Below are 72,089 nucleotides of genomic sequence, written 5' to 3' on the forward strand. Positions count from 1 at the left end.
AATCCTCCACTAGCTTTTGTTCATGGGCCATGGACTGGTTCAATTCTTCCTTGTATTTCCCTATGATAGCTAGCATGCTTTGTTCCGTGGCTTCCAAGTGTTGAGCCAAACTCCTTCTGGACCTCGTGCAAGCAACTAACTCTTCTTTTAATATCATGCCATGCACCCGTGACCGATCTCTCTCCTCTCTTCAGAGCTTGAGCTCATTGTTACTACCCCACAATGCTCCTTGGAATTTCTCTCGGCCATATTCCTCCTTGCGGGCCCTTTTGGTTTCTTGTTCAAGGGCTTTTGCAATGGCCGCGTTTTCCTCTTGTAACTCGGTGCACTCCTTCCGGATGTGTGTAGCAGCTGATTTGAACTTCTCCTTGGCGAGTCTCGCCTTCCCTAGCTCTAATTTTAGAGCTCGGACTTCTTCATCTTCTAGAAGTTCTCCTCATCGATAACTTTCAATTTGGAGAGCCAATATAAGCCCCGCGTGTGAATTCTTAGCCATCCATGATAACCTCCAATGACACCGTTTCGGATGCCCCTAAGCTCCTTGTCTTTCCTCAACGGACTCCTCCACGCCTTGTGGATTCTTTGTATAACCTTGAGACCTTGCGCGCCTAGATCCCTCACAAGGAAAGGCGAGAGACTTTCTTCGGTCGGCGCTCCCCTCATGTGATATCCTAGTTGTCTTATGGCGAGTGCGGGATTATAATTAATACAACCCCTAGTCCCAATCAATGGAACATTAGGGTAGTCCCCACATGAGAAAAGAACTCCTTCCTTGCCTTCCTTCCAACGAGGAAACCAATTGATCGCGCTGCCCCCCATCCCAGCCAAATGTTGGTCCCAATTGACTCTTCCTTTTTCGGCGCATGAGCGATAGCTTTGAAGCGGACACGGGTGTCTCGTGTCTTGTCGGAATAGGTGTGAAATCAACCATACACAGAGAGCGGGTAAACAACAGACAATCCGCGCGCTGTTTTTCTCACACCTCCGGTCAAAGGTGTCAAACAAATCTGCCAAGATAGCCATCACTGGACTTTCCTTGCTATGGTGATATGCGAGGAAAGCATCAATGGCGGCTAAGTCTACCAAACCGTCGACGTTCGGGAAGAGGACAACCCCAAAAATCAGCAAGGCTAAAATATCTGCAAACGGGCCCCACTTCTCTTGGCTCGCCATATCCCTTGCCTTTCCTTCCAAGTATTTCCGAGGCAAGCCCACAACGTCGTTCCGAGTTTGCTTCGTGCGATCCAACTCCTTTGTTGAATCTCCAACCACAGCTGCGATCTTGCTCAAGGAAGGAAGAAAGCCGGAGAAAAGATACGGTTTTCTCCCCCCAAGAGGGCATCCTAATATCTCTTCAAACTCTTCAATAGTTGGTACCATTTGGAAGTCCCCAAACATGAAACACCTCAACGGCTGGTCATAGTATTGGGCGAGGGATACGACAGCTTCCGTAAATACCTCCGCTACGATCAAATCTAGAATCTTCTCGTAAACTTTGCGGAAGGCTTGCCTTTGGAGGGGTCCCATCAATTGTCCCAATTCCTTGAGGCTAGTGACATCTAGACCTTTAACCTTGACTTGATAAAACCTTTTGGCGTTTTGATTTGTTCCCATCATTTTACCTAAAAAAAGGGGTGGATCAAGACTCCGACATGAATGATGCAATGCGCATGCATGAAACGGAAAGAAAACAACACAAAATGGGTAATTCACACATACGAGACCGCAGAGATCCAATTTTAATGCTACATTTTGGGCATGACGGCGCCTCAACGTAGCATTTAAAAAGGTTATGTATCACTCCAAAGAAAACAACCATCACTAGCAAAGCTATAAACTAGTGCTATTTTAAAAAAATGCATGAGAACGAATGGCACGGAGCGTGTTTGTTCTTTGCCCCTATTTGGGAACCTAGGACAATATCTAGGGGTCTCTAATAACTACTCCCCAACAATTCATAACTCACACGGCTGTTTTCTAGAGGTATCATCACTCAAGATAATAATATTGTGGCGGTATGGAATACCAGCGACAACACATTATAAAGAGAGAAAGCTCTAGACGAGGTTTCACTATTATCAAGCAAGTCGGAGACCTAGCATGATGATCGATTCACCTCCACTCCTTAAATTCCCATGAACCCGGGTGTAGGGCCCCTTTTTTACTCAAACTCGTGGGTGCTTAGAATGCAATGTAAAGAATGCGAAATAGACAACAATTATTTACATTTTACACAGTTCAATAAAAGCACACCCAAAGTTTCACAATTCCACAATTCCTAAAATAGGCCTAACTCACAAAATTAGTCCCCAGTGGAGTCGCCAACTGTCGCAACGTGCCCTTCGCGGGCGAGCGAGGGCGAGGCTCACGGGTGCGCTTTCCAAAGGAGGAAAGATGCGCGGAGTCGCCACCAACGTTTATTTGTGGGAAAACGTCGGAAAAACCGAAGGAAACCGGTCAAAATGAAAATTCTAAGTTCGGGAGTTGTATTTACGCTTGAGGAAGGTATTAGCACCTCTTACGTTTGTCTCGAAAGACAACAACCTATTTTTTAGAATTGTGGAATTGTGTTATCTTAACTTTTTATTTCTTTTTATTTTTTGAGGTCGACAAAAGCGAGGCTTTTGCTCCTACGTACCCTCCTTTGGAGAGGAAATTAGACCTACGTAGTTCTTTCTTATGCGTGAATCAAGTGATTCTTTCCTACGTTGGACCTTAAAAATGATCCTTTTTACTTAGTAAGAAACTGACATGATAAACTTTCAAAAAACCTATTTTTGTGGACGAGCTTGACTAGGCGAGTTGATTTTATCCTTAGTTTCACTTTAGTTATTAGTCAATTCAATTAAGAATGAGAAGTCCCAAAGAGAAAATGTTCGATTGATCTTACGCTTTTAGTTTACTAAAAGGTATTTTTTTTATTATTATATTATTATTTTACCTCTTTTTTGATTTCCAACGTGGTTACGGCACGACCGAACGGTCGGAGTTCATTTTAACCAAAATTAGTGGATGATACGATTCAAATGTTCAGTGGAAATTTATTTTATTTTTAGATTAAGCGAGAAATGACTTAAATAAATGGCTTAAGCACGTCAAAAGGGGGTATAAAAAGTAGACGAAAACAAGAATAATAATACATGCAACAAAATGTGGACCACCATGGGTACATAGAATGAATTGAAAAGCTTGGTTTGAGGTACTTACCCGTTGAAGACTGAAGAAAACGAAGAACGAACGATGAATCTTGAAGAACGGTCGAGAATCTTCGCGTAATTACTCACGGAAACGTTACGGAAGCGCCTCGGCTTGGATTTTCTTCACGGAACTAATTTTCCTCAGCAAATTCGAGAGAGAGAAGTGCCTAAGGGGCTGAACCCTTTTCTTCTTCACTATTCCCCCTATTTATAGCAAAATAGGGGAGAAGCTTGCCGCCCAGCTCGCCCAGGCGAGCAAGATTGCTTCCTCCAGAAGCAACAGCCTTCTGGAGGAATCTTCTAGAGGGCCCAAGTGGGCTTGGTTGCTATCTCCCTTTTTACTAAATGCACCCCCCCTTTCTATTTTTTTGTAATTCTTTTTCCGTAACGTTACGAAACTTTACGAATTTCGTAACGATACTTATTTTCCTTCCGCAAGGTTACGAATCCTTACGGATTATGTATTTACTCTTTTTTAGCTTTCGAAGAAGTTACGGAAACTCACGGATTGCGCAAAAACACCTCTTTTCGATTTCCGCCGCATTACGGAATTTCACGAATCATGCAAGCCTGCTTCCTTTCAATTTCTGAGACTTCTCGGGACTTCATTTATTGCATGTCATCAAGTAATAATCCCTGGACGAAATTAGGGTATGACAGGTAGGTTGCGACACCTGTATATTTATTTAATGATGTTTTGTGTGTTCACCGTGCTATCAGAACTTCATTCTACCATGCTTTTGCCTTGATCACGTAGATGCAGGTGTTTTTAGGATCATTCAACAATGGAAACTGGTTTGATTCTTAGAACTTGATAGGACAGGACTAGTTTGTCGTACTATCACAAGGGATCGGGGTATGATAACCTAGTTGTTGTATGTTTGTCTTATGCAGTCATGACTGAGTTTAGTCCAACAAGAGGAATTTGCGGACGATGCTTGATCAGGATTAGGCTAGACTACCATGAGGAATCGGGGTTTAGCCTTTCAGGAGACACCATAAAACGCATAAGCATTGTTAAGTAGAGAATATCCTTTTAACATCAGGCACCTATTAGGAAGACCAACGTGTCGTCTACTTGTCTTTACACATCATTACTCACGTGATTTTCCTTTTTCATAGTTAGTTTACATATTTGTTCATAGTAAACACATCACTTTTTATACTAGGCACCTATTCACTGAAGTAGTTTTACCAAGTAACACAAGTTCCCCGAGAGTTCGATACTCAGTTCTTACCATTTTATACAACTTGCGCGACCCAGTGCACTTGCCAGAAGCGAACACTTGTCAGGCCCTAACTAAGGATTTAGCCTCTAATAGCCATAAGGGAATAGAAAATAATGGAAGAGAAGAAATAAATCCCTAAGGGAGAGTTCTCAGGCTTTAGGTGTGTATTAGAGTGCTACGAGACTCGGTGTGTTTTCTCGTTGGCTTGACTCCCTTTTTATAGTTGTTGGACTAGACTTGGGCCTGCGTACTCACGCTAAGCCTGCGCTGCTCGTTTAGCACGGGTGCCTATTTTCACTCTTAGCACGAATCTTCTCGCTTAGCGCCAATGCATGTTTTCACGCTTAGGACGCCTCTTCTCGCTTAGCGAGGGTGCCTGTATTCGCGCTAGGCGTGTGCTACACGCTAAGCGTGTCTTAGGGTTGGCCTTTTCCATATTTTTGCTATTTTCTGCATCTTTTTGGCTTTTAGTCCCTCCTTTTCATGTCTACAAACCATGAATGAGAAAAACATCATTTCTTAACAATTAAGCATAAATAAATGCTAAATAAATATTTGTAAGGTTATTTCCATTATATTTTTATTATAAAAAATAACTCATATTTAGAAATTATCAAAATCCCCCAAATTAAAAACTTTGTTTTTCCTCAAGCCAAAAATAAAAATGAGAGCAGGCTCCAAATGCTCCAACATTTTCAATAGTTGCAATTTTTCAAATTCCCTTAGTTGGACTTGCATTTGACAATGATCTTGAAATGGAAGCATAAACAAACATTGAGATAGAATTGGTCAGTAGCAGAAATCAATCAGGTTGGCTTGCATCACTTTTCTTCACAAGGCTTTAGTGTTTCTCTCTGTGCAGAAGTGTCTTGGATGAGTGTTTAAAATTTCTACAACCTGCAATTAATGTTCCCATTTTTTGCACTTTATCTTAGTTAAAGTTATCCTGCTTACACTTGGTGGATCACTAAGGACTTTTATTTGCTTGTACTGTGGCCTGGCTAATCAAAGAAATTATGGTCTTTCTTGGGATTTCAAAAATTAAGGTTATAAGAGAGCATTTATCCTAGAAAAACTTCTACTTATTCAACCCAGGCTTATTTGTTTTATAGCGTTTTATTGTTCTAACAACACTTATGGCACCTATTTATTTTCTGCCCTTATTATTATACTTTTTTTAAAGAAACTTTGGGCTTAAAAGCTTTTTGAGGGTGTCTTATTATGTGCTGTTTTACCTTCCTAAGACAATCTTTACCCTATCCCTCCCCCAAATTAGGGGCATAACATGACTGAAACCCTTATGCTCTCTTAAACCCTAAGATAAGGTGGGAGATAATTAAAAATAGGCTTAGTGTTTTTTTTAGAGAAAACATAATTATCATTTTTGGCTCAAATAAGGTGCAAGGGATAAATTCTTATCAAATGTTGGCATTTTGGCTAAGTGGCTGAAAATAAAAAGAAACAAGGCCTTGATCATTTCCACCTCATGTAATTAATCTAACAGTCTAAGAATGATGCAAAATTAGGAAATTAAAAATAGACGTTCTCTCACAAGTATGTTTCACACAACTCACTGGGACAAGACAAAGTTGTTGGCTTACCGTACCATGATTTCTTTTAGATTGGCTAACCTTTCCTCTCTTTGTTGTGATTCATACTCCTTTACTTGAACTGACGTCTGCCTTCATGGAACCAACATTTTCACAAAATTGTATGCAACATTTCAAGTGCTTGAGTCCTTTAGAAAAAGCCTTAGCACTAGTGACTTCATAAATATCATGCAATTATTTGAGAGAAAATATAATGACGGGATTTAAATAACATTGTTTTTATTTACAGACCAAGTTCTTTAAAATAAAAACATAAAAATAAAAAATAAAAAAATCCTGCTTCTTCAACCCAAGTCTGGCCATGGGCCCCACTCAGCCGCCAGATCTACAATGATGTCATCCCCAGCTTTGGCTTCAGTAGTGTCTCTGACCTCAAAGGGCTCACCCCTCCATCAGTAGAGGGTTGCACTCCTGGCCAAGCAACTTGTTGGATGAAGGCCTCTGGGGTCGTCAATGGTGGGTCCATCCCCAGGTGGACGGAGAGTCTGTGAAGTCCCTGAACAATAATCTGATGGCCTTGGTAGATGGACTGAAGCATCTGCCTTTGCGGGTCCATCGAGACTGAGGTGGATGGCGGTTGGCGGTGTGTGGCTGGTGGTGGTAGAGGTTGTGTTGGAGGCTGGGCGTCTGATGTTGTGGCTCGGGCTTGGACACAGCGGGGCCCGAGGAAGGTGATGGACAAGTTAGTGGGGTTCCAGTAGTTTTTCTTGATGTAAGCCAAGTTGATCACAGGACTTAGTGACTCAAAAGTTAGGGTGTCGAAAATGACCCTTTGAGTGTTACACGGCGTTGTGATCAACGCTAAGAACCCCAACCGAGAGGTGTTGGTTTAGGCGATCTGCATGATCTGTCTTGAAATGAAGCTGCCCAGGTCCATGTCCATCTTCATGACTAGCCCATATATCAACCTTGCCCTGCCAACATTGAGATCAAAAGTGTAAAAGGTAGGGGCAAGGTTAAAATAGGAAAGTATGCTCCATGTCTGAACGAGCGTAGTGAGATCCTTCCGCAAAGGCTTCCAAGGGGCCCCGTCGGCATTCAGGACGAACCCTCCTCCAGGTGTGTATAATGTTGTCGTGATGGCCTGGTGATCTGGGTACGTGTGCAGGTATTGTGAGTATGCCAGATAATCTTCTCTGTCATCAAGGACGACGGGGGTTTCAAAGAAGTCATTAATGGTCTCTGCATTGAACATGATGACATGCCCCCACACCTTGCAGTATTTTGGAGCTTCGTCCTCTAGGTCATAGATGTTTGAATAGAATTCTTTAACCAGAGCGACATCAATATGTTTTTCCTAGAGTCTAGTGAGTACCCAGTGCCACTGTCTCTACGGAGAGCTCCACATTTCTCTCAGGTAGAATGTTTGATATCGGTGCCATGTTGTCTCAGAAGTAAAGCGGGAAGAATCCCAGGTGGATTCCTCGCCTTAACTGGGCACTGCTCAACGTTTCTGTGAGGCCATCTGAAGAATAAAACATAAGACTGGGCTTAGTAATAATAGGAGTGCAAACATTAAAAGAAATAAATATATAATAAAAAATATATCAAAAAAAAATCTGGCGCTAAGCCGCTAGTGCACGCTTAGCGCCTAATCTTGAGGCTGTTGGGCTTGCAATCTCGCTTAGCCAGAGTTGCACGTGCTGCTCGCTGAGTGCGTGACCCTATTCTTCATCTGCTAAGAACTCGCTCAGCACGTTGTGTCTCGCTTAGCGAGTTTGTTATTCTTTATGGGCGTGTTGAGCGCGTGTTGCTCACTCAGCGTGCCTGGTCATATTCTTCAGCTGATAAGAACTCACTCAACGTGTTGTGTCATACTTAGCGAGTTCATTCCAAACTATCATGTTTCCCATCCAAATTGCTCATTCTCGCTAAGCCTAATGCGAGGCTTAGCAAGTTTGTACCTGCGGAAAAAAAAAAAACAGAAACCATAGAATAGGATCAGTTTACCTTAAGCTATGTGTGAAAGGGAGTGAGAGAAGAGGAAGATTGTTTTGTGAGGTGATGAGTGAAAAGAATGAGGCAGGAGTAAGGAAAATGAAAATGAAAGGGAAAAAGAAGTATATAAAAGTAGCTGAAAGTTGGAGGGTTTTGTGTAGTTAAAGCATTGGCTCTTAGTAAGCAGTGGCTGCTAAGCGCACCAAGGGTGACGTCCCTTGGTATTCCCTTGGAATTTGAATTACCTGCGCACTTAGCAAGGATATCTCGCTTAGCGCGTCTCTCGCCAGCTAGGCACTGAGCATGTAGATGCGCAATTAGCGCGATAACATTGTCAGCCCAACCACCTTTTTGCTTCCTGCACCCTTGAAATCAATGTATACATTGTTGGTTGTTTTTTTACAACAATTGAAGAACAAAAATTAACAAAAATGTTGGGTTACCTCCCAATAAACACTTAATTTATCGTCTTTAGCTAGACATTGTTCTTCATTTTATGGATCTTTTTGGTATACAAAACTTGTTAATATTTCTAGCTGGCCTCCATTGTAAATTTTTAATCGCTGTCCATTGACGATCCATCTTTTCTCCGGGGTGCTTGCCATATGGTCCACCAATTCCACAGCTCCATGGGGTCTTACTTCTTTGATCATGAACGACCCTGAACACTTTGACTTCAGCTTTCCTGGAAATAGCCTGAGTTTGGAATTGAAGAGAAAGACTTGTTGACCTGGTTGGAAGTTCTGTCTCTGTAGCTTCTTATCATGATACGTCTTTATCTTATGCTTATAAATCTTGGATGATTCATAGGTGTTAATCCTCATTTCTTCTAACTCCAGCAATTGTAACTTCCTTTTCTCTCTAGCTACAGCTTCATCAAAGTTTAACAGTTCGAGGGCCTAGTAGGCTTTGTGCTCCAACTCCATCGGTAGGTGGCATGCTTTCCCATAGACCAATTGAAATGGTGACAAGCCTATGGGAGTCTTGAATGCAGTCTTATAAGCCCAGAGAGCATCATCCAGTTTCAAAGCCCAATCCTTTCTTGTTGATTCGATAATCTTCTCAAGGATTCACGTTAGCTCTCTATTTGAAACTTATACTTGGCCATTTGTCTGGGGAAGATAAGGTGTGGTCATCTTATGTTTGACATTGTAATGTTCCAGAACCTTCTCCAAATGTGCATTGCAAAAGTGTGTTCCCCCATCATTGATTAGGGCTCGTGGTCTCCAAAATGGGAAAATATGTTTTTCTTTAAGAATTTTATCACTACCCTGGCATCAGTCTTAGACACGTAAAATATGCTTCCACCTACTTAGACACGTAATCAACAGCTACCACGATAAAGATATTCCCGTATGAAGATGGGAGAAGCCTCACAAAGTCGATCCCTTAGCAGTCAAAGATTTCTACCTCCATTATGTTTTGCAGAGGCATCTCATTCTTTCTGGAAATTCCCTTTGTTCTCTGGCATTTGTCACAATGACCCATATAATCATAAGCGTCTTTGAAAAAAGAAACCTGCTTGTAGGACCTTTGTTGATGTCCTATCTCCGCTATGGTGATCACTATATGGTGAACTATGGAAGTTCTAAAGGATGCTCTGTGCTTCCTTAATCGTAACACGCCTCCTCAGCAGATTGTTTGTTCCTAACATGAACAGATATGGATCATTCCATACATAGAAGCGGGAATCATGTAGAAATTTCTTCCGCTGACTCCAGTTAAGCTCTTCGGGAATGATTCATGTGGCTTTGTAGTTGGCCACATCAGTAAACCAAGGTCTTGTGGTGGCTTGTAAGAAGAACTCATCTGGGAATTTTCCCCTTACCTTCGATTCTTCTTTGGTCACTTCTTCATTCTTCAACCGGGAGAGGTGGTCAGCCACCACATTCTCGGATCCCTTCTTGTCCTTGATGACTATATCAAACTCTTGTATGAGCAAGACCCATCTAATTAGCCTTGGTTTTGAATCTGCCTTAGTGAGAAAGTGCTTTATGGCGGCATGATCAGTGAAAATCACTACTTTTAATCCCACTAAATATGGCCTAAATTTTTCTAAGGCAAAGACAATGGCTAGCATCTTTTTCTCCGAAGTAGCATAATTCATCGATGCTTCGTTGAGAACTTTGTTAGCGGAATAAAGGGCGTGGAATGTCTTGTCTTGTCTTGTCTTGCCTTTGTCCTAGGACTGCGCCCGCTACATAATCACTAGCATCGCACATTAATTCAAACTCTTTACTCCAGTCAGGTGCAATCATCATCGGGGCGGTCATGAGCTTGTCTTTTAGGGTCTAGAAGGCCGCTGAACATTCTTCATCAAATTTGAAAACAACATCTTTGTTCAACAAATTGCTCAACGGTCTTGCGATTTTGGAGAAATCTTTAATGAATCTCCTGTAGAACCCTGCATGCCCTAGGAAGCCCCTGATGCCTTTAACATTTGATGGTGGTGGCAACTTCTCAATGACATCAATCTTGGCCCAGTCTACCTTGTGGAAGCAATGACTTCCAATATTATTTTGATGATGCCAAAGAATCAAGAGTTAAGCAAGTTCCAAAGAATCAAGAGTTAAGCAAGTTCCAAAGAATCAGGCTTTAAGAATCAAGTCTCAAAGAATCAAGATTCAAGAACTATTAAGTTTCAAGATTCAAGATTCAAGAACAATCAAGATCAAGATTGAAGACTCAAGATTCAAGATTCAAGAGAAGTTGATTTCAAGATTCAAGAGAAGAAATCGAGAAGCAACAGTCAAGACTTCACAAGGGAAGTATTTTTCAAAAATCCAAACATAGCACAATTTTGTTTTACAAAAGAGTTTTCTCAAAAAATTTCTAAGTTACCAGAGTATTTACTCTTTGGTAATCGATTACCAGTTTCATGTAATTGATTACCAGTGACCAAATTTGATTTCAAAATGTTTTTAACTGATTTGCAACGTTCTAAAATATTTTTCAAATGGTGTAATCGATTACCAGTGTATCTGAACGTTGAAATTCAAATCCAATTGTGAAGAGTCACAACTTTTCATAAAATGCATTGTGTAATCGATTACGCGATTATGGTAATCAATTACCAGTGATAACTTTTGAATAAAAGGTCAAAAGTTTTAACTCTTGACATGATTTTCTCAAGGTTATAACTCTTCCAATGGTTTTCTTGACCAAGCATGAAGAGTCTATAAAAGTAAGACCTTGACTTGCATTCAAAAGAACTTTTACAACTCTTTAAACAATTTTTGAGAACTTCTAAGAATTCCTTTCTACTCATCTCTCTTCTTGTTCTTCCTTTGCCAAAAAGCTTTCTAAGTTTTGTTTTTCCAAACCTTGTTTTTCTGCAAGTGAAAATTCTGCAGAAAACAAAAGTGTGCTATCTTTTCTTCTCTTCTCCCTTTGCCAAAAGAATAGAAGGACTAACCGCCTGAATTCTTTTGTGTCTCTCTTCTCTCTTTCCAAGAGAATTCAAAGGACTAACCGCCTGAGAATTCTTTTGATTCTTCCCTTCCCCTTAAACAAAAGATTTCAAAGGACTAACCGCTTGAGATATCTTTTGCTTCCCCTTACAAAGATTCAAAGGACTAACCGCCTGAGAATTCTTTGACCTAACACATTGGAGGGTGCATCCTTTGTGGCACAAGTAGAGGGTACATCTACTTGGGTTGTTATACTGAGAACAAGAGAGGGTACATCTCTTGTGGATCAATTCAAGTGGAGGGTACATCCACTTGGTTTTTCAAAGAGAACAAGGGAGGGTACATCCCTTGTGGATCTTTGGCTTGTAAAGGATTTTACAAGGTTGAAAGAAATCTCAAGAACCGTTGGTTGCTTGGGGACTAGATGTAGGCATGGGTTGTTGCCGAACCAGTATAAATCTTGTGTTTGTCTTCTTCTTCCATACACTTTTTAATTTCCGCTGTGTACTTTTAATTGCCACTTTTACTTTTGGTTAAGTTTTTGTTTCTGTTCTTTACTTTCTTAACTTTGTAGTAAAAGCCTAATTGAATCTTGTAGCATTAAGAAGGATAAATTTTTAATTAGTCATGACACATTCATAATTAATTCAACCCCCCTTCTTAATTATTCTAAGGCCACTTGATCCAACATACCTCAAACCCTCGGGCCAAAATTTTGTGGCCCAAGACTATGCCTTCTCGAACCATGAAGTGACATTTTTCCTAGTTTAGAACTAGGTTTGATTCCACGCATCTTTGTACACCATCTCTAAGTTCTTCAAGCAGCATTCAAAAGAGGGTCCTGATAAGTGCCAAATTTCAGTTATTTTTTGGATTAAATTGTTAGCACTTATTCTTTAATTGTAATATTTTTCTTATAAACTACCCTTAAATCTAGTTGTTTATATATATTATACGTTTAGTAATATTGTTGTTTAAATATGAAAGATTCATCCATGATTTTATAGGTTTTGATGGTGGTTTGTTAGATTCAGAAATAAAGCCAAAAGGAAGGGCAAAATGGTCTTTTCATGAAGGTTTCTAACCCTAAATTCGCCCAGGCTAGCATCCAACTCATCTAGGCTAAGATGTAACTTCAACCCTAAGCAAGAAACTTGCCTGGGCGAGCTACAGCTCGCCTGGGCAAGTGGATGCCTTCACCATTAAGCTACAATTCGCTTGGGCGAGCTGCAGGTCGCCAGGGCGAATTTTCCTGCACTCCTTGGTTGTTTTCTATAAATAGCCATGCATGGTTGAAAGGTAAAGAGTCTAGCAGCCTAAAAACTAGAGAGAAAATGCAGAAAAAGAAGGAGAAGAGGAAAAGTGGAGTTGAGGCGCTGCAAAGTTGTGACCGTGGATCACTTCTTTCGCCATTTCTCTTGTTAGTCTTGTGCTCTGCGCAAAGATCGGTTAGTTTTTCTTAAGGATTAGATGTAATCTTTGTACCCTTATGTATCCCTTTTGATATTATATATGTATTAATATTTTCTAACATTATTGGTAATTTCATTCTACTCGTAATGCTTTATTCTATTTGATCACTAGTGTCATAAAATTGGATTTTAAGTGAGACTGGAAAGTAATCTTAGAATTTGAAACAAATGATTTTACTCTTTACATTACGTTGCTAGGAATAGAGCATAATTTTTTTATTGCAAAAAGCATGAGAATATAATTGTAATGCTGGGATATTTACTGCATATGCGAGGGATCAATATTTAGTAAATTTTCTTAGGTTCCAAGTGTGAGGAATCGACTTGGGATGACTATGTGTGCATCAGTAATGTTAGAAAATGATTTATATAAGTTAATCTTATTAGGATACTAAGTGTATGAACGACGAAATCTAATCCTATTTTTTCTTAAATTAATTCAAGTCATTATTATTATTTCCGTAATTTACATATTTTTGACACACTAAATTTCGTTATTTTCGTATTTTCCTTATTTTCATAAATCCATTATTTTTACTTTTCATTTACTTTAAGTTTTCTTTAGTTAATTAAAGCAAAAGCAATGACATTCGATTAAATTTGTACATAACTATTAAACTGGTAACCTTTATCCGAATGAATTAAGAAACTTGAGTCCTTATGGAGACGAACTCTTTTATAAATGTGAAACGTACAACGACAATTGGTACGCTTGCCAAAAGTATCAACAAGTAAATACCGAGAAGTTGTCCATGAATACCTCAATACTTTTCTCCACCATATCTGCAAAAATGGCCAATATGCACCTCTAAAATGTGGCAGGTGCATTACATAGCCCAAATGACATCCGTCTATAGGCAAAGACACCAAAAGGGCATGTGAAGGTCATCTTTTCCTTATCCTTGGGGTCCACAACAATCTGATTGTACCCAAAGTATCCATCCAAGAAGCAGTAATAAGCATGTCCCACAAGCCTCTCCAACATCTGGTCCATGAAAGGCAAAGGAAAATGATATTTCCTTGTGGCTTCATTGAGCTTGCGGTAATCGATGCACATTCTCCAGCTAGTGGCATTCCTCGTTGGGATTAGGTCATTCTTTTCATTTCAAATGACTGTCATGCCCCTTTCTTTAGTACCACCTGAACTGGGCTTACCTAAGCAATATGGGAAATGGGGTAGATAAGCCCAGCTTCTAGAAGCTTGAGCACCTTTTTCCTCACTTCTTCCTTCATTGATGGGTTGAGCCTTCTCTAGGGTTGTATGATTGGTCTATAGTCTCCTTCCATCATTATCTTGTGCATGTAGTTGGCAGGGCTGATTCCTTTAAGATCTAATATGTGCCACCCAATTGCTTCCATGTGTCTCTTGAGGACCTTTACCAACCTATTCTCTTCCTCTGCTGTTAGCTCATTGTGATCACCACAGGCTTGGTCTCGCTCTCCTCCAAGAACACATACTTCAGGTGGTTGGGTAGGATCTTCAACTCTACCTTGGTCTTCTCGGATGGACTCCCACTTTTTAATTCTTCAAAGCTGGTCCCCCTTGCAGGAATGTTTTCTTCATGATCTAAGTCTTCCAAGAAAGTCCTCAGATCCTTTTCCTCTTCAATAGTTAGATAATCCACAACATTGATCAAAGCTTTCTCCAGTGAAGTTTTTGTGGTTTGGAGAGCACCGACGTCTTCTTTATCGACCTCCTCCACCTTAAAGCACCTTCTATCTTCCCCTGGGTATTTAATTTCTTTGAAAAGGTTGAAGGTTACCTTTTGGTCATTGGCACTTATTTCTAGTTACCATTCCCTATATCTACCACGCAGTTGGCAGTCAGCATGAAGGGTCTGCCTAAGATAAGAGGAATCTCTACATCTTCTTCTATGTCCATGATGACAAAATCCACCAGGAAAGTAAAGTGGCGGACTTTGACAAGGACATTTTCCACTTCCCCGTACGGTCTTGTGATTGATCGGTCTACGAGCTGGAGCGTCATCTTGGTAGGGTATATCTTTATATTTCAAATCCTTCTACACATTGATAGGGGCATCAAGTTGATGCTTGCCCCTAAGTCAATGAAAGCTTTCCCTACTGACTCATTCCCTATGGTGCAAGGAATTGTCATGCTCCTGGGGTCTTTGAATTTCTTGGGTAGCTTCCTCTGTATCACTGCACTGTAGTTGCCTCCCACCATAATGCTTTCATTGTCAATGTACTTCCCCTTCTTGGTGAGGATGTCCTTTATGAATTTGGTGTAGAGCGGCATCTGCTGCAAGGCTTCCCCAAATGGCATAGTTATCTCCAGCCCTTTGAATATCTCCTAGAAACACTTGAAGTAGCACTCCTTATTCTTCTTTGATGGCACTAAAGGATATGGGGGCTCCTTTAGAAGGGCTAGTGGCTCTTCTTTCCTAGCCTCTCGGGCTAGCTGGCTTTTGGTCTTAAAGGTTAAGACCTTATTCTCTTCTTTTTTTTCTCTTCTTCCTTCTTCCCTTCTTCCTATTTCTCTCCTTCTTTTTCTACCCTTCCTTCCTCAGACTTGTCTCCCTCAACTTTCTCTTCTTTTCCTTGCACTTTCCTTTGGCTTCTAGTCAACATTGTCTTGCATTCCTCCTTCGGGTTCTTTTCTGGGTTGGCTCCAAAGCTGCTAGTGGGTCTTTCAGCCATTTGTTTGGCTAATTGTCCCACTTGTATCTCCAGGTTCTTGATGGATGATTCCATGCTCCTGTAGTAGGGCATGGATATCTGCATAAATTGAGTCAGCGTCTCCTCAAGCTTGTTGGTTTTCTCATAAAGATCAATCCCTTGGTTGGAATTCTGGCTAGGTTAACTTTGCTCCTTGTTGAACTAGTTCCCCGGATGATTCTTCCAGCTTGAGCCCTATGTCAAATTCCTCCCTTGGTTGAATCCTGGCTGTCCTCCTTGGTTGTAGGCTTGGAATCCGTGGTGATTCTGAGCTCCCATGTAGTTTACCTCCCTGGAAGAATCTTTCTGGGCTATGCATTTCCCTGGCTCGCGTGGTACACCGTAGATGTGGCATCCCTTATTTGCATGGTCTAAGAGTGAGAGGGATTTACCGCTTGTAGTTGTTGAGGGAGCTTGCTGAAGGTCTCTGTCATGGCCTCTATCTGTCGGGCTAATGTCGCATCTCGAGCTGTGAGTTCCAAAAGGCTCCTCTTTGTTGACGTGTATGCTCGATCACGAAGGATGGCATGATCACTGGCCGTCATGTTCTCTATTAGCTCAATTGCCTCCTTCGGTGTCTTCATCTTGGTTTTTCCCCCTGCGAATGTGTCAAGGAGTTGTTTTAACTGTGGTTGCAGGCCATCTAGGAAGATGTTTAATTGCACCGACTCACTATACCCATGTGTAGGCGTTTTTCTGAGTAGTCCATGGAAATGGTTGAGCACCTCGCTGAGTAATTCATTGGGGAATTGATGGAATGAGGATATTTCCATCTTTCCCTCGGTAGTCTTTGACTCTGGAAAGTATTTCTTTAAGAACTTTTCTACAACTTCTTCCCAGGTTCGCAAGCGATTTCCTTTAAAGGAGTGTAGCCACCTTTTTGCTTCCCCTGCCAAAGAAAAAGAGAAAAGATTAAGGCGTATGGTATTCTCGAGAACACCGACTATCTTCACCGTGTTACAAATTTCTTTCTAGGTGGCAAGATGAGCGTAAGGATCCTCATTCGGTAGACCGTGGAAGAGGTTTCCTTGTATCAGTTGTATGAGAGAGTGAGGATAGGTTATGTTTGCCACTTGAACCTCCAGCCTTGCAATACTCATGAAGAATTGTGGAGTAGTTGTACTAGAGTAGTTCTCTAGTGTCACTCGTCATGCATACTCCTCTTCCATTTGATAGTAGCTTTGTGGAGAGGGTGGAGGTGAGGGTTGACTACTTCCTTGTATTTTTTGCTCTCTTCTTCTTCTTGTAGCGTTGTTACGCCTGCATATGGCTTCAATTTCTAGATTAAGTGGAGCTAAATCTTCAGTTGCAGTTCTGCCGTACAAATTATGGAAGAAAAAGAATGGAGAAGAAAAATAATGAATAAAATTAAAATTGTAAAATAAAGAATAAAAGAATTAATACCTACAAATTGAAAATGTATGGCAACCAAGTATGAAGAACAAAGTCCCCAACAACGGCACCAAAAACTCGTTAACCATTTGGCAAGTGTACCAAAATGTCCAAGTAGTAAAGACTCAGAAGTCTAAGTGTCAATTTCCATAGGGACTTTGTTTTGTACTTGTGTTGAATAATTTCCAATTTATAAAAATAGAAGATGAGATGAGGTGAAAAAAAATGAGTTTATAAGAAATAGGAACTAAAATAATAGATATTAAAAAGAGACAAAAGATATAATAAGGAATTCAATGGATGAGAATGTTAGGACCTAACATGACTTATTTGTCTAAGATGTATTATTTTAGATTTTTCTCTATCAATTAGATGAATTTTTCCTACCCACATTTGTTAGAATACTTGCCCTTGATGTTTCACAATGACAAGCCTATCTTACCTATCTATCTTCCAAATGTCTTTGCATAGGCTTAATAGATAAAATGCATAAAGTTCTAATTCTAGATGTTTGCTTTGATGCATGGGCATAATGCAATCACTCTATGTCTAGCAATGATTTTATTAAGATACTTCTTCCTTGTAGTTCTATTAGAAATTACCCTCTGTCGAGCTACTAATCCCTAAAATTGATGCATGTAAGACCTTCCTTGTATTTCTATTAAGGATTACCCTCTGCTGAGCACCTAACCCCTAAAGATAATGCAAGGATGAATGATACATGAAACTAAAATAAGAAAGGATAATAGGAAAGAAAACACCTGTTTGCATTGATAGATATGAAGCATATAATACATCTTTTGGCTTTTTAGGCCTGTCAGGCCCAAACTAAGGATTTAGCCTCTCATAGCCATAAGAGGACTTATACTTGAAGAGGGTATAGTGGACTAATGGAGGAGAAGGGATGGAAAAAAGGAATATAAAATAATGGAAGAGAAGAAAGAAATCCCTAAGGGAGAGTTCTCAGGCTTTAGGTGTGTATTAGAGTGCTTTAAGACTCAGTGTATTTTCTCGTTGGCTTGACTCCCTTTTTATAGTTGCTGGAGTGGACTTGGGTTTGCGTACTCACGCTAAGCCTACGTTGCTCACTTAGCGCGGGTGCCTATTTTCGCGCTTAGCGTGACTCTTCTCGCTTAGCACCAGTACGTGTTTTCGCGCTTAGCGCACCTCTTCTTGCTTAGCGAGGGTGCCTGTATTCGCGTTGGGCATGTGTTGCGCGCTGAGCGTGTCTTGGTCTTGGCCTTTTCATATTTTTGCTATTTTTTGCATCTTTTTGGCTTTTAATCCCTCCTTTTTATATCTACAATCCATGAATGAGAAAAACATCATTTCTTAACAATTAAGCATAAATAACTGCTAAATAAATATTTGTAAGGTTATTTCCATTATATTTTTATTATAAAAAATAGTGCATATTTAGCAGTTCTCATTATCAGTGTTGGGCTTTTAGCGCACGTATTTTGGCAATGATGAAGGTTGGCTTTATTGATGTTTATTTTTATAAGTATCCTTAGTTTGTAATTTATCCTTGTTGTCATTGAAGTTAATGGCCTGGGTGCATAGATAGAGACAAAACAAAAAGACAAAGGGGTGCTTTGATTTACAAGAGAGGGTATACATGGTTTGAAACTAGTTTAGAACCGGTTTGAAACAAGTTCAGAACCGCTTTGAAACCAGTTCAGAACCAGTTTGGCTCTAAAAACAATTATAAGCTGGTTTGAAACTAGTTCAGTTTAGAACCGGTTTAGAACCAATTCAAAACTGATTTTCTAAAACCAGTTTGGTTTTGAGCCAATTTGAAAACCAGTTCGCAAATTTGGGTTAAAAACCAAACTGGTTAAACCAGTTTGAAAACCAGTTCGGTTTTCTAAATCGGTTTTTGCACAACCCTAGTCACAATGGATTGTGCAAACAATTAAATTCTTAAGGTTTTGATGTTAACAAAGTATAGATTTTTGTGTTAACCCTTCATGCTTAAGTTACAGGTTTATCTATCTCTATGAGATACAAGCAGAAAACATGAGTACAAAGGCTTTGGACGATAGCTAAAGTATCAGTCATTGGACGATACTGTCTCAACCTCCAGTCCTAAGAAGACAAGATCCTTAGCACTTGGCTCATAGTAGAAAGGCAATGGAACAGTTATTCAATCCTCAAGTACTAAAAATTTATCATCAGAAAGTAACGTCCATAGGTTCAATGAGCACATATGCCACAACGCACAAAATGAAAGATTTAAATTGTCTTGTCTTTACATTCGTAATTCCTTTTATCTTATGTTGTTAACATTATATTTGATTTGTATGCTAAAATTCAGCTCTGAGCACTAGGCGGCACTGGCATATTGTATTTCTTTGAAGATATATTGAATGAAGTGTTTGTGGTCCCACTCTTTCTTCGCATAGTAGTAGTCTCGTGTAAAGTGCCAAAAATATTAGACAACGGCTAGTTGGGATCTCTTAACGGATCAAAGCTCTGAAGTCTATATAAAGCTTGAAGATGCTTATGTTAAGGTTGTTGAATCACAAGAGAATTATCTGAGACAAAACGAACAAAGTGTTGTAATGCTGTCAGTTTTACTGGACGAAAGCAACTTGAGCGAATTGAGTGAATCTTAGTTTTGCTAAGTCAAAAAATTTCATTGTACTTGAACTTATTGTGTAAACACTCATTGAGTGGTTAGAATACACTTTTTATCAAACATTTGTTGTTTGTTAAAGCCAGGAGTGGCTTAGTGACAGAGAATACTTGGGTTTTAATCTTAGGGGGAGATTTAGGGTAATGCCAGGAGTGGCCTAGAGAGTACTCGTTGTAACCAGAAGTGGCAGAGAGAATACTTGGTTGTAATCAAAGAATTGATTAGTGGAACCCTTTAAGTTTTGAAGGAGAATTGGACGTGGCCCAAGAGTTGGGGTGAACCAGTGTAAAATCTCTGTATTTTCTTTACTATTTCTATATAACTAGTTTTTTTTCTATAGTTTACTTCTACACTATTGTGTCCAATTTTTGCAAACTAGTTTTCAAAACTCAAAGTGATTTCAAACCCCTTGGACAAACTCCATTGTCCATTGATATTTGTTTGAGAAAAAGCTTTCAAGGTTTTCGAAAGACTAAGTTTTATCCATTATGCTATTCAACCCCCCCCCCTTCCTTTTCTAGTGTTTTTCAGGTACTTCACACACACAGAGAAGGAGGGAGACAGAATACAGGTTAAGGGTGTTCTTGGGTCGAGTTGGACCGATTTGACCTAAATCTGTGATTCAACTTAATCAAAATTCAATAAATTAGGTTGGGGTGGATTTGTGACCATAATCAATCATAAAAGGGTTGGGTCAAATTGGTTCAATTGGTTCAAACATTTAAAAATTATTTTTGTTTTGTTAGAATTCTTTTTTTTAGAATAACAATTTGTTTATGTCTTAAAGCTTTGTAAATATATAATGACTAAATGTCTTCCAAAGAGACCAAATTGTGATCATATTTGAATAATAGAATAAACAATTTCAATGCTAATACAATATTTTTATTTTAGATAGAAATAAAATATTGTATTAGCATGAGAAAACAAAATCAAGATAAAAATAAAAAGAACAACTGAAAAAGAAAAAAGTATAATTGATTTAATTTAATAAATTATGTTAGAAAAAAGTTATAGTGTTTTGTGTTTAATAATTTAATTATATATATAATGAATTTAATTATATGTTACGGGTTGGGTCACAAGTTAAAAAAACAAAACATCTTACTTGGCTTGTAAATTGAACAGGCAGGATTGGGTTGTGTTGGGTTTGACCTAAGCTAAAAAAATTTGAACCAAACTAATTGGGTCAATTTCGGTTGGTTTGAGATCATGGATTACCTATACCCATTATGGGTGGGAATAGGTTATTTCATATTAAAGCTTTTATAAAGTCTGACTTCTCTTTACATTGGACAATAAACTCAAAAACCATTTGTTAGATCAAAGCTTGAAGCCCTTAATTTGTAGTTTTGGTTTGATAATTTTGCAATGCCTACCATGTTTAATAGATGAGGCATATGTATTGAATGTTTTAGACTAGGCATGTGTGTTATATAGTCTTAGTCTTTTTCATGATTAGTGATTGATCAAATATGAAGTGGATGAAGTATTCTTATTCTCTAAGTTTCTTAAGAACTTACTTCTACTTGAACTTTGGCTACCAACATCGAATTAATTGATTGCCTCATTTGCTAATCGAATGTCCAAGTCAATTTCAGAAGAAGGAAGGATCTATACCTTAGGATAATCGATTACCCCATTTGATAATTGATTACCCAACTCCTAGAAACAAAGAGAAGTTGTCTGTGTGATTCTATAATCAATTACCACACATGATAATCGATTATTCAGTCAGCACAAAAGGAACATAAATTCTTAGGCTAAAACGAATTAATCAATTATCCTTTATGATAATCGATTAACCAGTTTTTGGAAATGCAGAATGTTGGATCAAGTGACCTCAGAATAATTAAGAAGGGGGGTTGAATTAATTATTCCTAAACCTTTACTAATTAAATAATTACTCTTCTAAGGCTTTTACTTATGTTGTTAAGAGAATATGGAGTAGAAGAGAAACTTAATAGAAAGTAAAAGCGGAAATTAAATGCACAGCGGAAAGTAAAAGAGTAGGAAAGAAGGAAACAAACACACAAGAGTTTTTATATTGGTTCGGCAACAACCCGTGCATACATCCAGTCCCCAAGTGACCTGCAGTCCTTGAGATTTCTTTCAACCTTGTAAAAATCCTTTTACAAGCAAAGATCCACAAGGGATGTACCCTCCTTTGTTCTCTTTGAAACCCTAGTGGATGTACCCTCCACTAGAACTGATCCACAAGAAATGTACCCTCTCTTGTTCTCAGTCAAACCCAAGTAGAAGTACCCTATACTTGTACCACAAAGGATGTATCCTCCAATGTGTTAAGACAAAGATCTCAGGCGGTTAAACCTTTGATACTTTGTGAATGGGGATACAAAAGAATTCTCGGGCGGTTAGTCCTTTGAACACTTTTGTATTAGGGAAAGGGAAAAATCAAAAGAATTCTCAGACTGTGTCGTTTTGAATTCTTTGACAAGGGAGAAGGGAGACACAAAAGAATTTAAGCGGTTAGTCCTTCGTTCTTTTGGAAAAGGGAGAAGAGAGACACAAAAAGAATTCACCAATTTAGGCGGTTAGTCCTTAGCGAATTCTTTTTGGGAAAGGGAGAAGAGAATGAAAAGCTGAATAGCACAAGTTTTCAAGGTTTGGAAAACCAGAAAACTTCAGAAAGCTTTTGGTACAAAGAAGAAGAAGAAGTTAAAAGAGATTCAAGGCTTGTAAAGGATTGTAAGAGATTGATTGGAAAAGTATTCAAGATTGAAATAATGAATTAATTTTAAATGCAAAACAAAGCCTTGCTTTTATAGACTCTTCATGTCTGGTCAAGAAGACCATTTAAAAGAGTTATAACTTTTAGAAAAACTTAAAACCAATTTGAAAAAGTCAAAACCTTTTTGAAGAGTTACATTTTTTTATTTATTCAGAAACAATCACTGGTAATCGATTACCAAATAAGTGTAATCGATTACACAAAGCTTTTATGTGAAAGGATGTGACTCTTCACATTTGAATTTGAATTTCAACATTCGAAGGCACTAGTAATTGATTACCAAAACATTGTAATCGATTACAGTTTTTTGAAATTAATTGGAACGTTGTAAATTCAATTTGAAAACTTTTTCAAAACAATTTTGCTACTGGTAACCAATTACAACAATCTGGTAATCGATTACGAGAGAGTAAAAACTCTTTGGTAAACATGTTTTAAGAAAAATCATGTGCTACTCAATTTTTGAGAAAAAATTTTCATACTTATCTTGATTAAGCCTTCTCTTGATTCTTGAATCTTGAGTCTTGAATCTTGATTCTTGACTCTAAACTTTCTTCTTGAGTCTTGAATTCTTATTGATTCTTATCTTGAACTCTTGAATTGTTCTTGATTCACTTGAGTTGTTCTTTGATTGATCTTTGAGCTTTTTGTCATCACCTTTGTCATCATCTTTTGTTATCATCAAAACACCTTTGAATCACCTTTGATTCACCATGAAGATTTGCTTCTACACAAAACAAAATGGATTTTGACAAATTAATCGATTACTTGATTTTATAATCAATTAGATCTATTTTAACTGTCAAAACTTATAAATACCCCTATATGTTTTCTTTAAAAAAAGACTCTTGATTCATTCAAATTTTTAGAAAAACATTTCATGAGAATCTTGTAAAAGAATAACACTGCAATTAGTTTGAAAATTGAAGTTGATCAAAGAATCATTCATTTTATCATCATGAATTGATCATCTTATGAAGAAATATTGAAGATTAAAGATCTACACATTTCAGGTGTATGCAATCCTTTATCTTTTATTCTTTTAGATTGTGGTTCTTGGTTAGGGTTATCAGGGATGTTAGAGAATTGATAGATTTTTAATTCTAGATCTTTTCTTGTAGGATTCAGGAGAAAGATTTGATTTCTAGAATTATGTGTGCATAATGTTTGTTTCTCTATATAGTGGAAGTTCTAAGTGGACTTAGAACAACTAGATGTAGGTTCTTATTGGACTAAACCAATATAAACTCTTGTGTGATTCTCTTATTCTCTATAATTCTGAGTTTTGTAATCATCTTGGTAGTGAAATTGTTCTCAAGGGCCATCATAATAGTTTCTGTTTTCCAAAGATCTTTTAAAAAAAACTTTGATTCATTTAAAGGGGTATTTTTATTCGGTGTTAAGAACAAATTGATAAAGATTTTGAAAGAATCTATTCAATCCTCCTTCTAGATTCTCGGCCTCATCCAACACCATTATGAAAAAATCTGTGAATCAAACTCTAATATATATAGTCTTTACTTAAAGTATGAGACAAAGGTAAAAATAGGTGAACTAAGTTTTCAATCTAATAACACTTCCGCTTTTAGTTTGATCTGAATGTATTTATTTGATTGCTAATATGTTTGTATTGCAATTAGTCTACATAATTCTCAAGTAGAGAATGTGATTAATCCTTCAATTGTTGTTGAGGTTTCACAACATTCTAAGCTACTTGAGCAAATTACATTGTTAAGCTAGTGAGGATTTTTTGTGTGAAAATAGTGTGACATGATAAAATCGGAAGTGTTTAATTGGTGTCTATTAATAAAAATATCATTCTTTCACAGTGATTGTATTTTATAATTACCATTTTATCTTGATTTAATAAGAATTAAAAGAGAGGGATAGATTAAGAATGGAAAACAAAAATGTGAGAGTTATCAATATCAAGAACAGTTTTTAGGATTGGGTTTCACTCAATAATGATAATGGACTAACCTATATTACCTACACACTCTAATTAATTTCAGTTTTGAAGTTTATTAATTTAACGTATCCTAAGTTCCTTTTCAAAACATGAAGGTGAATCTAATTACATTGACCATTATTTTTATGACAATTATGTTTAATTTGATTCATTATATTTTTTCTTAATTCATTTGATCCTTAAATGTTACATACTTTCTTTATTTAAAGTCTAAGTTATTTTCTTATGGTTTCAATGTCTAAGTTCACCTTTTAGTCTTTTCTTAAAAAAAATCTAGGTCCAAATTTAAATTTCACTTAAAATTAAATTTAGTTCACCTCATGTAGAATCATTAAGATGTTACAACAACTATAGTGGTTGTAATCACGTTTGATTGTATAATAACTCCCTTTGTTTGTAAATATAAGAAACTTATAATTAATTTATATTATTAAAAAATTTATTAATTTAGTTAATAACTATAAATTTATCTGGGATTGTAATATTTTTTAAGATTATCCTTAAAACTATTGGGACTAACTATTACCTTTTAGAAAACTCTTGGGTGAGTTTTGTAAGAAGGCAAGCCAACCAATTTGTTCATATTCTGGCTAGGACATCTCGATTACATGCTAGCATCCAACTATTTGATCGTATCCCTCTTTATATCTATACTTTTATCTAGAATGAAATGAAATAAATTTTCTTCTCAAAGAAAAAGCTATCACTTTTTTATTTAATTACTTTCTATCTGAATAACTAATGTATAGAGAGAATAATAGTAGTGGAATTTTGATTTTAAAACTAAACTCTTCATTTTTTCAATCCTAAAAAGAGACAATTTATATTATGAATTAAAATAATTAAGGGCATTTTAGTACAAAAATAATGAAAGAGATAATTAGACCAAAGTCTAATAAAAAAGACAGATTTTTTTTCCAAAAAAAGAGTCTTATATTTTCTAGAGATAGGGGAAATAATTTCTTAAAATATTACATAACTAGGTTTAATTGGAACAATTCTGAATTAGTTTTCTAATTTACAAACACTTTCTATGGCACTTGGTGTAACTAGTTTGGCTGGTTGAGATACATCCGAATGTAGTAGCATTACTTTTCGACATATATTAAAACAAATCTATCGCTTTCAAACACCTGTCCCACTTTAAAAATATCCATCGTATAGATCAATAGATATTTTGATAATTCAAAACATTTTCGTTCTTGATCCAACATATTTTGGAAAGAGTTAAACTGCATATGCTGTTAGAAAAAGATAAAACATGTGGGTTTCATAAAATTAAAACTGAAACAATTTTCTCCTTATATCTATTTCTTTCTAGAACATGCAATTCAACGGTCAAGTGCTCCAAATCCTGAAATGCGCCGAATAACACCTAAGCTCAATAATTGGGGCCTTCATTATGCTCTTCAAAAGAAAAAAAGTAAAAAAAAAGTAAAGCTAGATCAATTTGAACGAAACAAAAATGTTTTCTTGTCTCTGATTTCAACTTGTCTATCCTCTAGAATGAATGCATTAGCATAATCATCATAGATTGGTGGAGAAAAAAACATGCTTATCCTCTAGAATGCATTAGCATAATTAACATAGTTTGGTGGAGAAAAAGGATACAGAAATAATTCCCATGATGTAGACCGAACATATCTTTATGTAAATTCGTCAACCTCCTCCTCCTCCTCCAATCTATTCGGCTTGACCTTGGGAACTTTTGCATCACGTGTTGCATAAATCTAATTCAACTCAAATAACCAAATTGTCGGATAAAATGTCCTGTTTTCAAAAAGTAAAGCATGAAAATGAGAAAGGAAAAAACGTGCAAAAAGATATGGAACATAGCTAAAGTTGACATATCTTTGGGTAGGAGCAAGGGAAGAAAACTATACAGTCCTCTCTTTGACAACTATCAACCTCTTTGTATTACATAAAAACCACAATTAAAATTAAGTTTTAATCTTTAAAAATAATATTATGCTAATCAATTAAATTGACTTGAATAAAAGATATATGAACTAACACTCCTACAATACCCGTTTTCCAATAATATGAAAAATAATAACACTAAAGTAACATAATAGACCTCAACCAACAACATAACGTCTAATTATAATTTACCCTCTTGTCCTTTAGAAGTCACCAGTCGCGAAAATAATGATTTAGAATACTGTTACAGAACAGGACAGCTTTAAAATATCATTTTATGGCCTTTATCTCTTTGACTACATAATACAAAGCAAGTACTATAGGAACATCTTTATTCGAAACAGGTTGAGTAATTTTTTCTTACTTAATATTCACGTACATACACACATATGTAGAGGGAAGGGTTTCATTTTCTGATATGCAGCATCTGTAATAGTAACTCTTTTTAATGCATTTTCGTCTCGAACACATTATCAACTTTAACCATATAACTCACTACTAACTTACCCAGAAGTTTCTACAAATTTTAACAACTTCAGCTAAAGTTGATCTAATAAACTATACTAGCAACATACACATGTAAAATTTACACGACTTTTTATAACTCTTTTTTATCACGCTCAACAGTCCAACACTTTTGAATTTGGTGCGTGGATAATATAGTGAGTAATTCTTTAATGAATCTTAAAATGCGAGTTTGGGTCTAACTTAACTCCAAAAACTAATTCATGACATACTGGTTGACTTTCACTCAAATATTTAATGTGAGTTTGAGTCTAACTCAAATCCAAAAACTAATTCATGGGATAAGGGTTGAGTTCCACTTAAATATTTTGTCTTGACACTATAATACACCCCTCAAGCCCAACACTTTTGGGCTTTGGGCTTGATGTGCGAATAATATGGTGGGTGACCATTTTTAATGAATTTAAAATAGATTCTGATACCATGTTAGCTTTTAGTTTGAAATCAACTATTATCCCTCTCACCCTCATTTCCACATATGTCTATCAAAAAAGACAAGCCTATTAGAATAGGTAAGAACCAAGATGGACTATTGTCTTTGATATCATCTTAGAATATGAATTTGTGTATAATTTAATCCCAAAAGCTAATTCATAAGGTAAAGGTTATCTCTCACTTATATATTCTATCTTGATCTTATCTCTAGCATATGTGAGCCTTTGATTTTTTTTCCAATATACCCCCAAGCCCAACACTTTTTGGACTTGATGCATGATAATATGGTGGTGACTATTTTTAATGGATTTAAGACTCTAATACCATGTTAGCTTTTAAAATTGCTATCCCCCCCCCCCCCCACTCCCACATGTTTGTCAAAACATGTAAACCAATTGGAATACACAAGGATCAAGATGGACTACTATCTTTGATATTATCTTAGAATATAAATTTGTATCTAAGTCAATCCCAAAAGCTAACTTATAATATGAAAGTTATCTCTCACGTATATATTTTATCTTAACCTTATGAGATTTAATTTTTTTTCCCAATAACTCTTCATCATTGTCATCACATTATCCAATACTTTTGTATTCTCTTATCTATTTCCTAAATTATTTTGTTTTGCAAAAGTAATATTTGAGTAACATTATCCGATTGAGAAACCTTCTCGGTGTTTTTACAAAGTAAAGCTACAAAATCTATTTCCCTTGGTCCGGGTTGGAAAGTCAAAATTCAGCCAGTTTAGAAAACTATGGGTTTCCTTTCCACCCCATTCGTTTAAATGTATGGCAGGGCCGAAGGAACTAGCAATGTTCTTAAACTTCAATGACTTTCATTATATTACAAATAATATAAGCAAGTGACCAAGTTAACCTTAGCAATAAAAGTAAAAAGCAATTAGTCATTATCTTAAACAGTGTAAAGCACCCCTTCTACATATATTTGCTGGGAATCAAGTAGCAGCACTAGCACTAACCTTCACTAATAGTCAATACCAAACTGAGTACAGGCTATAAATTTTACATTTACTGAAAGTGTACCATAATGTAGGTCAGCATTAGCACAATTGTAGATCTAGAAGAGCAAGCAGCACGAATTCACTAGCAAGGTAAATATGCCACTACCTAAAAGTCATTGCATTATTATTTCAGGTATAAAGGAAGACCGGAATAGACCTGAAATCATTAATTTTTCAAAAATGGGAGCCCTAAAAAACCCCACATCATAAAATTACATGTTACTCAACCTCTGTTTGGAATAAAGTTTGCCATGAGCACATGAAGTTAAAACATGAGTCCCTCAAGGCTCAAAGTAACACATGCCTACCACCAAACAGACATCAAACAAAATAAGATGTATTCAATTTGCATCTCCAAGAATTGCTTAAGAAATCCAATCATTAATGATATCACACCACTTAAAGTTATGGGAGAGCAAACATGTTGAATAACCCATGTTTATAACATCAAGACAAAGAGCAATGGCAGTAGCATACGTCATCTACAAGTAATGGGCAAAATTTATGCAAAAAACCGATATTATGTAAATTCTAATCATAATTTTTCATATCAAAAGTGTATATGGTTCTATCTATTTTGAATTAATATAATAAATTTGATTCAACTAAACACCCCCAATATATTCTTATAATAATACAAATAACATTTGACATACAACAAAATCTTGCAGACTTTTCACCTGAACCCATCTCAACAAAATGCTGCATTACCACCATCTTCTCAATGAGAAACAGATTCAGGAAATTTATCTCAGTTGCTTCCCTTTTTATAAGTATCTATGAATAAAAAAAATACCAAGACACAGGTTGCTTCTACAACACTAACTCTGCACTATATGAGAAGATAACACAAACAACACAACAGGTCCAAACAATGGACCTATTAATTTATACTCTCCCTAGGCATACAATCTGACTGGAGAATCCATGATGATCGTGCTACAGAAAAACTCCATCATTCACCCTCTTCTTCAATGCCCATATACTCTATAGAACATCTCTTCCAGAGGTTCCCTGATTGAGCTTATGCCGAATCCTTCCAGATTGAACCTGACCCTGCATATGAAAGTGAAACAATGCAACACATTTTTTAGCCCAATTCCTCAAATTCGAACATCAAGGTATATAACATGCTCACAATCTGTATGTCATTTATATTCATTAAGCAGCACACAAGAGGCCATAAACCATTTGTTTTCAAAACAATTGTTAAAGAAAAAACAGAAAGTGGGATATGGTGAGGTATAAACTTAGTGTGGGTGTCATTATTTTTTGTTGTTTTTTTATCTCAAAATAATTCTTGAAAGTAGAAATTAAAAACACCCTTAATTTTCTTAAGAAAAAACAAAATGTCATGATTAAGAACAATAATCGAGGTTTTAAACATTGGTTCACATATGGTCGCAAAATCAAGGTTTTTGGGTCTCAGCAATCGAATAGCAACAGCAATTACAGCTGCACCAGCCACATTTGTCTCCAATACCAAAGATCACAACAAAACCACAACTCCACCAACAAAAGTCAAAACATAATCCCCAGATGCCACCCCAAAAGTTCAAAACCATTCAATCCTCCACGTGCACCTACTTAATCCCCATGAAGAAACGGTTCCAAGAATTAACAACAACAAAATCACCATCCACCAAACCGATCCACAATAACAGAAATCAGGCAATAACAAAAAAAAAAGTCTTAGAATTTGGGTTTGATGCACATAAAAACATGTAGTCAGGAGGACTAGACATCTAACGGATGGCCTAATAGGTCCAATATGATAGGCTCTGGTATCATTTTAGAATTTGGGTTTAAGTGCTTATAAGTCAATCCCATAAAATCCACTTATAAGGGGAGGATTGTTCCCTACTATCATTACATACAATCAGTCATATCACCGGTCGATGTGGGATTTCCAACGAGAAGAGAGGAGAAAGAGTAAAACCTGGTGGTGGGAAGGGGCGTCTTGTTGTTGGGAGCTAACGGCGACGCATTCGGGCGGCGTTTCGAAGAGGGAGAGGGGGAAGCGCTTGGAGGCGGCGCCGACGTCGAAGTAGATGAGGCCGGTGCTGGGGACGTCGACGCGGATGCTCATGACCTGGAACCAGAGGAAGAGATCCTGGGCCTCGAGGCCGGAGAGGGCGTCGATCATGCCGTAGCTGAGGTGGCCGGAGACGTTGCGCTCGTAATGCAGCTCGTTCTCGAACTTGGCGTTGCAGGCCTCGTCAAGGCGCACCCAGAAGAGCCCGTCCTCGCCCACCGCGAACTCCCGCACGCCCTGGGGGAACAGGCCCATGGGCAGCCCGTGCTCGCTCAGGACCTCGTAGATTGTCGTCGCATTGCTCCGACCCAACAAGGAGGCGGAGCAGCAACAAATAATGATTGGAAAGACAAGGATGGGTAGGAAGACATTGTGAGGGAAGGAAAACATGGTTTGATGTTTTTTGGTTTTTGAGGTTTTGATTTTTTAAGGGTGTGGGAACATTGTTGGAGGGAGGGGGAGGGGTAGGGGATCAGTGAAATGGTTTTCGGGATTGAGATTGGGATTTGGCGAAGAAGAGAAGGAGAAGGCAAAGCCAGAGTGAGAGGTGACAGCTTGTATACAGAAGGGATTAGGAGGAGAATGATCAATTATTGGTATTCGGTGGTGACTGCTGAGTGCTCTGTGGGCCTGCCTTTGTTTTTTGTTTTTTATTTTTTTCTTTTACTAAATCTTTATCTTTTTATCAACAGATTTTGGTTTCTGTGTTTTTAAATTTAACTAAAATGTAACAATAATTTTTATATCATTTAATAATGGCAAGCTTTTATTTTAGTCCCTCTGCTCTACAGATCTTGATTATAATTTTTAAAATTAATCAAATGTTACAGTATTGAAATTTTTTGGTACAGATGATGTTATCTTTTTGTTTAATTGCTAGAAACGAAGCTAACTTTTTATATATATTCAACATAATCAAAGATGGCACCTAGTTATTACGTACCGTGTTTTTGTTAAAAATTTAAAAATGTTGACAGAAAGGACAACTTTGCATCCATTCTAAAAATTAAAAGACTAAATTTAATTTTTTAATAAAAGGACTAAATTAATAATTTAGTCTTTAATAAATTACTAGGAGAAATAGACTCTACATCTTTTAAAAAATAAAAGACAAGAAAGAAAGAGTAAATGTTAAATAGAAAATAAGAATGAATGTAAGAAAGTAGTGAGTAATTTTTATAATAATTATTTAGAAATATATTTAAATAAATTTTAATTAATTAATAATATATAAAAATATCAACGATACAAGAAAAATTAAATTTTATGTTTTTGAAAATATTGTTGGATATAAAAAAATCTTAAAAACATTTTGCATTTATACATAATTATTCCAAAATAAATTGAAATGTTTAATTTTTGAAAATAATACATATTAAAAATTGCACGAGTCATTTTTAAGATAGTATTATAATAAATTAAAATTTAAAATTTATTATATTTTAATTAATTTCCTTAAAATATTGTTTAATCTTATTTCCCCTTTCGTGAAGAATTTTATTAAAACAAATGTTAAGTGAAAGGATATTTAGGTTTTATATAATAGATTATAACTTACTTTAATTTATTCATAGTTAAATGTTTGGATGTAAGAAAAACTATGAGATATTTTTTCTCTTAATTATATAACTTACTTTAATTTATATATGAGATATTTTTTTTTAATTATGGTGTATCTTTTTTGGTCTTCTAAATTAAAATTTACATTTTTTATTTTCTTAAATTCGTAAAATATTTTCTAATAATTTTTAACTGATTTTCTATTGTTTAAATGCATAATTTATGATGATATTTTACTGTAAAAGTGATTAAAAAATCTTTTTGAGAATTTGATGGACTCAAAAATGTAAATTTTAATTTGAAAATTTAAAAAGGATAAATCTCTAAATTTGAGCTACTTATAATATATTTAATTTTATTTTTTTTTTTGCTTTTAAGGTTCTTTGACTATCACTTTTGATCATATATAAACAATGCAGAAATTTGTGTCTATAAATTCTTAAAAGAGTGGCATGGAAGATAAATATAATTTTAAGAAGACATGGTGGATTATTGGAATAAGTTCTTGGACGTATTCAAAAAGAGTGATGATATATATATATATATATATATATATATATATATTCCTTTCGTCTCATAATAATTATTATTAAGAAGAAAAAATTATCTTAAAATAATTATTATTTTAGTTTTTAATACTAAAAAAATAAATTAATAATGATAAAGTTAATTTTGAAAAAATATTATTATCTTTCATTTATTTATTTATTTTGATTTACGTAAAATAACATATTATAATAATTATAACAGGAGAAATAAAGTTTTCTTAACACAAAAGGAATGAAGGTTTTGAATGATAATTACCGAAAAAAAGAGAGAAAGTTTTTAGATTTTTTTTTTAATTGCATACTAGACAATATAGTCGAGGTGTGACAACGATTGTAATTTTGTCTTGTGTGAATCATACACCATTATTTTGTGTAATGAATTTAGATAATCGTGTTTTGCAACTATTAATGGTGACTGTTATTTTTGTTTAACAACTTGCATTGTCACCATAGTTGTTGACTTTGTCAAATAACGGATTGCGTATGCGCTTCGTTATGGCTAGATTGAATGCACTCTAAGTCAATTTATTAATTAAGAATCGTGTTGACTTAAATCAAATACTAAGGCCTGTTTAATTTAATTTTTAATTATTGAAAATATTTTTTTTAAAGTAAATTTTAAAATCTGTTTAAAAACAAAATCTTCAACTTCTACTCCCCCCCCCCCCCCCCCCCCACAATGACAATAAACGATGGCAAAACAATACGTACCTGTGTATACTCATAAGTAGAACATATCATGGATAGAAAATATATATCTAAATGGGAACTTGTGGTCCACTTGTGAATATAGCAGGAACGAATATCATTCTACCTAGTGTTTGCCATCGACTAATGTTTATTTGCTTAAATGCTGTTTTAATGTAGATATGCCTATAGAAAATTTATGTTTTGAAGTGTTGTTTTATTTGAATTTATACTTTAGATAGAGTAATTTTTAGATGATTTGAATAATTTTTTTTTTAGAAATATAACAAATTGAATACACTTATACTGTGCGAAAAGTAATGTAAAAAATGGTTTAAGTGATTTTTTTATTTTTTATTTTTTTAGAAAGTATCCATGTATATTTGTGGAGATATGTAGATAAAAAAATTCACATAATTTTATAAACAAGGTTTTAGTGGGTGATTAAAAAAAATTCTACTACATGTGCTTGTTCCACCCTTGTCATCCCTAATAGTAATTACCTAACTTAATCGCAATCACCTATAACAAGGTTGCTCACATAAATGCACAATTGTAAGGTCTAAGTACCACATTAAGTCTTTTTATTTTATTCAATATGAAACTCCTAATATTCTTTTACCTAATGGACTAGTTTTTTTTTTTTTGTTTAAACTCTTTTCTCATAGTCTATTGGTGTTTTCATTTGGAGATGGACTACAGATAGGGCTATCTATAAAGCATTCTTGATTTTGTGCATGTTCATCCATGGAATAACATTTCAAAGTAAAACATTCCTAATCAATCTTGTCCAAGGGAATAGATTTGTGGTCGTTGGTGGAGCCGAGGGTGGGTTTCATGGGGACCTATAGTTCATCGACCTTGAAGAAGCGAGGGGACGAAGTGTTAGTAGTGTCGTGTAAGTTTTAATGGTTTTTATAAGAATCATAATAATAGAAAACCAAATAGGAACTTGAAGTCAAAGATTCTCTTAATTAATAGATAAACAATATGTACCTTTTTCCGTAATGATATTCTCTACAATGCACTTTGGTTTCCTTGAGAGGAAGAAACAATATTTCACTTTCTTTAACTCTTCTTTCTATTCTCTCTATCTTTCACAATGACAACTAGGGTTGAGAGAATACTCTAATGTCAATAAGGAGACCTTATTTCACGTTAGCGGGTATTAACTTCTTTATAACCATTACTACTATCAAATAGTAATTGTCTTTAGAAACTGCTCCACTTAAACCCACGACTCATTTACAATTTAGTCCATAATGATTGAGCATTTTTTATTTAGTATTTTCCTATTCTTAGCTTATTTGACCTCTCTTTGACTCTTATTTTCTCACCTTAACTCAGTTTTGGTCTTAGGTAAAAAATTGGACTTAATTGATAATTTTGTTTATTTTCGGATTTTGTGCTTACTTGACCTATCTTCTTTGTCCAGGACCTATAGGACGCTACATGACTCCAAATGGAGCATATGAGTAGTCCTTGGAAAGTTAAGGAAAAGAGCTACAATTTTGTTAGAAATGAGCTTGGGACAATTCTATCATTTTAGGGTCATTTTAGGCTTTGAAGTCAGAGCCTATGCAATTGGATTTTGGATTGTAAAATTGGGCCTTTGCATTATGTAATTAGCTTAATTAGAGACATTAGTTGGGCCTAATCAAGGCCTATCCATTTCTTCTTATTAGTTAGAGTATATATTAGTCTACTTAGTGTTGTTAGTTAGTTAGAATCATTTTTGTACAAAACATAATTTAGAAAACTTCTAGTGTATTTTTTGAGATCAAACTTTTTTCTCTTTTTTTCTCTCAACTGTTCTTCATCTCTTCAACTCTGTTCTTCTTTTCTCTTTCTCAATTTTCATTTTTCTTCCATTGGTGATAACTATGGAAGGCTAAACAACTAATCAATCCAAGGATCTAGTCTAAGCAATAAGGAATTTGAGTTCTGGTTAAATATTTTGAATTATGTGTGAATGTTCGTCTTCTTCTCCAATTCTATTTTCGATTTTCATGATTATGAATGTTTATAGGATTGGAAACAAATTAGGTTATTGATTAATTTCCTAATTTGAATCTAATCAGAGATTGATTGGATTATATTTCAATCTGATTTGTGATCTTAATAAACTTAGGGATGAATTCGATTAAATTACCTCTAATGACATTAACTGTACTTTCACAACATGATCATCATCTATAGCAAGCTGTGATAATTCGAATTTCTTGGATTTGGTGAATTGGATTGATGTTCTTGAATCTATTTCACAATTTGTTTCATAAACTTTGTCAACTTATGCATTTTTGTTTTGTGTTTCTGCAATTTTCTTCAATTGTCTGCAAATTGTTTGTTAAAATCCCCTATTGTTTATAAGTGGATTGAAGTCAAAACCAAAATGGATTGTATCTCTGAGTCGACCTAGGTTATTCATGTATTGCAAAATTAATCCTAGTTTTATTTGTTTTGGAACGATTCGACGGTCGTTATCAAAATTAGCGTCGTTGTTGGGGATACAATTCATCGTGTGCCAACCTCAATTCACTCATAACTAGATAGTAGTATAGGTACAACTAATATTAGTATAGTAGGTTTGCATCTGTACGTTGAAAAAGAAAAAAAAAAACCATACATCTGTCAAACTAAGTGTTGCCTTCTGTTGCATGTTCTGCATTTATAGCATTCTGCATTTCATTGCATTGTGCCTTCTCCTTTTCCATACCACTAACTATTTGATATATTGCATGTGCTCTGTTAATTTTGTTATGAAGAGTCTATGTGAGTAGTAGAGTGTTTTGCATTGAGTAGTATGCTTTGCAGTGTTTAGTGTAATTGTGTATATTATGTCGTAGAAGTAAACTGACTTGTGGAGTTTGGTTGCATAACTTGGTGTCTAAAGTTTATCCGATATTCTAAGCAAAAGTAATTCCTTTAGGGTTTGTTTTGGGTCAAATTTTGCAAATTCAACCTCTAAATAGGAGTTTTAGCGATATGAGCATTTTGGTCATTTCATATGCGACTAGCTCAGAATGGGCTGAAACTTTCTCAGAATGTAGAAAAAATTCGTCATAAAAAAATTATCAAAAGTCAAAAATGATTTTTAGACATTTACTATTGTGTTTTTGAATTTTTAAAAAAAAAATTGGGACAATTTTCCATTTTCTGTATCATTTAAGCAAATATTGTGAATAGTGTCCTGAGTAGTTGTCTGTTATTTTTGTTATTCCTGTCATTTATATCACTAAAGAGCTGAGTTGTGTATGACTAGTTCCAAACCAGGTGACTTGCATCCATATGATCCTGAGGTAGATAGGACATTTCATAGGTGGAGTAGAAATAATAGGAGTGTAGTTCTGCATGATAGTGTAGTTCTGGATACAAGAATAATGCATACTGATTTCATTATTGATTTTGTTTTTAGCCTAGTTTTATTGTTTCTGAGTGTGAAATTAGTGTTGATTCAATGGTTGATAACAACAAAACTCTTAAGGAATTGGCTACACCTGATGTTGTGTATAAACCTTGATGTATTCAATATCCTAAGACAGAGGTTAGTTATGAGCTTAAGTCTGGACTAATCCATTTGTTGTCAAAGTTTCACAGTCTTACAAGTGATGATCCGCACAAACATCTTAAGGAGTTTCATGTAGTGTGTTCCACCATGTGACACATGACATTCATGAGGATTATGTGAAGATGAAAGCATTTCCATTCTCTCTGGATGGTGTGGCTAAGGACTAGTTGTACCTTCAACTAGACCTTATCAACACTTGGACAAATATGAAAAGAATATTTTTGGAGAAATTCTTCCCTGCATCCAAAACAATATCCATTCGAAAGGAAATTTGTGGTATAAGGCAACAACTTGGAGAGACATTATATAAGTACTAGGAGAGATTCAACAAGATGTGTGCTACTTGTCCTCACCATCAAATCAATGAGCAATTATTAATCCAGTATTTTTATGGATGATTGATGTTAATGGACAAGAGTATGATTGATGCAACCAGTGAAGGCGCTTTAATGGACAAAACTCTTGTTGTTGCAAGACAATTGATTTCCTACATGATAGCCAATTATCAACAATTTGGTACTAGAGTGGCTGCAACATCCAAGGTTATTGCAAATGAAGTTTCTGTTTCTATGGTTGCTGATAACCAGAGGCTGGAGAATAAACTTACAGAATTAACATCCCTTGTGAGACAACTAGCCATTGGTCAACAATAGAATATGATGGCAGCTAATCAACCAAGGCTATGTGGTATTTGTAGTGCACTTGATCATCCAACAAATGCATGTCCCACTCTCCAATAAATAAAACATGTTGCTGATGTTTATGCCATGCAGTTTGGACAACCATTTAGACCTCAACAACAACAATATAATCCTTACTCCAACACTTATAATCTTGGTTGGAGAGATCATCCGAACTTGAGGTATGGTCCTAGTCCACAACAGTAGCAGACACAACAACAACAACCATTTAGATAACAACAATACCAACCCTCCACCAGTAAATACCAAGCTCCCCCATTCAGACAACAACAAAAGTTCCAATAGTCTACACCTACACCTGCACAACCTGTGTAGAATAATAGTTATGGACCTTCCTTGGAGGAGCTGATGAAGCAAATGGCAACCTTTAACATTCAGTTTCAACAGAATGTGAGTGCCACCATCCAAGACGCACAGACTCATATTGGATAGTTAGCTACAACTGTCAACCAGTTGCAGCAACAAGGTTCTGACAATATTCTCGCTAGTCGATCATTAATCCAAAGGGGAATGTGAGTGCTATTACCTTGAGGAGTGGCAAAGAGCTTCCAAATTCAATAGATGTTGGTGCCAAAACATATTCCTATACCTTTTCCTTCTAGATCCATTCCTGCAAATAAAGTGGAGCTTGATTCTGATCTTCTTGAGACTTTCAGGAGGGTGGAAGTCAACATTCCCCTCTTGGATGCCATCAAACAGATTCCAAAATATACAAAGTTCTTGAAGGATTTGTGCACCCATAAGAGGAACCTGAAGGAAAATGAGCAAGTGAAGATGGGCAGAAATGTTTTTGCACTTATGCAAAGCAAATTTTTTGCAGCCATTGCACCACCTACCTTGCAACAGAAGTGCAAAGATCCTGGCACTTTCATTATCCCTTGTACCATTGGAGATTGCACTTTTACAGATGGTATGCTTGACCTTGGAGCCTTAATTAATGTCATGCCCACATCAGTTTATAGATCACTACATCTTGGTGATTTGAAACCTACTAGTGTTGTCATTCAACTAGCCAACAAGAGTGTTGCACTTCCACTTGGAGTTGTTGAAGATGTGTTGGTGCAAGTTAATGATCTTATTTTTCCTGCAGATTTTTACATCTTGGATATGGAGAATGAGTCTTCTAGCCATGGGTCCACATTAATCCTAGGGAGACCATTGTTGGTGATGACCAAAATTGATGTGCATGCGAGAACTCTTTCCATGGAGTTTGGTGATGATGTTGTGCATTTCAACATTTGTGAGGCCATGAGACATCTTGCAGACGAACATTCTATTTTCCTTGTAGATATCATTGATGTTGTAGTAGATAGTGTAGATATTTGTATAGATTTACTTTATGATTTTTTTGACTTTTTTTATTTTGATCTTGGTTCTTTTAATCATACCTATAATGATTTTGATGATTCTGCTGTTGTATGTAGTATTTGTGGAGAGATTTCCTTTGGAATTCACTCTGATTGTGTTGCAGGTGCAGGTCTTGACTCTCATATTTTCCTTCCACCAGCCACCAACCTTCCCTTGTCTTTCACCATTTAGCCACCTTCCTTGGAGTTAAAACTACTACTTGTGCACCTTAAATATGCCTATTTAGATGATGCTCAGGAGCTCCCAGTCATCATATCCAACAGCCTTTCACTTGAGCATGAAGAGAAGTTGTTGCACGTGTTGAAAGGCCATGAAAAGACCATTGGGTGGACACTTATTGGCCTTCCTGGAATCAATCCTTCCATATGCATGCATCAAATACTCTTGGAGGATGATTCCAAGCCTGTAAGGCAGCCATGAAGGAGGTGATGAAGCTATTAGTTGCAAGGATCATTTATCCCATTTTAGATAGCACTTGGGTTTCACCTGTCCAAGTGGTCCCTAAAAAGTCTGGCATCACGGTTGTGAGGAACCAAGATAATAAGGCTTAATCAGACAACTCGCAAGGACCACTTCCCTCTCCCGTTCATTGACTAGGTTCTAAAGATGTTGGCAGGTAAATCACATTATTGCTTTCTTGATGGTTTTTCAAGTTACATGCAGATTCACATTGCACTAGAGGGCCAACACAAGACCATGTTCACTTATCCATTTGGCATATTTGCCTACACCATGATGCCTTTTGGCCTATGCAACACTCCTACCACCTTGAAAAGGTGCATGGTGAGTATCTTTTCTGATTTATTAGAGAGTTGCATGGAGGTGTTTATGGATGATTTCATTGTTTATGGTTCCTCTTTTGAGGCATGTTTGAATAGCCTTTCTAGAGTTCTTGACCAATGCATTGAGACTAGCATTGTTCTGAACTTTGAGAAATGCCATTTTATGGTACATGAGGGTATAGTCTTAGGGCATTTGGTCTCTAGTAGAGGTCTTGAGGTCAATAAGGCCAAGATTTATGTTATTACTTCTCTACCTTACCCCGCTTCTGTGTGGGAAGTGTATTCTTTTCTTAGACATGCAGGTTTCTCTAGAAGATTCATCCAGGATTTTTGCAAGATTTCACTACCATTGTCCAAGCTTCTCCAAAAGGATGTAGACTTTGTGCTTGACCAGCCTTGCAAAGAGGCATTTAAGGAGTTGAGGAAGAGGCTTACCACCTCTCCCATCATGCAACCACCAGATTGGGAACTTCCCTTTGAGCTCATATGTGATGCCTCTAACTATGCACTTGGGGTTGTTTTGTCGTAGAGAGTTGATAGACTATAACATGTCATTGCTTATGCTTCATGCACTTTAGATGCAACCCAAGTTAGCTACACCACCACTGAGAATGAGCTTTTAGCTATTGTTTTTGCTTTAGATAAATTCATATCTTATTTCCTTTGCTCCCATATCATAGTCTTTACTGACCATGCAACTTTGAGGTAGTTGTTGAAGAAGCCTGATGCTAAACCTAGATTGATCAGGTGGGTACTTCTTCTTCAGGAGTTTGATATTGAGATTAAAGACATGAATGGTGCAGAAAACTTGGTTGTTGATCATTTGAGCAGGATTGAGGGACATGTTGATTCCTTTCCTATTAGGGACAATTTCCCTGATGAACATTTGATGCATTTGCATTCATTACATGTTACACCTTGGTTTGCTGACATTATGAATTTCATTGTTGCATATGTGGTCCCACCTCATGCATCTAGGTCTCCAATAGATAAACTTAAGAGTGATGCTAAATATTATGTGTGGGATGATCCTTATTTGTGGAGATTTGGTAGTGACCAAGTGATCCACATGTGTGTGCCAAATCATGAGATTCAGTCTATTCTTCAATTTTGTCATGGCACACCTACCGACGGTCATTTTGGTCCTCCACGGACCGTTAGGAGGGTGTTAGACTATGGGTTTTATTGGCCCACCATTTTTAGAAATGCTCATTATTTTTCCACCACTTGTGAGAAGTATTAGAGAGCAAGAGGGACCATTACACATAGGCATGAGATGCCCCAAAAACCCATTATTTTATGTGAGATTTTTTATGTTTGGGGTATTGATTTTATGGGTCCATTTTATGTTTCTCATGGTTTTTCATATATCTTGTTGCTAATTATGTTTCTAGATGGGTTGAAGCTAAGGCCACCAAAACTAATGATTCTAAAGTTGTCGTGGATTTTGTGAGATCTAACATTTTTTGTAGGTTTGGTGTGCCCAGAGTCATTATCAGTGACCAAGGGAGCCACTTCTGTAATAGGTCATTGGCATCCTTGCTCCAGAAGTATGGAGTTGTGCATAGATTTTCTATAGCTTATCATCCTTAAACTAATGGGCAAATAGAGGTTTTCAATAAAGAGATCAAACAAGTGTTGCAGAAAGTAGTGCAGCCCAATAGGAAGGATTGGAGCAAGCTACTTGAAGATGCTCTATGGGCTCATTGGACCGCTTACCAAACACCTTTGGGGATGTCTTTCTATAGGGTGATTTTTGGTAAAGCATGCCACCTTCCGGTGGAGATTGAGCATCGTTCTTATTAGGTTAATTTTTTTTATTTGGGTCTTATAAATAACAAAGTAAAGGATAATAAAATACTTTAAATACTTCGTACCTTTTATAAAATGATTAACTTATAGAAAAACTAACTTTGAACAAATAAATAAAATTAGTTTCTTTTAGTAATATTTTATTAGATTTATAGTGTTTATTTTTGTTAATGATACATCTATACTTAGTTAACTTTTCTAAGCATTTATCATGTCTTATTCATTTAATCAAGTATTTTTAAGAACTTTTCATGTGCTACTCAAGTATCTATTTTGAAATATTTTGTATAACCTACTTTGAATATAATGAAATTTCTTTTCACTTAACTAAAATGAAAATTTTCTACTTTCTTCTCCTTTTGCTACCAGTCTTTGACTCTTTGGATGCTTATGTATTAGTTGCACTTAATGATTAGTATCTCTAATGCTCAACACAATTTATATATTTCTTTTTTCTCATAATAAAATATTAGTTATATATTATATTTTTAATAAATGACATGTATGTAAAATTTTAAATATTTTTCAAGTCATGATTTTTTATATATTGGCCACCCTTATCTAAAATTCTTGGATTCGCCCTTGGTGAAGGCAACAATAGAATGGAGAAGTTGGGGGAGCGGTGTGGCAGAGGTTTCGTTTGGGTAGAGGAAGTTTTTTGCTTCTTAGCTTCTTCTTCTTTGTTTCTAACTAAGGTGACATTTATTTTATGATGGATGCATGTGCCTACTAGAAATTGGTTGTAATGGGGCTATTTTTATATACTTGTCTAAAACCATATGGAAACAATTTATGGGGCCTTTAATCACCAGAAAATAGTTCAAAAGTTCAACTAGCAGTTTCTCACACTTTTTAATCACAAAAAAGTTATCACAAATCAACTGTCATGTCAACATTTAACGAAGAAGCTTGATGGTAGGGAAAAATCAAACGAAAAATTAATTTAGGGACTAAGACCGATTAACATTTAGTTGAGAGACTAAAAACAAAACTAGAAATAGTTGAGAGACTAAAAGAATTAAAAGACTTTTGTGATTGAGATTTTATAGTTTGGATTTTAATAGATTTATAACATGAATTAAAAGATTTGAAAGGACTTCATGAATTTTCTGTAATTTAAAGAATTTCATCATCATTTAGAAAACATTCAAAATTACATTGGAAAGAAACTTTGATTTTATATGATCTGATCTTGTGTTGTTTTGAGCTTGTTGAAGATGTTGTGTAGAAAGATTTATTTACCCGTTGTTTCTTTTGGAGTTTTGGTGGACAAAAAGGTTTTCATTGTAAAGTTATGAAATAGGCTTGAGTTATATTGGAAAAAGAATTTCCCTAGGGTTTTTTTCCTTTCTATAACTCATGGCCTCTTTGTCATGGTGTAAAAAAAATGATACTCATGTCCCATATTGCCTACCAAAAAAAGTCATTGGTGTCAATGTTTTACATGGGAAGACTTGAATTCTCAAACGATGAGCGCATGAATCTATAGACTTGAATTGTGAGGATTTTGGCTTACATATTTCGGATATGTCTCGAGTAATCTTATATTGATACAAGTAAAAAATGTCTAATAGAAAAAGAAAGAGTTTAACTAAATCTCAAGAGTTTAAGTAAAATTATTTTATGAGTATTTTGTATTAAAAACTCAATTGAAATCCATCAAAATCTATCATAAAAAATATATTAAAATGTATGCTTTTAAATACCAAAAGACTTTTTATGTGTTATAAAAAATCTTAATTGAATACCAACGAATTTTATTATACTTTTTAAAAAGTCATAATAGTTTTAATTGAATATTACAAAACTTATTTTTATTGTTTAAAAGTCTTAATTGAATGTTACGTGACTTTTTCATAAAAAATATCTTTTAAAATTCATTGAAATTCTAATTAAAGACATCCCTTATCTTAGTTATAATGTTTTCTCGCAACTAACGACAAAAAAATATTAAATAAAGTAGGAGTAGACAAAATAAAATACCAATGATCATAAAACATTTTTTTTATATTAATATTCTAACTAAAATTTTAATTAATACAAAATCCTAATTTTATTTAAATTTATTTTATCTAAATTTAAATAAATAAGATATTTTTTCAATTTCTCATTTATGAAAATATAATTTCAAAATATTTGCAATACTAATATTATTATTTATTAAAATATTAATCTTATATTTTTCATTTTGAAAAACTAGAAAAAGATGTTACATAATCCAACTTCAATAAAACTAAAATAAATTATATGCATACTTATAAAAGTTGTTACACTTAAAAAAAATATTCTGAATAAATAAAAATATAAAATTAAAATTTGACCACTAATATTTTCAAGTACTTCAGAATTTCTCCTACGGTTGGTTCTAAAAAAAAAGAATTTCTCCTATTGCTAGGGTCAGAGTGTTGGGTTGAACCCAGACTAATGATTGCTATTGGGCTAGACATCGCTCAACTAGGCCCAACTAATTTTGTCGAAGAGCCCAGTTGGGGCCCAAGAGTCACAGCCCGGGTTGGTATAAAATCTGAACTTAAAACCCTACTTTCTCCCTACCGTGCGCACGTTCCGAGTTTTCTGATCGCTCATAGAGAGTTCGACGCGGCGGTTGCAGAAGAAGATTGCAAGATGAAGGTTCTCTTCCTCCCAAACCCTAGCTGTTCTTATCGCTGTCGTTTCGTCTCTCTGTTTCGTCGTTTTTTGTTATGTGTTCGTTGCCGGAGTCGTTTTAATTTCTGCTTGTCGCTTGTGTATTCTTCGTTGCTTAATTTCGCTTTGCGCCGTTTTGTTCTGCAGTTCAACATCGCGAGTCCCACCACTGGATGCCAGAAGAAGCTCGAGATCGACGACGATCAGAAACTGTAATCACTTCACTCTTTCTTTCTTTTTTTTTTTGGTGTTAAATTTTTGAGTATTTCTACTTGTTCTTCGTGGTGTTCGTGTGTTGTGCTTTGAGAGAAAGTGATTAATTGAATTTGTGAAACTAAGAAACGATTGACGAATCAGATTACAAGTAACGCATTAACCCTTAGATTTTTTAGCCCCATCTATTTTAGGATGTACTTAACTAATCGTTGGATTTTTCGATTTTTATGCTTTGTTATTTATTTCATGGTGCCATTTTAATTTTGTTTGAACATGAATTCTAACTTTTCACTGTGAGATTGTGCTTGTTATAAGAAGTGGGAAAGGGGGCTGTAGACAGTTTAAAATATAATTATATTTTATCATGCTATATCATAACTTTCTCTATGTAATTTTATGCGAAAAAAATCTTAATTTTAAACCACACTCCCTCTTCCACATTTCACCATCACAATTTCCCTCCAGCCATAAGTACAACGCCGTCTATGAAAATAGAAAAAAGAAAATAGAAATCAAGGTACTTAAATTTTCTTCACTAGGAGGTGTATAAATTATCTAAAACAATATCATATTAATCCTCCTTATACTTGTAACAAAATATTTAAAAGATGCATTTAATTTAATATTTGTGAAACGTAAAATGTTTAACTATCTTCTACTTCATATGATAAGTAGGAAATTAGTGGAAAGCTGGTTATGGGGGATTTAGAATTATTCATAAATTATTATCTCTCTTCTATCTGAGATTTAGAAGCTTTGGAGGAGCTACCTGTCTCAATATTGCTCTGCCTTTGCCTTGCAACATTCTTTAAACTTTTGATTGACTTTGATATTCATGAAGATTTTATAATTTGTTCCTAAGAAGCCAATTTTATGTTCTTTTGGGCAATGTAATTTGTCTTGTTAAAAATATTCCTATCTTTGATTTGCAGACGAGCATTTTGGGACAAGAGGATCTCACAGGAGGTCAGCGGAGATGCACTTGGTGAGGTATGCTCTTTAGCTGCTAACCTTAAATGCATCCTCTCAATTTTTGCTGAATTTTTAATGATTATCTATTCACCTTCATGCTCTTTTGCCAACAGGAATTTAAGGGCTATGTCTTCAAAATTACTGGAGGTTGTGACAAACAAGGATTCCCGATGAAACAGGGAGTGCTTACTCCTGGTCGTGTTCGACTTTTGCTTCACAGGGGTATGATGTAGCTTTGATGCTTTTTTTTTTGTTCAACCTATATGTTCGGCTTAGTTCTGTGCCCTTTTTATATTTTAATCTTTTTAAATCAAATCCATTTTTGTGCTCTTCCTTTCTTAGATAGAACTTTATTCATTTTTTAATAATGTCATGCATTTGTTGTATCAGGTGTCTCTGCTTTCCTTTGTCTACAAACTAATTTTCTTTTTATTTGTTACTTGAACAGGAACTCCTTGCTTCCGTGGATATGGAAGGCGTAATGGAGAACGTAGGAGAAAGTCTGTTCGTGGGTGCATTGTCAGCCCAGACCTCTCTGTTTTGAACTTGGTAATTGTGAAGAAGGGTGAGAATGATTTACCAGGATTGACTGATGCTGAGAAGCCAAGGATGAGAGGCCCAAAGAGAGCATCCAAAATCCGTAAACTGTTCAACCTGTCCAAGGAGGATGATGTTAGGAAGTATGTCAACACCTACCGTCGTACATTTACGACAAAAGCTGGTAAAATTCCATGTGCTTTTATGTTGAGTTTAATTTTGTAATTGACTGATTGATTAAAGAATGTCTAAAAAAGACCAAAGGGTTTTGGTAAAACGTGTTGAATATTAATTTGGATGGAAAACTGGAGAACCATTTGAAATGAAGAGTTGTTTTAGGCTTAATTAGGTTATGGTTCCTTTGGGACACTGGGTAAAATGTACAGACATAAGCATTCTTTGTGATGGATTGTTGTCTTAATAGTGTTGGATCTTTTGATTACAGGGAAAAAGGTGAGCAAAGCTCCTAAGATACAAAGACTGGTCACCCCTCTTACGCTCCAACGAAAGCGGGCAAGAATTGCTGATAAAAAGAAGAGAATTGCCAAGGCCAAATCGGAGGCAGCAGAGTACCAGAAACTCCTTGCCTCCAGGTTGAAGGAGCAGAGAGACCGCCGCAGTGAGAGTTTGGCTAAGAGGAGATCCAAGCTTTCCAGTGCTGCCAAGGCAGCTGTGTAAGCTGCTTTCAGATATAAAGAGATATGGTGAAGTTTTAATCATCATATTTAGTTTTTGTTTGTTATTTTATAACCGGCTGTTGTGATAAACTCTGGTTTTGCTATTTTTGATTACATTGAGTTATTGAAGTATTTCTTATGCAGTGTTACTCATTGAATCATATTTATTATCCATTTCTAGTTTATCTATTTTATGTATGAGGAGATTATTAATAGTCATTGTGGCCATCAAAATGACACTTCAGTGTGTTGGTTTTGCCGTTGTAGCTTTCAACGGAGTTTCTCACTTTTAAGACAAACACACGATGACTAGGGTAACTTGGGCACCATGTCAGTTTTTTTTAACCTTTAGATATATTATTTTTGTCAGGCCTAATGTTAAATTTGGTCCTTAACTTTTATTAAGTGTACAATTTGAGTCCTTCTCATTTTAAAAAACTCCAATCAAGTCCCCAAATTCTCAAAAATGCTCCAATCAAGTTCTTTTCGTTCAATTTAGATGGATGCCATTAAAAAATCATTGTCGTGTCTTCTCCATCATATCCTCTGAAACTCTAAACTCCATAGTCACTCCTTCACTGCTGCCACTGAATTGTAGCACCACCAAAATCCAGAATTGTGTTGCACCAAACGCCATAGCAAAACTCAGATTTGTGGCACACCAAATGCCATAGCTGCTGTACCACTAAAACCCAGATCCACGGCACATCAAACGCTGTTGTCATTGCACCACGAAAACCTAGATATGTGGTGCACCAAATGACAGCCATCGCTATTGTTGGTCTTGGTGATGACAATGGAGAGGCTGTCATTGGTGAAGAGGGGGTTGGAGGGGCCGTGATGATGTTACCAGCGTGAAGAGGGGGTTGGAGGGAAGCACTCACTGATTTGAAACCTGTTGTCTTCGCGATCAAGAAGCCATCATGCAAAGTCGGTGATTGCCTCCTCATCGTTCAGGAAAAGAAGAGTTTCTTCCACCGCAAACAATGTCGTTGAAGGTCCTTCTTTGCCTTCCACGACATGTCGTTGCACCGTGAACAAGCCGTTTTCCGTTGTTTGTTCCCTTTTTCTCAGCCTCCGACCCTCCCACAATGCCTTTGAAATCTTAAAATGTGGAGATACAGGAGTCACAAGCAAGCCGCCAAGATCCTTCCCCGTCCTCTGTCCACGTTACAACGTTGATTGCGGTGAAGGTTTGGACGGATTGATGGAGATCAGATGAAAGAGGACACTTCAAATCTGAAAGATGGGAGATGAAGAAGAGGAGAGAGAAAAAAAAAGAAGGGTAAATCTAGAAAAGTAGAAAAAAAGGAAATTTGAAAAGGGCTTTGACACCATACACAAGGAGTTTCGGTGTAAAAAAAGAAGGGTAAATCTAGAAAAGTAGAAAAAAAGGAAATTTGAAAAGGGCTTTGACACCATACACAAGGAGTTTCGGTGTGGCACCCTAGACTCCATCAACAAACGTTGAAGGAAACCGAAAACAAACACGTACAAGAATTGAAGTCTATACATGTACAGTTGGGTTTTATTTCTTTGCGTTGATAACATTTTGACAGTCTAATTAGAATTGAAAGATTGCATCATAAATATGTGGGGATCTAGAAATTTTCTTTTGTGGGGCCAAAATAATTGTAACTTAGTCTTTTCTATCTTAAATATAAGAAAAATATATATTTTTCTTAAATATATATGAAAATTTTGTTATCTTTAAAATATCTTTTATGTAGTTGACGTGTTTATACTAATGATTCTTTTTTATTTTTGACAACACATTTAGATGAAGGATAAGTGAGAGAATAATTAATTTTAATTAAGATTGATAGAATTAAATTTAGTTAATTAATTTTTTTATTAGTGAAATTTTTTTTCTTCCTATATTTGAGATCGAATAGAATTTCTTTCTACACTCATGAATTGGAAGCCATTGACAGTAGAGGTAACGCTCTAGATGGAAAGGCAGAGAATCGGCTTTTACACAAGGTTATAAATTTAAAATATGGTCAGGGGCTCAGGCCATCAACACAAAATGAAGTTTTCGAAGGATGAATAGTTTGATAACTTTAAAATAATAACACATATTTTAGTAAAACAATAAACATCTATATCTTTTACATGATATATATATATATATAATATAATATAATATAATATAAAAGAAATGATGGAATTACACTGGTGGTATAACTGATAACTATTACATTATTTTTATATCTGTATGTTACCAAAATTTTGTCAAAATTAAACAATAACAAGAAAATAATCAAATGATTTATATTTAAGTATATTTCAGAATATTTATATTACATCGATTTTAATTTATATGATGGGATAACAAATGAATTGTGATTAATATGAAATTTTGTATATATGATATATGTGAAACGAATTTTCAATCCAACACTGAATTTTAAGAAAATATTATTCAGTTGAAAGTTATAAAATAATGATATAATTGTCCAAATTATAGTGTGTAATTTGATTCCTCTTATATATATATATATATATATATATATATATATATATGGTTATCAAACTCTTAATTAATTTCTAAACTCTTACGAGTTTATAAACTCTTGAGTAAACTCTTTCTTTAGTAGACTTTGTGTAGACTCTATAAATAAACTCAATAGACTCTCTGAGTTTACCATCAAATCAGCGAGCCGACAAGTTAAAAAAATTAGATCAAAATATAAGTCATTTTGGATTATTCTCAAATACGAGTTCACGAGTCGAGTTTATGAAATTTTCATAAGTTTACTTGGAGTTATATATATATATGAAAAACATCTATATTAAATAGGGTAGGACGATTATGCCTGCAAAGCTTTTTTTTTTTTTTTTTTTTTTCCCGTTATTCTACATAGCTGCATACATAATTAGGATCCAAATTCCAGACTAATTGAAACAATTCCACGCTAAGCCACGCGCTCCGTTGTTATTGAGAGTTGTATTGTAAGTTGTAATAATATTTTTTTCATTTTCCTCTTAGTATTTTAATAAAATTCTCTCCATTAATATTATATTATCTATTGTGATAAAACGTTCTTAAATATTATATTATTTATTTACCTTAATGAAATATTTGATCATCAAATAAAAATCATGAATTTTAAATTAAAATTAAATTTACCTAAAAATTATAAAATATTTAATTTAAAATAAGCTAATGGTATAATATTGAATTTTTTATTACAATATTATATTATTTATTGCAACAAAAAAATTTCTTCAATGTTATACTATTTATTTATTTATTTATAATTAAATGTTTTATCTTTGAATAAAAAGTTAAATTATAATTACCTAAAAATATATTTGTCTATAAAAAACATTAAAAAATTCATATAAGATGATGTTCTTTTATGTAATTTTATCACGGGTGATCATGTATCTGAATCAATTTCATAATTTACTAAATTATTGATCTAAACTGAAAAATATGAATTGGTTTGGATTATTGGTTCAATTCAGATAAAAGAAATTATAAATTTTATGTGAGTTTGGATTGAATTTCACTTTTGAAAATTTAATCAAATCTAATCTACCCATTACTTAGTATGTTTTACTTTTTTTATGTATATTTTTAACATTTAAAGTTTAGTCTTTTCAGTTCAATCTAATTTAATTGATTTTTATTTTATTTTAAGGCTACTTATAAATTATTATTATAATTATAATATAAGACATGATTTAGTTTTTAATTCTAAATGAAACATGTTTTTATATTAAACTAGTAGTTAAAAAATAGTTTTTGAATTAAATTTATTAAATTGCACACTATTATAATCACTTTTCTAATTTTTTTTCCTAAAAATATTTATTTTTTTAATTTTAATAATAAATTTGATGATGTGATTCAATCCAATTATAATCCAATTATAATGGGATTGATTCATATCAAATTACAAACTTAAACTAGGTAAAATCTAAACTGATTAAAATTGATCAAATCAGATAAAATGTCATAAATTTGATCCAAACTATCCATGTACACTTCTAAATTTTATATTTATTAGTTAATTTAACAACTAATTTTTATCAATTTCTTTAATTCAATAAGTTGTTTTAATAATTGTTTTTGCTAAAAATTAGCTTTTTAATTTTTTTTCTAAGCCAAACATATCCTTAATAGTATTAATTAAATAATGATATGTATATTTTAAATGGATATACAGAAACATGATACATAGAAAATAACTGTTTCTTTCATATGGTACAACTGCAGGGACCTGTCCACACACGTGGTTGTACGACTATCGTTTCCACCTGACTTCTTGTTTGGTTTCGGAACATCTGCTCTTAAGGTAAATAATGTGTATGCCTACATAATATATTTGTTAAATGTGAAAGTTATACTTATTTTGGCATAGGTATATTTGGAAAAGAGGTTAATTCTTTCTTTAGAGGTCTTTTATCCTCTTGATAGATCCTTCGTTATAGGTTCATGTGTTAAACTTCTATCGATATCAAATATTAATCATTGAAACAAATTATATACAAAAGAGTGATGAATTTTGATAATATTGACTCTAATGATAATTCTAATAGTATTTTTATATAGTTCTAATAGAGATTTTGATAATAATTTTGATAGTAATTTTGATAATAATAAGTAGAAATTAGAACAACAAAAGTTTTGAAAAAAAATGGATAGTGAAAAAAATAAGGTTTCAAGGAGAAATGGAGATTGGAAAATGACTTAAACACTAATTGTTTCATTTTTAACTTTCAAATAGTATGTTGCCCACTGGATACGATGCACCTTCATTCTCTCTGGTTCCAATGCTCTAGCATCATTGGAATACTGCATGTATAATAAAACATAAGTTAATACTATGCAATAACAATTATAACAAAATGAAATACGTTTGAATTAAACAATTACCGTTTCCCAATTATTCTTGAAACTTCCTAAAATTATAGTTGATATCCAGTGCATGACGTAGTACACACACTTAGTGCTTACTTTTTGTCTATTACACTAAATACATTATGAAATTTAGATATTCAATGTTAAGTACAAATTAATGTACACAATAATAAAATATAATTAAAATCATTGTTTAAATGACTTACTTTAACAACAATCCACCTACCAGCAGCCTTGGATTTAGTTTGTGGACTCTCGTCAAATTCTTTCAAAGCACTGTTCAATACAAACATGCATGTGTGTTCTACAATTAAAATATTGATGTTTCCAACTAATGGTAATGTACATGTATTGGAAAATATAACTGACCTGTCAATCATTCCTTTCAGGTAGTTGTCTGGCCTATTGTGCAAGGAACAAAACCAGATGACAACATTTTCCTTAGGCAAAATGACGATCATTTGTCAGTGTGCATTGCAGTGGAGAACAATAAGTTTCATTAGTTCAGTTTACCTTACCCATTCAAGTAGGCTCCTAGGTAGACATCCCTCTTTGAATTCTGCATCCAATTCTTAATGTAACTTTCTGATTCATTTGCGATTGCCCATATTTCTGTATGGACTGTGGTTCGAGGAATCCATAGACATTGGCATTCGCCGCTCGCATGCTTGTCTCAATCATATGCCTATTGTTGTTAAAATAATGTAAATTAATATTATGTATGAATTTAAAACAATAAGTTAGCTAATAAATAATAATGTAAAGTGACTTACAGAATCCTTAATTGTATAATAGAGATGCTGAGACATTGAGCACCATGTGCTATTTCAGACAAATCTTCATACTTTATGTACAAGGGGAAGTTGTCATTATGCACCCTAAACATGGTAGCATCCCACATAACTTGCAATGACTTTGGAAAAAGCTGTCGGATGGTCAATGTCATCAAATATAGGGGATCATTGACATTATGATCCGACCTATCTGTAGGTTTCCCCAGTCCCACAACTCTCTGTTTATCCAACACATTTAATTAACATCATTTAATCATAGTGAACCCTTTAATTGGAAAAAATCATTTAATGACAGTGAAATACCTGTTCTGAGAAATGCTTGACAAGATGTGTCGATCAAGAAACGAAGGTGTTAAGTGCCTGCCCCACTAACTGAACCTCTCGAGATGGGTATTGATCCAAAAACTCACAAGCCAAGGATAGACTATTGATAAGCATACTGTAAATCTTGCTATAAATATTTGATTAGGACTTTGTCCTCACATATTAAATGTTACAACTCAATTGATTGATGGTACACTGATCGAGGCCGTACCCGAATCAAATAAACACTAAAAATGCAATATCTAGGAAGTGATCCTAGGTTGTCTCCCAACGAGCAATGGTCAACCAACATTCATAATAGATAGTGATCAAACAGTAATGAATGGGGGGGGGGGGTTGTTTGTTTTTGTAATTTAAACAACAAGCAAATTGTAATTAGAAAATAACAGAATTAAAACATGTTGTTTCCCCTTGATTCACAAGCAAGTCTCTTATCCTAGGTTACAAGGATTTATCCCTAACCAGTTCAACCACTTAATCCAATCCTAAATTAAATTACTAATCGAAAATTAACATAAGGCTGTCATTATGTGATTAAGCAACACATACACCAATTAATCATGAACGAAACTGATCATTAAGCATGAACGTAAATTAAGCGGAGAGACAATTAATCAAGCACTAAGCATGCATGGATTAATAGCAACAAATACAGAGTAATTGGCGAAGAGGAAAAAAACTGATCAATATTCAATAGTAATAACAAAACCTCAAAGAGAGCTGTGCTTGATCCTCAAGAAAAAACAACGTTAGAGACTTAGCCTTCCATTAATCAGCAGAAAATGAAATTGTAGATTGAAGCAGAAACGAAATTGCAGAAAACAAATTTTATTCTACGTGAACAGTATGCATGAACAGTAAAAACTGGAATTCTAAAATCCTAGAATTATTCTTCTCTCGAAAAAACTCCCTAAACTAAAACCCTGGTGCTGTTATATAAGTCCTCAACCCTAAAGCTTACAAATCTATTTTAAGTCCAAGCCCGTAAACGAAATAAAATAAAATCTGGACAAGATAAGATTTGATAAAATAAAATTGTCTGCTCTCTTCAAGTCCAAGCCCAATTCCGGATTCAAGCCCAATTGCTTATAATTCTCCTGAAATTAAATTAAAAACACAAAATTAGTCAAGTAGGCCCAAATGATAAACCTGCATAATTAATTTGACAATTAAGACTAATCAGTAATTAAAATGGTGATAAAAAGGGTTAAGAAATAGGAGAAAATAATGACACATCAAATCCTCCCACACTTAGCCTTTTGTACTCCTGGGCAAAATTAAAAAAAGAAGAAGCAAGGAACAAATCTAGAGACATTAAAGAGAAACAAACACAAAAACAATTACATATTTCTTAATGAATCTCAAGGAATGGGCAACATCCAACATGTAGAGAGTTAAAGAATGAAGACAGTTATGAAAATCATCCAAGCATCTCAAACATGGCAAGATAGTCAATCAGCTCAAGAATTGAATGAAAAGTGATAAAACCTCACAAGATATGCACTCTATCTCTCAAGTGTCTAGGCTGCTGTTTACTCTCAGAGCACCCATGAAAACAAACACCACATAGACTTGGCAAGACTCTAAAATTGACAACCACACCACAAACACATGCACATAAGGATCAAAAGGTCTTTTAAGGTTGTAATGGAGCCAAAGATAAGGTAGAGGAAAATATGTGATAAGTAGCTAAAACCCAAAGGAATAGAGGAGCAATGGGGAATAAGTGGGAAGTAAGAAAAAGTAGTAAACCCCAAAACCAAAATTAAAAATTAAGCATAAAAAGTAAACCCAAAACAAAATCAACGAAGTCCTCAAACCAATCAAAGTCTTCAAACCAAGACCTCCTTTATTCAACTTCATTTTTTTTTTCTGTTTTTATTTTCATTTTTTTTTGGATTTTTTTTTGAACGTGAATAGTAGCATTTGAAAGAATTTGAAAATAAAGCAACAATTAGGCAATATATGTATATACATCAAGTATGGCCAAAATACATCATCAAGCATGGCCAACAAAAACATATCATCCAATGAAACATACCCCCCACACTTATTCCCAAAACAATTCCAAAGCTCCAAAATTCCTTAAGGGTAGGGTTAGATCATGGTTTTTCACTTAAGGCTTGTAATGAGCTTCAAAACAAAGAAAGGGGAACATAGGCTCAAAGGGGATATCAAAGAAATTAATTCAAGGTAGGCTCATTTGGCTAGAGGCTTATAAGAACAAAATGCCTAAATCATCTCCCAACATGCATGTGAAGCAAGAAGTATCAACAAGAGTCAGGCCAAGGCTATTGTGCAAGCAATCAATGGGGAAAAATACACCGAATAAAATCAATGATGATGGCTCAAATTCTCACCAAGGGTAAATCTATCACTTCCAATTTGAACTTTCAAAACTAACTTGACATGCAGAGAAAAACAAGGATTTCAATTCATAAAATGCCAAGAAACTCATATTTCAAAAACAATTACCCATTACCTGTACATAACCTATAATTCAAAGAGAAACATGCAATGTTGTACCCAAAACATAAACCCAAAATAACAAAATTAACCTAGAAAACCTAAAAAAATTAAACTAGAAAACCCAACAAAATCAACAAAATTAAAGAACAATCTCCCCCCCCCCCCACACTTAAACAACATATTGTCCTCAATGTAGCACAATCATAAGATCAAGAGCAATCTAAACAATCAATAAATTTGGACAAGTGCAATAAAAGTAAAGAAGGAGATAGAAAAAGAAAACTCCCTAAGTCATGGCAGAAGAGAAGTAGGGTGAAGTAAGGAGGTCTCCTCCACCACTACATCCACTAAGGAGAGATTTGTGAGGAATGGTTTCAGCCGATGTCCATTGACCTTGAAGCTCTTATCTGTGGATTCACTTTTGATCTCAATTGTACCATAAGGAAAAACATTAGTCACCACAAAAGGACCAATCCATTTTGATCTCAACTTACCACTCATGAGTCCGAGCCTAGAGTTATACAATAAAACTTTCTGTCCAACCACGAAGTCCTTCTTAGTTATCAAGCTGTCATGGAACTTCTTGGTCTTCTCCTTGTAGAATTTGGAATTCTCATAGGCTTCTAAACGGATCTCATCTAGCTCATTTAGTTGCAACTTCCTTCCTCTCTAGCCTGATCAATAGAGAAGTTGCAGGTCTTTACAGCCCAGTAGGCTTTGTGCTCTATCTCTACAGGAAGATGTCATGCCTTGCCAAAGACCACCCGATAAGGCGACATTCCTATGGGTGCTTTGTAGGCAGTCCTATGCCCCCAAAGTGCATCATCCAGCCTGGTGCTCCAATCCTTTCTGTTTGGTTGCACAATCTTTTCTAAGATCTTTTTTATCTCCCTGTTTGAAATCTTAGCCTGCCTATTAGTTTGGGGGTGGTAAGGTGTGGAAATTTTTTGCACGATCCCATACTTTTCGAGCAAGGCATACATGGATCTGCTACAAAAATGGGTGCCTTGATCACTAACAATGGCTCTAGGGACTCCAAACCTGCAAAACAGATTAGATTTAACAAAATCCACAACAACCTTAGCATCGTTAGTTCTGGTGGGTTTGGCTTCCACCCATTTTGAAACATAATCAACAATAATGAGAATATAAACAAAACCAAAAGAGACAGGGAAAGGCCCCATAAAATCTATACCCCAGACATCAAACACCTCACAGAATAACATGGGTTGTTGAGGCATTTGCTGTCTCCATGAAAGTGAGCCGCCTGCTCTCTAACAAGGCTCACGAGTGCTACAGATTCTCCACACATCCTTGAAGGTGGTGGGCCAATAGAAACCGCAGTCAAGCACCTTGTGAGCTGTCCTCTGTATGCCAAGATGACCACTTGGTGCGAAAGAATGACAAAATTGCAGGACTGAGTCAATCTCATGGTCTGGAATGCATCTCCTAATAACTTGGTCACTACATAACTTCCACAAATAGTCATCCCAAATATAATGCTTAGCATCAATCTTAATTTTATCATTTTGAGCTTTAGATGCTAAGGGAGGAAAAACAGAAGCAACCAAATAATTCACAATATTAACAAACCAGGGAGTGGGGAAGGAATCCGAAATACTATACAGAATGTACAAATGGTCATCCAGAAAATCATCCCGAATGGGTGAGTCCTCAGACACGCGCTCAATTCTACTCAGATGATCAGCCACGAGGTTTTGTGCACCGCTCCGATCACGGATCTCCAAATCAAACTCTTGGAGCCAAAGCATCCACCTGATCAATCTAGGCTTTGATTCAACCTTCTTCAATAGGTACTTCAGAGTTGCATGGTCAGTATAAACAATAACACGAGTACCAAGTAAATATGAATGAAATTTCTCAAGAGCAAAAACTATCTCTAATAGTTCATTCTCCGTGGTAGTGTAATTTGCTTGAGCAGCATCCAAAGTTCTGGAAGCGTAGTAGATCAGCTGAGGTAGCTTATCAATCTTTTGAGCAAGGACAACCCCCAATGTGTAATTGGATGCATCGCACATTAGCTCAAATGGGGTTGTCCAATCAGGTGCCTGAATGATAGGGGTGGTAGTCACCACATGCTTGAGGCAATCAAAAGCCTCTTTGCATCGATCATCAAAATCAAAATCCACCTCCTTTTGCAGCAGATTGGATAGTGGAAGGGCCACTTTGCTAAAATCCTTGATAAAGCGCCTATAAAACCCTGCATGACCAAGAAAAGAATGAACCTCTCGCACGCAAGAGGGGTAAGGCAATTGTGAAATAACATCTATTTTTGCAGGGTTTACCTCTATGCCCCTACTGGAAATGATATACCCTAAAACTATACCTTGTTCTACCATGAAGTGACATTTTTCAAGATTCAGCACAAGGTTAGTTTCAATGCATCTATTAAGAACTCTATCCAGACTATCCAAACATGCATCAAAAGAGGATCCATAAACAGTAAAATCATCCATAAACACCTCTGTCATACCCTAATTTTGTCCGGGGACCATCCATTGTTGGGATGCGACCCTTGTTTGACCACTTCGAGGTACTTGGCGCCCATTGTTAGACAATTTGTGAAGTTCCGAGACATGCCGGAAGTCAAAAGGAAGTGTTAGTGCGCGATCCGTAAAGTTCCATAAACGTTCCGGAAGGCGAAAAGGGGATGATTACGTAATCCATAAGGTTTCGTAACATTACGGAAAGAAAACAAGCATCTTTATAAAATTCGTAAAGTTTCCTAACGTTACGGAAAAAAAATCACCAAAAAAGAGTAAGGGGGGTGTATTTAGTAAAAATGGGGGTGCAAATAGAAACCAGGCCCACTTGGGCCTTCCAGAAAATGCCTCCAGAAGGCGGTTGCTTCTGGAGGAAGCAGCCTGGCTCGTCTGGGCGAGCTGAGCACGCCTAGGCGAGCTGGGTGGCAAGCTTCTCCCCCATTTTCCTATAAATAGGGGGAGAAGTGAAGGGAAAAAATGTTCAGCCCTCCTGGTAATTCGAAATCACTTGAAATTAGTGAAAAAAATTGTTTCCGTGAAGAAAATCCATGCCGAGGCGCTTCCGTAACGTTTCCGTGGGTGATTTCGCGAAGATTTTAAACCGTCCTTTGACGTTCTTCGTTCGTTCTTCGTCGTTCTTCGGTCTTCAACCGGTAAGTTCCCGAAATCGAACTTTTCAATTCATTCTATGTACCCTTAGTGGTCCTCATTTGTTTTCACGTGCTTTTATTTTCACTTCATTTACTTTCCGTACCCCCTTTTGTCATGCTTTAGTCATTTGCTTAAGTCATTTTCTCACCTAATCAAAAAATAAAATAAATTTCCACCGATAATTTGAATTGTAATATCCGTTAATTTCTGTTAAAATGAAATCCGACCGTTCGGTCATGCCGTAACCACGTTGGAAATCAAAAAGAGGTAAAATAGTAATATAATAATAAAAAATATCTTTTAGTAAAATAAATCAAAAAAATCAATCGGACGTTTCTCTTTGGGATTTTTCTTTCTTAATCGAATCGACTAATAACCAAAGTGAAACTAAGGCTAAAGTCAATTCATAAACCAAACTTTTGTCATCGCCTGAAAAAGCCATTTTCAAAGGTCCAACGCCTTGAAATGGTCTTTCCCGCTTTTATTGGTTAAGGGTAGATTTCTAAAGGCCTAAAATCAACATGTAACTTTATTACCTCTTTCAAAAAATAAAGAGATCATTAAATGGTCCAATGCCTTAATGTCTTCTCTCTTTTTCAAAAGAAATCAAAAGATTGTTTAATGGTCCAACGCCTTAAATGACCTTTCATTCAATAAAAACATATTTTGCAAAAAGGATAAAAACAACTTAACAAAACACTTTGTTCACAAAGAACTACGTAGGTCTGATTTCCTTATCACAATTGAGGAATACGTAGGAGCAAGGGAAACACCCCTGTTGACCGCAAAAAAGATAAAAATATAAAAAAGGCATAAAAAGACATAAGAATGTAAAAAGGGAAGATAACATAAATTGAAGTCATATTTGCACATTTGATTAAAGGCTGCCGTCTCTTGTGATGGACGTGTGGGGTGCTAATACCTTCCCCGTGCGTAAATACAACTCTCGAACCTTTCACTTAAAGTTCGTAGATCACGTCTTTTTCAGTTTTTCCGACGTTTTCCTCAAATAAACGTTGGTGGCGACTCCGCGCGTATTCCTTTCTTGGAACACGCACCCGGAGTCACGCGTCACCCTCCCGCTGAAGGGTAGGTTGCGACAGTTGGCGACTCCACTGGGGACTATTTTTAGAGAGTTAGGCCATTTAATCTTGTGCAATTTTTTATCATGACATCCTCCTTTGTTGGTTTCCCTTTATTTTTCTTATGTTCTTGTGTATATAACTCTTTGATGCTTTTAGTGCGTTTTAAAATGTATGCATGAGGTAAATATTTATTCATTTGATGCACACAAACACCAACACTATTTGCACACACGGTGAGTTAAAAAAGGGCCCTATACCCGGGTTCATGGGAACATAAGGAGTGGAGGTGAATCTGTAATCATGCTAGGTCTCCGACTTGCTTAATTACAGTGAACCCTCATCTAGAGTTTTTCTCTTTGAAAACATATTGTTGCTAGTAGTCCCTACTGCTGCAGTATGTTCTTCGAAGAGGATGATACCTCTAGAGACCATCAAGAGAGATATGACCAACTTGGGGATTATCACTAAAAACCCTTTTAGCTCTCTCCCGTATAAGTCCTTTAAATAGGGGCACAGAGCAAACACGTTGCGTGGCATTTTTCCACTGCCATTCATAAGTGTCATGTACCCTTTTACTTAGATTTTTTGTGAATATTGTCGTACTATGTACATCCCCGTATTGTACCTTTTTGCATATGCATCATGCATGGGTTCCATCTTAATCCCCTCTCTTGGGCAAACCAACAGAGGGTCCGTGTCACCTTTTTAAATACATATGATGGGCACTTTGCTACCCCAAAGACGTTGTATCTAAGAAGGAGACAATTCCCGGGCTCCCGTATTCATAAATTGCATCTGTGTCATGTGCATTCCTTCATGCATTCATCCATTCTACCCATGATAGATGTCGGAGTTTTGATTCGCACCGGGTTTTTGTTTCACTTTAGTAAACATGGGGACAAATCAAACTGGCAAAAGGTTTTATCAAGTCAAGATTAAGGGCCTAGATATCACCAGCATTAAGGAGTTGGGGCGGTTGATGGGACCTCTCAAAATGCAAGCCTTCCGCAAGGCGTACGGAAAGATCTTAGATTTGACCATAGCAGAGATATCCACAGAAGCCATTGTATCACTCGCCCAATACTATGACCAGCCCTTGAGATGCTTCACGTTTGGAGACTTCCAATTAGTACCGACCGTTGAAGAATTTGAGGAGATTCTAGGATGTCCTCTTGGGGGAAGGAAACCGTATCTTTTCTCTGGGTTTCTTCCCTCCTTGAGCAAAATTGCAATTGTGGTCAGGGATTCGGTGAGAGGATTGGACCGCGTGAAGCAAACTCGAAACGGCATAGGGGGCCTACCCTGGAAGTACTTAGAAGGCAAGGCAAGGGATATGGCGAATCAAGAGGAGTGGGTCCCGTTTATGGATGTATTAGCATTGCTAATCTTTGGGGTTGTCCTCTTTCCAAACGTGGATGGTTTGGTGGACCTAGCCACAATTGATGCTTTCCTTGCATATCACCATAGCAAAGAAAGCCCGGTGGTAGCTGTCTTGGCGGACCTATTTGACACATTTGACCGAAGGTGCAAAAAGAGTAATGCACGGATCATCTGTTGTTTACCCGCTCTTTGTGTATGGTTGGTTTCGCACTTATTCCAAGAAGACATAAGGCATCCATGTCCGCTCCGAAGCCATTGCTCGTGTGTCGAAAAAATAAGAGTAGATTGGGACCAACACTTGGATGGGATAGGAGGCAGAACAATCAACTAGTTTCCACGATGGAACGAAGGAAAGGAGGGAGTTCTCTTCTCATGTGGAGGCTACCCAAACATCCTGTTGATAGGAACGAGGGGTTGCATTAATTACAATCCCGCACTTGCTATAAGACAGTTAGGGTACCCCATGAGGGGAGCACCGACGGAAGAAAGCCTGTCTCCTTTCCTTGTGAGAGATTTTGGTGCGCAAAATTTCAAGGTTATACAAAGAGTCCATAAGGCGTGGGAAAGCCCGTTAAGGAAAGATAAAGAACTTAGGGGCATTCGTAATGGCATCATTGGTGGTTATCATGAATGGCTGAAAGTTCGTACATGAGGTTTAGATTGGCTCGCCAAGTTAAAGATTATCAACGAAGAGAATTTCGAAGCTCCGGAAGAGGATGAAGAAGTCCGAGCTCTGAAAACCGAACTAGGAAAAGCGAGACTTGCCAAAGAAAAATTCAAGTTGGTCGCTACAGACGTCCGGAAAGAGTGTGCTGGGTTACGAGAAGAAAATGCAGCTACTGCAAAGGCCCTTGAACAAGAAACCAAGAGGGCTCGCAAGGAAGAGCATGGCCGTGACAAATTCCGTGGAGCGTTATGGGGCAATAACAGTGAGCTCAAGCTTCGAAGGGAAGAGAGAGACCAATCACGAGTACATAGCATGGTTTTAAAAGAAGAGTTAGCTGTTTGCTCAAGGTCCAAAAGAAACTTGTCTCAGCGGTTATGCGAGACAGAGACCAACATGTTAGCTATCATCACCAAGTACCAAGAAGAACTAAGTCTAGCCACGGCCCATGAGAATAAGGTGGCGAACGAGTATGCCCAAGTGTATGCAGAAAAGGAGGCTTGAGGAAGGGTGATCGACTCGTTACACCAATAGGCAACCATGTGGATGGACCGATTTGCTCTTACCTTGAACGGGAGTCAAGAACTTCCCCGATTGCTAGCCAAGGCCAAAGCAATGGCAGACACCTACTCTGCCCCCGAGGAGATCCACGGACTTTTCGACTATTGTGAGCATATGATAGATTTAATGGCCCATATAATTAGGAACCGCTAGGGAACTTGTATTGTCACTCAGATCTTGACTAGTTATAAACTTTTTGAATAAAATGAGTTCATCCCATGTTTTTACTCCAAAAGTCAGTGCGAATCAAATCACCCCTGCATTCTATCCCTAGCATGCATTCATAATTTTTACCTACTTCTCACGTTTGGTGTTTCTAGGAAAAACACCATAACTAAACGCACTGGGGCACAACAGCAACCCCTATTTGGGATACAACTGAGCGGCATACCCTTATGGATTGCCGCCTAATTACACACCGCCAGTCATGCAAGATGATGCGGGTCATATCCCTTCTCCCATCCTTGAAGGGGAGCCTCCTCAGCCCGACGAGGTCCATGAAGATCATGAAGAGTATGCCAAATGGGATGTCGAGTTCTACCCCACGATCCCCGTCGAGGGGGCCGACACCCAACACTTTGCCTCAGCCCAACCTTACAGCACAACCAATAATCTTGTCCACAGAAGGACCACCCCCGGCGACCGAAGAAAGAAGGAAACTCGATCTCCTCAAGGAGAGATTGAGGGCTGTTGAAGGCTTTGGTGACTATCCATTCGTGGACATGACGGATCTTTGCTTGGTACCAGATGTTGTTATCCCCCCAAAATTCAAAGTGCCGGACTTCGACAAGTATAAAGGGATGACTTGTCCCAAGAACCATCTCAAGATGTATTGTCGCAAGATGGGCGCGCACTCTAGGGATGAAAAGCTATTAATACACTTTTTTCAAGATAGCTTGGCCGAAGCTGCGGTTGTTTGGTACACTAATCTGGAAGCTTCCCGCATCCGTACTTGGAAGGACCTGATTACTGCTTTCCTAAGGCAATATCAGTATAATTCCGATATGGCTCCCGATCGCACTCAGCTACAGAATATGTTCAAAAAGGAAGGTGAGACCTTTAAAGAATACGCACAACGGTGGAGAGACCTGGCAGCACAAGTGGCCCCTCCCATGGTCGAAAGGGAGATGATCACCATGATGGTAGACACCTTGCCAATGTTTTACTATGAGAAGTTGGTAGGCTACATGCCGTCTAGCTTCGCGGACCTAGTATTCGCCGGGGAAAGAATCGAAGTAGGGTTGAAAAAAGGGAAGTTCGATTACGTTTCCTCCACAAGTGCCAATGCTAAAAGAATCAGAGCAATTGGGGAAAAAAGGAAGGAGGGAGATGCCCACGCCGTCACTTCGGTGCCCGCGTGGGTCAAACCCCCGCACACATCTCATGGTACACATCAGTACGTGCAACATCATCCGAGCTTCTCAGCTCACGCCGGGAACTCATCTAATTCAGCACCCATGCAGCCTAAGGCACCCGTTCAGAGGAAGGCCCCCCAAGTTCCAACTCCAACCACGACTCGCCCGGCCGGCAATCCCAACGCAATGAGGAACTTTCCCCCGAGGCCAATTCCAGAATTCACCCTACTCCCAATGACGTATGAGGACCTCTTGCCGCCTCTCATCGCCAACCAACTGGCCGTAATAACTCCCGGGAAGATCTTCCAACCCCCTTTCCCAAAGTGGTATGATCCTAACGCGACTTGCACGTACCATGGGAATACTCCGGGGCATTCCATCGAAAAATGCTTGGCCCTTAAATACAAGGTCCAACATTTGATAGATGCTGGGTGGCTGACATTTCAAGAGGATCGACCCAACGTGAAAACCAACCCGCTTGCCAATCATGGAGGGGGAGCGGTTAATGCCATTGGGTCAGATAGGCCGTGCAAGTCTAAACCTTTAAGGGATGTGACAACCCCTAGGAGGTTTATTTTTGAGGCCCTACAAAAGGGAGGTGTGATTCCCCACGGTGGGCATAAAGAGGATTCTTGTTTGTTGCATCCCGGCGAGCTACATAGCATGGAAACATGTCTGGCAGTAGGGGAATTGTTGCAGCGAATGATAGATCAAGGCCGACTGGAAGTCGGTGATGAGGGGAGGGAAGAGCAGCATACATGTATGCAGTCCGTAGATGAGGAAAGCTTTGGAAGGCCTAAACCTTTGGTGATATATTTCACCAAGGGCGCAGCTTCGCTAAAACCCCGACACCCTCAGGCAGCTAAACCTGCCCCTTTCACCGGAATATCACAGGGCTGAGCGGTGTGACCCGCAGCAGTCGCGTGTTCGCGCCCCTCGACCTACCAATTCAGCCCACAAACGTCAAGGGGAAGGCAAAGGTAGTGGAAGAACAAGATGATAAAACGCCCCTCACTCTGAATGAGGATATTCCGGTGAAAGGTCTTCCAGAGAAAAAGGATGGTTATGGCAAGAATGAGGTGTCGCAAGAGGAAGTCAGCGAGTTTCTCCGCACAATTCAGCAGAGCGAGTTCAAGGTTATTGAGCAGCTCAACAAAACCCCGGCTAGGGTCTCGCTGTTGGAATTACTCATGAGCTCGGAGCCTCATCAGGCTTTGCTAGTAAAGGTTTTGAACGAAGCCCATGTGGCCCAAGATATCTCTGTAGAAGGCTTTGGAGGGCTCGTCAATAATATCACCGCCAACAACTATCTCGTCTTCGCTGAAGAAGAAATCCCTGCCGAGGGAAGAGGGCATAACAAGGCTTTGCATGTATCAGTCAAATGTATGGACCACGTTGTAGCCAAGGTGCTCATCGATAATGGTTCCAGCTTAAACGTGATGCCCAAAAGCACTTTGGAGAAATTACCGTTTAATGCTTCCCATCTAAAGCCAAGCTCCATGGTAGTTCGTGCCTTCGACGACACCCGCCTTCGACGGCCCTCACACCTGTCAGGTTACCTTTCAAATAATGGATATTAACCCCCTTTACAGCTGCCTGTTGGGACGCCCATGGATCCACTCGGTAGGAGTTGTTCCCTCTACACTCCACCAAAAATTGAAATTCGTGGTGGAGGGGCATTTGGTTATCGTATCAGGTGAGGAAGACATCTTGGTGAGTTGCCCATCCTCTATGCCATATGTGGAGGCCACAAAGGAGTCATTAGAAACCGCTTTCTAGTCTTTCGAGGTGGTAAGCATTTCCTCCGTGGATTCCTTCTCTGGGCAACCTTGCTTGTCAGATACGGCAGTAATGGTGGCCCGAATAATGTTTGGGAATGATTACGAGCCCGGAATGGGTTTAGGCAAGGACAACGGTGGCATAACTAGCCTGATAAGCACCAAAGGAAATCGTGGGAAGTTTGGGTTAGGCTACAAACCCACACCGGCAGATATAAGGAAAAGCATTGCGGGAAGGAAAAACGGAAGTCAAGGCTCGCGATTAAGACAAGAAGACGAAGGAAGCCCGCCCTGCCACATAAGTAGGAGCTTTATAAGCGCGGGTCTAGGGGACGAAGGCCAAGTCGTTGCAATATGTGAAGATGATGCTCCGAGTGGGTCTTGATTTCCGATTGGGAAATTGGCGAGTGGAGGAGCGCTTGGACATTTACGTGACAAGCATAATGTAAACCTTTTTATGGCTTTAAAAACTCTACAGTTGGGCCTAGACTTTAGAGTTTCCTTTTGTTAAGGCTTTGTGTCTTTTGTTCCTGAATTTATAATACAAAGATCTTTCTTCATCTGTTCCTGCGTCTCTACCCATTCTCATCCATTTGCATGTTTATTTCTCTACGTTTAAAATGCCAGATCCGACGATGAGTCCCTCGAAGGTACTAATACTTGGGACCCGCCTATCGATTTCGAGCAAGAAACGAATCAATCAGAAGATGAAGAGAACGAGGATGTGGGACTTCCCCCGGAGTTGGACAGGATAGTCGCCCATGAGGACCAAGAAATGGGGCCTCATCAAGAAGAGACGGAACTAGTAGACTTGGGAACTGGCAGTGGAAAAAGGGAAGTAAAGGTAGGCACGGGTATGACTGCACCCATCCGTGAAGAACTAACAGCCTTGCTAAGAGACTACCAAGACATCTTTGTTTGGTCATACCAAGATATGCCCGGTTTGAGTTCTGACATTGTACAACACCGATTACCCCTAAATCCCGAGTGTCCCCCGGTAAAATAGAAACTGAGAAGGATGAAGCCCGAGACATCCTTGAAGATAAAAGAAGAGGTAAAGAAACAATTTGACGCTGGGTTTTTAGCTGTCGCTCGGTACCCAGAATGGGTTGCCAACATTGTACTAGTCCCTAAGAAGGATGGGAAGGTGCGAATGTGTGTGGATTATCGGGACCTGAATCGGGCCAGTCCCACAAACAACTTTCCTTTGCCGCACATCGATATCCTTGTGGATAATACGACCAATTTGGTTTATTTTCCTTCATGGATGGGTTCTCCGGTTACAATCAGATAAAGATGGCGCCAGAGGATATGGAAAAGAATACCTTCGTTACCCTGTGGGGAACGTTCTGTTACAAGGTGATGTCCTTTGGACTCAAGAATGCCGGGGCAACTTATCAACGGGCTATGGTAGCTTTGTTCCACGATATGATGCACCAAGAAATCGAGGTCTATGTGGACGACATAATTGCCAAATCTAAGTCCAAGGAGGAACACCTTGTCGACCTGCGGAAGTTGTTCGAAAGGCTTAAGAAGTATCAATTGAGGTTGAACCCCGCTAAGTGCACTTTTGGGGTAAAATCAGGGAAATTGCTAGGTTTCATCGTAAGCCAGAAAGGGATAGAGGTAGACTCCGAAAAGGTGAAGGCCATCCTTGAGATGCCGGAACCCCGTACCGAGAGGCAAGTCTGAGGTTTCCTGGGACGTTTGAATTATATTGCCAGATTCATATCACAGCTCACTGCTATTTGTGAGCCATTGTTCAAACTCTTACGCAAAAACCAAACCGACCGTTGGAATGAGGATTTTCAAGAGGCATTTGGGAGGATCAAAAAGTGTCTCATGAATCCTCCTGTGCTTATGCCACTGGTACTCGGAAGGCCTCTCATCTTGTATATGACGATTTTGGACGAGTCGATGGGATGTATGCTGGGGCAACATGACGAGTCCAGAAAGAAAGAACGCGCTGTCTACTACTTGAGTAAGAAGTTCACGGCCTGTGAAATGAATTATTCCCTGCTCGAAAGAACGTGTTGTGCTTTAGTCTGGGCGTCCCATCGCCTAAGACAATACATGTTGAGCCATACCACCTGGTTGATATCCAAGATGGACCCGGTTAAGTACATCTTCGAAAAGCCAGCTCTTACGGGATGAATTGCCCGGTGGCAAGTCTTGCTATCCGAGTTTGATATAGTTTACGTCACCCAAAAGGAGATAAAAGGAAGCGCCTTAGCAGATTATTTGGCTCAGCAGCCTCTCAACGACTATCAGCCCATGCATCCCGAATTCCCGGACGAGGACATCATGGCCTTGTTTGAGGAAAAACTAGACGAGGACCGGGACAAATGGACCGTGTGGTTTGATGGAGCGTCAAACGTTCTAGGCCATGGAATTGGAGCAGTATTGGTCTCTCCATACAATCAATGTATACCTTTCACTGCCAGGCTGGGGTTTGACTGCACCAACAATATGGCTGAGTATGAAGCATGTGCCCTGGCCGTCCAGGCAGCGATTGACTCCAATGTCAAGCTACTCAAGGTTTACGGGGACTCAGCATTGGTGATCCATCACCTGAGAGGGGAATGGGAAACTAGAGACCCTAAGCTGATACCCTACAAAGCCTATATCAAGGAGATGGCTAATTCCTTTGATGAGATCTCTTTCCATCACGTTCCCCGGGAGGAAAATCAAATGGCTGATGCGCTTGCCACTTTGGCGTCCATGTTCCATCTAACACCGCACGAGGATCTACCATACATTGAGTTCTGGTGTCGTGGCAAACCCGCACATTGTTGCTAGGTGGAAAAGGAACGGGATGGTAAGCCTTGGTATTTCGATATCAAGCGATATGTCGAAAGCAAAGAGTACCCATCGGAGACCTCCGACAATGATAAAAGGACATTGAGGAGATTGGCGGCCGGTTTCTTCATTAGCGGGAGCATACTATATAAAAGAAACCACGATATGACTCTCCTACGATGCGTGGATGCCAAAGAGACGAACCACATGATCGAGGATGTCCACGAGGGTTCATTTGGAATGCACGCCAATGGGCATGCTATGGCCAGGAAGATCCTAAGGGCAGGTTATTACTGGCTTACCATGGAAGGTGATTGCTGCGTCCATGTAAGGAAATGCCACAAGTATCAAGCATTCGCAGATAATGTTAATGCTCCGCCACATCCTCTGAATGTCATGTCCTCCCCTTGGCCTTTTTCCATGTGGGGAATAGATGTCATCGGGGCCATCGAGCCCAAGGCTTCGAATGATCATCGCTTCATTCTTGTGGCGATATATTATTTCACCAAGTGGGTCGAAACGACTTCCTACACCAATGTCACGAGGAGTGTAGTGGTCAGATTCATCAAGAGGGAGCTGATTTGTCAGTACGGACTCCCTAGGAAGATCATTACCGACAATGGTACCAATCTGAATAACAAGATGATGCAGGAAATGTGTGCCGATTTCAAAATCTAGCATCACAACTCCACGCCCTACTGGCCAAAGATGAACGGAGCCGTGGAAGCAGCCAACAAGAAAATTAAGAAAATTATTCAGAAGATGACAGTGTCATACAAAGATTGGCATGAGATGTTGCCTTTTGCCTTGTATGGATACCGAACTTCAGTACGAACTTCTACTGGGGCTACACTGTATTCCTTGGTTTATGGAATGAAAGCGGTACTCCCATTTGAAGTAGAGATTCCTTCCCAGAGGATACTAGCAAAGTCGGGCTTAGAAGAATCAGAGTGGGCTCAAACGCGCTATGACCAGCTCAACCTTATTGAAGGTAAGCACTTGACGGCCATGAGTCATGGGCGCCTGTATCAACAAAGAATGAAGAATGCGTTTGACAAGAAGGTACGCTTGCACAAGTTCCATGAGGGAGACCTTGTGCTGAAAAAGATGTCCCACGCGGTTAAAGATAATCGAGGGAAGTGGGCCCCGAACTGCGAATGGCCTTTCATGGTGAAAAAGGCTTTTTCTGGAGGAGCCCTGGCGCTTACCAACATGGATGGCGAGGAGCTACCTTTACCTGTGAACTCTGATGTTGTCAAGCGATACTATGCTTAGAATCTGGGGCAATTAAAGATGTCGCTGCATGTTCTTTTATTTTTGTGTGTCTTCTTGGTTTCCTCCAGGGATTCCCGTCTACTGTATATCTCTCGTCACAGTCTTTTAAAAAGAAGGGAGCATGGGTTCGAGGCTTCAGTCCTCACTTTGGTTTTAAACCATGGGTCAGTTTGTAAATAACCTGAGCCCTTTCGCTCAGTTCATGGGATGCCCCAAGCGCTTAAATAAAACTGAACCTAACCAGCTTTTACTAAGAAGATTATTGCATTAAAAACATTCATGCATACGCATACGCATGCATATTTTGTGATAACAAGGGCAGAATCATCTTAGGCCACGGTCAGAGGTCGAGACGAAGTTAAAGGAAGAAGCCAATCAAGGTAAGACGACGATGCAGTCACGATTTGCCACGCATTGTTGCTTCCTACTTTCAGGTGCTTAAGGACGGATGCAAGGAGAGGCTAGGGTCACGACCCGTAGGTCGTCATCCTTTGCCTAGCCCGGGACAAACGGAAAGCGCCGCTGCAAAGCAGCCTAGTATCCTTTAAAAATTCATAGTAATTATTACTGTTGTTTGTTTAAATTAAAAAATGGGTGCCTAATCTACCTTGAGTGGGTTCGAATAAGCGAACGCCAACCCGTAGGGGGCCATGCTTATGTTTCCCCTAAAAAAAAAAAGGCAGGTTAGCTCACCTGGGCAAGCAACCCCTGCACCAAAATATAAAAAACGAGGGAGGGGAACGTTTTCTACACTCAAAAACTTCCCCCCCTCATTCAAAAAAGAAGGCTCACGGGAATTAAGGGTTTTTCACCCCTAGGCCACCATTTTTGCGCTTTTGCTTCCATTCTTAGTGTTGTTACTCACTCCAACAAGTAAGTATCTCATCCTTGAGCTTTCTAGCTTTCCATTGGTGTATTTTGGTCTTCTTTTGGTGTTCTAAATTGTGGGAATGTGCTCAAATTTGTGGGGCAATTTTGCTTTGTCTTCATGCTTGATTGGTTTGAATTGAGGGGTTGTAGGGGATGGCCTTAGGCCTAGGGTGCATCCTGAAGCAATGGGGCATGCCACATTGCCCCCACTCTCTTGCTATTCATGCCTAAACATGCGCCCGCCAAGTGCTCAGTGAAATGCCTCAATGACATATGAGCATGGTTTTGTAAGCTTGGGATTGTGGGACTATTTTATATGTATAGGGACAACATGAAGGATTTAAAATGAGTGCCAGAATGCAATTCTAGGCCTAGGAACCCAAGCTTTTAATTTCAATGCAAGGAAGCATGACTTATGCCTAGGAATCTAAATTTTGGTTTTGAATGTAAAAAGGCATGAATATTAGGACATGTTTGAGAGGTTTTATTAGAATTTAAATTTGGCTGCCCCATGAGGAATACCTTGCACCTAGGTAGCATGGAAAATACCTTTCAACGGTATGTATATATGTGAATGTATATGGCATAAAAATACCTTGCAAAGTGTGAATGAATAGCAAAAAATGCCTTTCAAAATATGTATATTTGTGGATAGGTAGCGTAAAAATGCCTTTCAAAATATGTATATTTGTGGATAGGTAGCATAAGGAGCTTTTTTTTTTTTTAAAAAAATGTACCCATGTCAAAAATGGCACGAGGATGCTACCCAAATGAATATATGATGTGAAATTGCCCCTCAAGTGTATATAGATGGCATGAAAGTTCCTTTTCAAATGCAAGTGTGTGCATGACGTGAGATTGGCCCTCCAATGTGCATATATGTATAAATAAATGTGAATGAAACAACAAAAAATTTGTATGTTAATAAAATACTTCAAATGTGTGTAGGTAGTTGGTGGTAGCAAAATACTTAGGATATGAACATATGTAATACCTTGAGCATGCATATACATATTCTTTCCAAAAAATATATATGTGTGGTAACTAGAATATTTTGAATATCCTTGTATGTTGATATAAATAGTAGGATATTTTACGCATATGCACATTCATAAATGTTTTGCATTAAGGAAATGTGTGCACGAGTTTGTTCTAAATCGGAAAGATTAACATGCCGTTTTTGCTTTAAAAGCGTTTTCTTGTAAACTAACTTTCCAAATTTTTATCCTCGCAGGAAATGGTTCCGAGAAAGCTTTCCGCAAAGAGATCTAGGAAGGACGCCGCGACTAAAGGAACTAGTGCCGCTCCTGAGTTCGACATCCATCGTTTCAAGAGCACTGAGCACCAGCAGCGTTTCGAGGCCATCAAGGTATGGTCATTCCACCGAGAGAGACGCATCCAGCTCAGGGACGATGAGTACACAGATTTCTAGGAGGAGATAGCTCGCCGGCGTTGGACGTCGCTGGTCACTCCCATGGCCAAGTTTGATCCGGATATAGTTCTAGAGTTTTATGCCAATGCTTGGCCCACGGAGGAGGGCGTGCGGGACATGCGGTCATGGGTAAGGGGCCAATGGATTCCTTTTGATGCAGACGCCCTCAACCAGCTCCTGGGATACCCGCTAGTGTTGGAGGAGGGCCAGGAGTGTGAGTATAGTCAGAGAAGGAACCAGGCCGATGAATTTGACGAGGAGGCCATTGCCCGACTGCTATGCATACCAGGTCAGGATTTCACCCGGACCGCTGCCGGGAGACGGGTGCGGATCATGCGCACCAACATGACTACCTTGACCCAGACGTGGATGACGTTGCTGCTCAGCAACATCCTGCCCAGCGATCATAACTCCGACCTCCCCCTGCCGAAGTGTCAGCTGGTGTATGCCATCCTGACACGGATGAGCGTCCATGTGGCTCAGTTGATCGCTGATGCCATTTATTTATTTGCAGGTATGCCGCCTACCAGGCACCCTCTAGACCCAGATAAGTCTAACAAGGCCCTGGGATTTCCGGCGTTGATTACGGGTCTCTGCCAGTCATTCAGGGTTCCCGTCACACCTAGCAAGGTGATTCGACCGCCGATCACCCTGCGGTCATTGAGAAGTATTGCACGCCTAGGCAGGCGTAGGGTGATGCACAGCAGGCCACAGACGCACCGCCACCACCTCATCAGGCTGATCCAGCTGGGTCATTTGGCATGGAGCGGTATTTACAGCACTTGGTTCGCCAGCAGGCGGCCAACCACAGGGGGCAGGTGCAGACTCACGAGTGTCTCTACCAGCTCAGCCTCAGTCTGCAGAGCCAGGGTTTCGCTCCTTTTCCGTGCCCTACTCTAGATCAGTTTAGGGCTGAGGTCGCATGGCCCGGAGATTGGCCCGAGGACCAGACAGAGGAGGCACCTGCAGAGGCTCCTGG

At 37.5% G+C, this 72,089-nt stretch overlaps 2 protein-coding genes across 2 annotated transcripts; one reads left to right on the forward strand and one right to left on the reverse strand.

Moving 5' to 3' along the window:
- Positions 1–28,728: 28,728 nt before the first annotated feature.
- LOC114396831 lies at positions 28,729–30,800 on the reverse strand. Its single transcript, XM_028359012.1, has 2 exons — positions 30,127–30,800; positions 28,729–29,243 (listed from the first exon to the last, which is right to left on the reverse strand). The coding sequence occupies exons 1-2, from the start codon at positions 30,610–30,612 to the stop codon at positions 29,175–29,177; spliced, it is 555 nt and encodes a 184-aa protein (XP_028214813.1). The 5' UTR covers positions 30,613–30,800; the 3' UTR covers positions 28,729–29,174.
- Positions 30,801–43,778: 12,978 nt separating this feature from the next.
- LOC114397563 (40S ribosomal protein S6) lies at positions 43,779–46,511 on the forward strand. The gene is made up of 6 exons (XM_028359654.1): positions 43,779–43,879; positions 44,042–44,106; positions 45,043–45,100; positions 45,196–45,304; positions 45,531–45,803; positions 46,065–46,511. Exons 1-6 carry the CDS (start codon positions 43,874–43,876, stop codon positions 46,295–46,297), a joined length of 744 nt encoding a protein of 247 aa, XP_028215455.1. The 5' UTR covers positions 43,779–43,873; the 3' UTR covers positions 46,298–46,511.
- The last annotated feature ends 25,578 nt before the right edge of the window (positions 46,512–72,089 follow it).

Source organism: Glycine soja, chromosome 18 (genome assembly GCF_004193775.1).
Source record: "Glycine soja cultivar W05 chromosome 18, ASM419377v2, whole genome shotgun sequence".
NCBI lineage: Eukaryota > Viridiplantae > Streptophyta > Magnoliopsida > Fabales > Fabaceae > Glycine > Glycine soja.

Bases quoted from the DNA above. Each gene is read 5' to 3' on its own strand.
- LOC114396831 (XM_028359012.1), bottom strand. From the start codon at position 30,612: ATGTTTTCCTTCCCTCACAATGTCTTCCTACCCATCCTTGTCTTTCCA. The intron at 29,244-30,126 runs GTTTTACTCTTT...TTTCATATGCAG, and splicing joins ACGCCCCTTCCCACCACCAG to GGTCAGGTTCAATCTGGAAG.
- LOC114397563 (XM_028359654.1), top strand. The intron at 45,101-45,195 runs GTATGCTCTTTA...TTTTGCCAACAG, and splicing joins GCGGAGATGCACTTGGTGAG to GAATTTAAGGGCTATGTCTT. The intron at 45,804-46,064 runs GTAAAATTCCAT...TTTTGATTACAG, and splicing joins TACATTTACGACAAAAGCTG to GGAAAAAGGTGAGCAAAGCT.